The following is a 72,089-nucleotide window of genomic DNA, read 5'->3' on the forward strand; positions in this document are numbered from 1 at the left end:
ATTGGCCAGAGTCAGAGAGGCAGTCTATTAAAAAAAGAACTGGTGTTGCCTCGGAAGTGGGGGGTAGTCTTATAAAGTGAATATAGGCCTAAACCTATGCTTTAACTGTAAAATTAGGGGGTCGTCTTATACGCCGGAAAATACGGTAACTGAAAGTCACTGTATGAGCTATAATCAATCACTGTGTGCTAACAATGTATACAAAAATAAAGCAGCAGTGACACTACCCAATAAAAAATATTGCTTCTGTGCAGATAAATTAAATAAGATTCCAAGAATGTGGACATTTAATCTTGAATATTTCCTCTGAGCTTTATTTCAAATTAAATTTAGCACCTTTTATTGCTAGCAACATATACTAGTAATCTTTTAGCTAATCATGTCCCCTTGCTCTTTTAGCTCAGTGTGACAAATGGAATTTCCTCGTGTTTCTACAACGTTAAATGGCAATGAGATCTGTGAAGACATTCACTACTTAAGGAATAGGTAACAATTAACCTTTAAACCTGAAAGAAGAACAAAGCTCATAGTATTTAGTTCTTGCACAGAGAAATGTGTTTTTGCTACATATCCATTTCTAAACCTCAATTTTATTCCTATTACTAATAGAAAAAATAAAGTGAAAACAAGGAGATGCAAACCGATCATCAGAATTTTTTCATGTATAGCTTCTCAATTTTCAAGTACATGGAAAACAAAGCTCATTCATACCTGTATATAAACTAATATATATGAAATTATATATTAATTCTTATGTATATGGTATTTCTGAATTATCAATATATTGATACATTTGGTATATATCTAGTATATATCAAATATATATAAATATATATATATATAGTAGAATATAAATTGTACTATTCTGTCACATTGAAAAGATTTCAGAAGCATACTGACAATGAGGCATGCAAAACAACCTACAAATTTCTAACATTATAGTCCTCAGTATTAAGATTAATATATATAAATATATTAATTTTTAGATGGTAGATTATTAATAGTACTTTATGTTTTTTGATATTTTAGTAAAATTTTATACAGTGTACTGGGTTTCAATTAAGATCATTCATGTATGCCCTCTGACTCCATCCCTCTGTATATAAAGATGATCATACTCTATATTTCTGTAATATATGATTGCTATAATATACTAGTAGTTGCCCCTTATGTAATAACTCATAGAGCCCCCATTTAAACATATGTAGAATAAACCCTGTTTTGAAGCCCTTTACTCTGATGATCCTCAATTGCACTGAACTGTGCATGCACCTACTCTCAAAAGACATAAATGTTATGTTTTCGTTTGGTATCTCCCAATACTCCCAAACCTTCCCCCTCACACACACACACACACACACACACACACACACACACACTCACGGTGTTTCTCTTCACCATATAAGCCATTATGTTGCTCCCTTTCAGCCAATGTTTCTCTAAGAAGCTCTCGAACTCCTGTTAAGGTTCTGTTAAAAAAAAAAAAACCTATGTAAATTATTAATCTCAAAACCTAAGTTTCTAGGTTTCTATCTTCTACCACAGTAGAGTTTTTGCACTTCGAATCTTCACATTTCATTCAGCATTGCATATTACATAGTGAAATGAGACCAAATGTTTTAATATATGAACATGTCATTTTCTTTTCTGATTTTTCTGACTTGATTTTCAACGGTGTTGGGTGAAGCATAACATACCTGGAAATATTATAGTACCTTACAAATATTATCATGTCAGCTATGGATTTTGAAATCTAACTAGATAATTTTAGTAGAAAATGCAGAGAAACTTGTTTATGGTAGGTTACATAGAATTAGAAAAAAATTCTATAAATTGAAATTTATTATGAGGAGCTAATATTTGTTTATACTACTTAGTTTCCCACAATCTCTATGCAATGAGTTTTATTTGTCTCTTAAGTGCATATGTATTTGAAAATAGCAGATAGATACAAATAAGGAGCACTATCATTCATACTTATATTTATTAATTTGTTAGATTAATGAGTTTAATTTTAAAATTTCTAATTTAGTGCTTTCATTATTCTCTGCAACACTTATATTTTGGGGTCAACATATATAATTTGGTTTAGAAGAAGATAAAGAAAGCAAGGGTAATTAGCAGATAGTTAATAACATGATAATTTCTTTTCTAAATGGTGTGAGGCTCAATTAATATGTCTTTTCTATAATCTCTAAGACAAATAACATTACTAGCACTTCCATTTTTTTCTATTGCATTTTGTTTATGTACAGACTCCTGAAACATTTTCTGAATCTTTGAGGCAGAAAATATAAATGTAATGTTTCATGAATTAGTTCTGGCCACCTGAATGCCCCAAATGAAATGGCCCATTGAGACAATGCAGTATTGGGTGCTGAAGCAGTCAGAAAACACACAAAAATTAGCAGCCCCACCATCCTCAGTTGTCTTGGGTCATTTGTTATTAAAGGCCTATTACTTGGAGAAAAGGTAATCTTTTGCAAGTTCTTTCAGGGTTGTGAGAAAAGGTACAGTGACAGTTTGGTCAGTTTATAATCTCTGGTGTTTGTCTTTGAAAGGTTGTTGTTCTTTAGATTTGCTTCATAAATCCTATCTCATGCTCATTTACCCCAACACTGAGTTCCTTATCCTTTGTGAAATGTCTCTGCTATAGTATTTGGAGCCATTAACCTCACTTTAGTTAATATAATTTTTAATTATATGATGTTTGCCTTGTTATTGGTTGACAATGATGTGTTTGTTCTCACATTTCTCTAAATTCCAGTTAAGTTGACCATGGAACACACACTAATGAAAAAATTGAGGCATATTTGGATGATGAATGCTTTCACAGGTCACTTTTATAGTACACCTGAGTTATTAAAAGCAGTATACATACTATAATACATTAAGATTAAATACAATAAATGTTTGGGGGAATGGTAAGTAGATTTTATATTACTTAAGAGCAGTGTATAAGAGAGACAATGGGTAATGATCTAGGTCAGGTAAACAGATGCTGTATTTAAATTTTAAAAAGACCAAAATTTGTTTCCAAATATGTGAGATGTTCAAGTTCAGAACCACTATAACTAAATCACTAGAGCATGCCTAAAGGTAAATTAAGAGCATTCATGTACTGATTTAGTTTATAACACAGCTTTACATATGGAATTCAAACTTATATTAACAACCTTTAAATATAGATGGAGTATGCATGAATCTTTATATGTTACAGTCAGCAACTCTATAATACTTTCTCATATTTTTTTAGAATACAGAATTCAAGCTTAGATCTTTTGGCCTCCAGTATTATTTTCATACCTAATACTGCTTTTTAAATACTAGCTAACTATTCCAAGAAAGTGCTATTTATTACAAAATATAATCTTGCCCAGCCAGCATCCCTCTTGGCTGAGTGTCAACCTATGAATGAGCGGGTCACGGTTTGATTCCTGGTCAGGACACATGCCAGGGTTGTGGGCTTGATTCCCATTGTGGGGCATGCAGCATAGCCAATCAGTGATTATCTGTACATCCATGGTTCAATCTCTTTCTCCCTCTACTTTCCTCTTGAAAATAAATTCAAAAATATTTTTAAAAGAGTGATACATAATTGAATGTTTCTCAATTTTCCAAGTCATTCTTATATTTCAATATTAATAGTCTATCTGTTCATCAAAATATGTCCAAATCATTTGAAGATGACATAACTGACTGATAAGAGAGCCAAGCATTTGACATTTTTAAATAAAAGAGTGATTTTATTCTTAATACAAATATTAACATAAATAGTAACTCATACACATTTCAAATTTTTTTGTAAATATAAAATGGAGACCATGTCTCTGATTACTTGGCATATCTAACCACTCTAATGACTGAACCTATGGAAACAATACCCTTTAAAGAGTTAATAAAGAAACTTAGTACTGGTCATTAAGTTGTAAAAACAACAGTAACATGCTTTATGAGAAGCAGGAAAGCAGAGCATTTTCCAGGGGAAGGCATCAACCATTGATGAGAAAACAAGTAGGTAATAAATCACCTATTGCATTGGACATGTTTACTTAGAAAAAGTCATTACAGCTACTATGCATTGCTGGAAAAATTTTGATGCTGCACAACAAATTAAATGTAATATAGCCTATAATCTTACATAATAAAAGGCTAATATGCAAATTGACCAAACGGAGGAATGACCAGTTGCTATGACACACACTGACCACCAGAGGGCAGATACTTAATGCAGGAGCTACCCCCTGGTAGTCAGTGAGCTGCCCCAGGGGCAGCACCATTTAGTCAGAAGCCAGGCTCACGTTGGCAAGCACAGCAGTGGTGGAGAGAGCCTCTCCCATCTCCTTAGCAGTCGAACATCTCATAAGGGGTCCTTGACTGGAAGAGGGTGCAGGCTAGGCTGAGGAACTCCTCTCCGCCAGTGCATGAATTTCATGCACCGGGCCCTTAGGCATTTTATGATGTAAAATTATAGGATAAAAATTAAGATAATGGCTCAGTGGATAGAGCATCGGTCTGTGGATTGAAAGGTCCCAGGTTCCATTCCGGTCAAGGGCATGTACATCGGTTGCGGGCACATCCCCGGTAGAGGGTGTGCAGGAGGCAGCTGAATGATGTTTCTCTCTCAATGATGTTTCTGGATTTCTATCCCTCTTCCTTCCTTTCTGTAAAAAATCAATAATATATATAAAAATATAATATATATTTATATATATATATATATAATATATATATAAATATATATATATATTATATATAAATATATATGTATATTTTAATTATGATAATGAAGTGAGCTTAATATTTAGCTCTGAAATAGGCCTATGTTTAATTTCTTTGTATACTATTAATTTAAATATATTTTGGGAATTCATTCAAAACCTCAAACCTCAGTTTGTTTATATGTTTAAAAGGTAAAATACTAATAATGCAGAGTTGAATTATTACATAAAATATCCATTCCAAAATGATGTTTGGAAAGTAAGAACTTGATGTTTCTCTATTCATTTAACACAGAATACCCAAATCATCTTATCTGCCTATCTGATTTTTTAAAATAGTTAGGAAAAATACACAGGTTCTTGATTTCTTATCTAATATTCTTTTCACAACATAGGTCATCACTTTTGTGGAATTTTTAGTAAATGACTTAATTTAAGTTTTATTTACTCTTCCAACAGATAGGAAAAATAATTGTACTGATCCCAAAATCTCGTTGCAATGATTATAATTAATAGTTAATATAGTTTGAGTACTTAGAAGAGATTGAAACAGTTAATACCATGTAATTAAGCATTGTTGTTGATAGTGATGATGATAAAATTATAATAGTTATTATAATGCTGGCATGAAGATGAAGTATATTTTTGGTTGAAAAGTGGGTATGTTTTTTCTCTATTAAATAAGCTTCCTCATTAATTAAGTAAATAGTCTTAATTAAATGCTACAAAAGGAAATAAAAAATTCTGAAAATATCACAAGCTTTTTGTTATACTAAAATATTAATAGTTAGCTTACTAAATATTTTTGCTTTAATTTTCCCATTGACCTTTAGTTGGAGCTTTCAGTAAACATATATGTTTTTGTAATCTTAGTTTAATCAATTGTGACCTTAATTGTGAGGTAAAGTAATTACAATACATTATTTTGGAAATTAGATTTATAATATAAACCTAATGTCACCACTGAAGAGAAAGGAATTTAGCCCGGCCAGCATGGCTCAATGGTTGAGTGTTGACCTATGAATCAGGAGGTGACCGTTTGATTCCCAGTTAGGGCACATGCCTAGGTTTCAGGCTCAATCCCCAGTGAAGGCTGTGCAGGAAGCAGCTGATCAATAATTCTCTCATCATTGATGTTGCTTTTCTATCTCTCTCCCTCTTCCTTCCACTCTGAAATCAATAAAAATATTTTGTTTTAAAGAGGAAGGAATGTAGCAGATAGATGATTCTATTTTTAATATGAGTAGTAAATAATAATTTATATTTTACCTATCTTCTAACATGGAGTTTATATTGAGTGACTGTGTTAATTATATATAATATAAAACATAAGCCATACTTTGGATTTAGAATTTTCAGAGTCTGATTTTAGTAATGTAGACTATAGAAAGAGATGCTTGAATTAAATTTTATACTTAACATTTTAATGTTTAATTGACCTTTTCATAGCTACACATATATGTAATTAACTATTTTTTTACCTCTCTCTTTATATACTGGTAACTATTCTTTAATAATGTCAAAGGTGTCTAATTCTATAATACTAGGACTCTCATGAACAAGATGTAAATGGTGTCCCTGCAGTCATATAATAGAAATGGGTTTCGGTTTCCAATGGAGAAATTCACTGCCTTTAAAGTAATTTATTTCCTCTTTAGATTTTCACTTCTAAAGCTTTAGAAGAATCCAAGTGAAGTACAAGAACAATATTTCAAATCATTATAGCTTCCTTTCAAATTGAAATGTTGCCTTGCATTCCTTCTGATCAGATCACTACTGGTTTATGTATCCACTTAAAAGCTGAACACCAAGTATGGGAAATATATGGCATACTCCTTCCATGTCTTCACCCTTGCAAGAGAGCTATAATTTCCACAAGTTATACTATAAATCCTAACATCTAATCTCATTGAGTAGCTGAATGTATCAAATGAAAATTGGTTGCAACTATTTCCAAGGGAATTCAATCTCAATATTTAGGAGCATTTCTGGTAAGCCAGATGACTGCAGTAGTTTTAGTCTTTCAAGTTCATGGAAAATAAAAAAAAAGTTTTGATGTATGAGTTTTATGCTTTGAAATATTTTTTTTTCCTACTAAAGTATCAAGCAGTAACTTTTAAAACCTATACTAATGATTAAAAATGTAGATCATTGAATTGAACACATAAGCACTTATTGATATTCACTATAAAATAATTGATATTTAATGTTGGTAAATGTTGCCTTAATATCTTCACAAAATTAAGTGATTCTTTTTAAATTTTATTATCAGGATTTACCACTTATTAAATAAAATGGTTTCAGTTTACTTTTGGCTTTTTAATGTTAATATTATGATATTTTTAAAAGTAAACATTCCCTTACCAAATAAATGTAGAATGAATAATACTATATAATAAAAGGCTAATATGTAAATTGACCAAATGGTAAAATGACTGGTTGTTATGACATGCAATGACCAACATGGGAAGATGCTCAACAAAGGAGCTGCCCCCTGGTGGTCAGTGAGCTCCCACAGCCAGAAGGTGTGCACACAGAAATGATGGTAGGAGCCTCTCCTGCCTCTGCTGTAGCACTAAGGATGATTCTCACGGGGAAAGGGGGGTCTGTGTGGGGGGAATGGGAAGAGACTGGACAAAAATCATATACCTATGGATGAGGACAACCAGGGGTCAGGGGAAGGTAAGGGCAGAGGGTAGAGTGGGGACCAGGTGGAGGGGAGCTATAGGGCAGAGGGGAGAGGGACAAACAATTGTAATAATCTGAACAATAAAGATTTATTAAACAAACAAACAAACAAACAAACAAAAAACACGATGTCCCACAGCCGATTTAGACCCACTCCGTGGAGCAGGCCTAAGTCATCAGTTGGACATCCCTGAGGGCTTCCAAGCTGTGAGAGAGTGAAGGCCAGGCTGAGGGACCCCCCCTCCCCATCCAGTGCACAAATTTTGTGCACTGGGCCTCTAGTATCACAATAATAGAGAATACATAATAAATATAAGGATCCTGAAAATATTCTGAATCCTCTGCAAAATATTAAAAAAAAATCAAAATCCTAAAGTCAGAAAAAGACTAGTATACTACCTATGTATATAAAAGCCTAAGTAACCAAACCACCAAATGACTGGCCACAATGATGTGCACTGACCACCAGGGCAAAGACGCTCAACACAGGAACTGTCCCCTAATGGTCAGTGCACTCCCACAGCCAGCCTCCCATGGCTGGCCAACCTCCCACAGTCCCTCCGCACCCCAAGCAGGCCGAGGGACCCCACCCGTGCCCCAGGCCTCTAGTAAATTATAATTCTTAATGATATTGTTATGCAGAAATTAGAAAGATTTTTAAATGATTCTTTCTGTATTTAAGATAATTACAAATATGATTCTCTGCTTACTATGTATCTAATTTATCTATCTATCACTTATTTATCTTTTTAATAAATCCTAGAACACTATGAGTTCTATCTTGTTAGGACTAACTTTTGCATTCTTTACTAAAATTGTATGCACAAAAAAATAAAACTAATGTACTCAAGTTGTGGCAAATTTTTTCTAAGAGAGTTAAATAAAACATATTTAAAAGAAAACATATAGAATATATTTATGCTTTAGAATATGACTAAAAGACATATAATACCAAATGTAGTACCGATGTGTGAGACATAGAATTTGCAGCATCTGCTGGTAATACTTAAAATTGGTAAATAGCACTATGAATACCTTTCTTGCTGTATCTAGTGAGATTAAATCTATTAATAGTCATTAGAATAGTAATTCCACTTCTAAGTATATTTCTTCCAAAAAGGCAAACATGTATTTCCTAAAAGAAATGCACAAGTATGTGTCTATCAATATTATTCCAATAGCCAAAAAACTAAAATTAATCAATTTTTACCAACATTTGGGTAAATAATTTATAGTGTAGTCACATAAAGCAAATAATCTATAATGTGATCACAATCAGCACTGAGAAAGAACAAGCTATCACTACAAGCAAAAATATGAAAGAATCTAAAAAAATATGTTAATTAAAGGAAGCCAGGTATAAAAAAATAATATACAATGTATTACTTTTCCAAAGTTTAAATACAAACAAGATGAATATGTGATATTAGAAAACAGAATGGTAGTTATCTTGGTAGAAGTGACTGGAAATAGACACATGGACAAATTATGGAATGCTGTTAATTCTCTTTCCTTTAATCTTCTTCCAGTTTTTAAATAGGGATGGATAGGGATTTGACTTGGGGTGGTTAACACACAATACAGTGTACAGAAGATGTTTTGTAGAATTATATCCCTGAAACCTGTATAATTGTGTTAAACAGTGTTACCCCAATAAATTCAAGGAAAAGGAAAAAAAAAGAAACAGTAGATAAAGTAAAATTAGATAAATTTTTATTATTTATGCCTTACCTTAGAGTTAATAAAAGCTGTATAGGCAATTTTGCAAATATATCATTTAAAAAGATTTTAGTAAATAATATAAATCATAGATATGACAATTCATAGCATATGAAACATTAATTAGACTTAATATCTAGAATATTTTCATAATTATGCTATCACATTTACCCCAATTTTAAATATTTTGAGAAAAATAAATGTTATCAGTTAGAAAAATCTAAGATTCTCTAATTTTATCTCATAATTTCTTATTCTAGCTCCATAAATAAAGTAAAATATAGGTTATATGTGTCAGCTGCAAGATCACCATTTTTCTCTGAATTGTCAGATTTAATTCATTCCCATATATAAATGAATATCTGGGGACAACATTTGCTTTGTTTTTTCCCCCTCAAACTCATAAAGAACTGTCTGTAACATATTGGCAAATTCTCATTGGGATGATAGATATATGACCATTAAGTTCTTAGTTGACAGACACCATTTTGAATAACAGAGACTAGAGCCATCCAAGATCTTATGAACTTTCCTTAGTGAATCTTTTTTCATTTTCTTTCATTTTTTATATTTTCTTGATTTTTTTACAGAGAGGAAGAGGGAGGGATAGAGAGCCAGAAACATCAATAAGAGAGAATCATTGATCAGCTGCCTCCTATACACCCTCTACTAGTGATGTGCCCACAACCAAGGTACATGCCCCTGACTGGAATCAAACCTGGGACCCTTCAATCCACAGACTGATACTCTATCCACGGAGCCAAACTTGTTTCAGCTAGTGAAATTTTTTAATATTTGAGATAATTAAATCTCTTAAAAATTAGTTTGACAGTGAAATTGGTTCTATATATAGGATTAATTACTGAAATAATTATTGTAATACTTTTTTTAAATTCAAGTTATTAATGCATTTTCAGAATTGCTGTATTCTGCATCTGGTAGGTTCTTTTCTTGAAAATCTATTTTAACAAATGAGATTATATCCAAAATACTCATTTTTGTTATTTTATAACAAGTTGAAACTATCACTTAGAAGTTTACTTAAAGGCTGTTAACAATAAATAAAAATTACTGTTGAAATTATGTACAAAAGGAAACTATTCACAGTTTGATGACAAAACTTTAACAAGTCTCCTAAGAGCAATGATCATATGACATTTTTAAGGATGGAAAATACAGTGTCTTGAGTATCAGTGAGTTTTTCCCAGGTACACAAAATAGGCTTTTTTTTTAAAAAAAAGAATCCTACAAAAGAGAAGTATTATTCTACCAGGGAAAATATGGCATCACTGTTGTGAGAACTCTCGATATACTCCACAAATTGAGCAATGGAAAATTAAACTCAACCAGCACAACAATAATGAGATTCATTAGTCATAAGAAAATGCAATCAAAATAGTTTAAAATATGAACCAATGTTGGGAGACAGAAATATACATATATTAAGCAAGAACTCCACATTTGCATTCACACTCACCATCACACATCTCCACTACCATCAACAATGATGCATTGAATACTACTCAAGCAAGTAGGTGGTTAGAAACACTGCATAACTTCTAGAACAGGTTAATGATTTCATTTAAGCTTTGATAGTCATTATTGTGTCAGTCCACTATTTTAAGGGGAAATCCATTGTCTACCAGCCAAGAATTATGCCTGGTTCTGCTGATAGAATAGTTTTGCATATGCCACATAGTTAATCTTTCCCGCAGCTTGCTAGCTATAGTGCCTATGGGCAGAGTAAGCCTTACCCTGAGCTGTAGAAAGAATTTGTATATCTTTTTCTTAGTGCTGGTTGTTAATAAGTATTTGTGCCCTTAGCATAATTCTGTCTAAGGTTTGCCTTCATTGTAGCAGGCTATCTAAAAGACAATTTATAGCTTCCAGGGGTTTGTCCAATACCCACCCTCCCCCCCACACACACACACATGCACACACACACTTCCATTCCTTGAAAAAAGCAAATTGCCTTAAAACATTTGGAATATTTTATAGCAACCGTTATTGTAATGTTTACCTAAATTATAATATATCCAAAGCTGAGAACTGAGAACAAATCTTTATTCTGAAATTTGATAAGTTACTGAAGCATCACCATGCTCCTGTCTAAATTGTTTTGTTCTGTACAAGGTAGGGAGAACCTAATGACTGCATTAAAAAAAAATCCAAAATATTCTTTAGCAGCAACGTTAAAGCAATATTAGGGAACTAAAGCTGGCACAGTAAGGAGGAGAAACTGATTTACTGACATTTTTCTTAGTTTGAATATAAAGTAAAAGAAATTATAATTGAAAGAGAAGACCGTCACAGTTAATCTTATATTCGTTTCTAATACAATAGTCCAGGACTTATGATTGTTCAGGTTTACAGTGCATAAGGGATAGGCATTCAGTAGGAAACGTATTTTAAATTTTGATCTTTTCCCTCGGTAGCGATATGCAGCTCAATATTCTCAGGTGATGCTGGGCAGTGGCATGAGACACAACTCCCAGTCAGCCCCACGATCACACACACTGGTAAATGACCCACACTCTACAGGGTACTATGTTGCCAGCGATTTTTGGATATTGTGTTTTGTATTTTCACATTCATTATGTCTACAAAACACCCATCTGTGTCTCCTGCTCCTGGTAAGAAAAAGAGGAAGAGATGAGACTCATGATAATTGCCCAACTGTAAGTTGTTCTGATAACATTTAAGCTATGTAGTTTGGTAGGCTAGGTGTATTAAGTGAATTTTGGCTTATTTTCAATTTACAATGGGCATACCGGGACAAAATCCCACAGGTAAGTTGAGAAGCATCGGTATGCACTGCAATAAAAAGAAAACTGTAATTGTTTAATATAACTGTTTTAGGTCTAAGTGATAAGATGCTCAAGGCATGATAATTTAATAGTCCTCAGGCAAGGCTGATCCTCTGTCCAGGGATCTGCTAATGCCAATTCCACAAGATAGAGCTGGCCTTTGAGAAAACACAAAAATCTGAAAAACAAAAATTCAAAACAGCAAGTAAAACTGAACAGTGAAGTACAAGCTTCCCAAGCTGGGATTGAAAACTAACAGAAATACCCTATGTCAAAAAAAGAAAATGAGATTTGATGTCCATTCTTAAATATTTACTAAAGGAGCAAAGTGTTCATGTTAAAACATTAGTAAAATATTAAGTAGTTTTTTGTTTTTTTTCATTTTGTTTTTTTTTTCCCTAGTCTGAGATATACTATGAGCCACTCACTTTCCTATTGGATCCATTTGTCTTTTCTCTGTCCCTCCCGAAGTGGGGCCTGTAGACCAGACAAAATATTTGCCCAACCTATTCCCTAAAAAACAAGAATGGAAAAGTTACAATCAGCAAAGATATTTTTAAGAAATAAGCTAAATCTAAATGAAAGTTTAATTCCCGTAGAATATTAGTAGCATGGAAAATACAACACATAGCTGTGAACAGCATTTCTCATAAAGGGCATTTGTAGCTCAATGTTGAAAATTATAGTATATAGAACATAAAGACAATAGTATCTACAGTATAGAGATCATAGATACAGTGGTGAAGAACACCTTGAATTATTACAAATATGATTATAAAATTTAAAAAACTCTAAATTTTATAATCATATTTGGGGGAGGAAAGTAATCTCAAAAGAATAAAATTGAAAGGCAATTAGAAAAGTTACTAAAAAACACTAACAAGAAGCCATTCTTACACTCTAAATAAATCCAAAGGACAGAAAGAATCCAAAATAGGTTATTCACATCTAAAAATTAGGAAACGTAAGAATAGCTCTACGTAGCCAGTTTTATTGTGTGTCAGCACCTAAAATTGCTTTATGATTTAAAAGAGGGAAGTCAGCGTTCTGCCAGGTCCTGCTAGAAAGGTGGCTGACCATAGCACATACACAACCCCGGGATTCCAATAATCTGCACAAAGTATTAAATGACACTAATAGAAATTAGTACAATGAAATATAGAGATGAGATGTCATAGAATTGCACATCTGAAACCTACCTATTCGTATTAAACAATGTCACCCCAATAGATTTAACTTTTAAAAAGAGTAGCTTTTCCTGAAAATTCTAAATTATTTAAAAGGGCAGAAAGATAGAAATGAGATTTTCCGTTAATGCAATCATTCTGGCAATAAGAACTAAGAGTAACTTGAGAATAAATCTGTGGCTAGTTAGGTGATAACAGAAGTGTACCGTGCTGAATATGCCAATGGAATATGATAGTTGCTTGGGGAGTGGGGGTTGAGGGGAGGAGCTTTCTGCAACTGGAAAAGCTACAGGTTAGAGAACTATAACTTTCAGCAGATTACCTTGTGTCAGACCAAGCATACTGGCAAAGACAACTTTGTGAATAAAGAATAAAAAAAAAATTAAAAATAAGAAAAAAAGAATTAAACATTAATTTAAGAAAAATGAAGCAAAGACAAGATCTTATGAAAAGTGGGGCGCTACATGGTTGCAAGACAGGCCAAATATTAGCAAATGAACCATTAAAATTCCTCAAATAAATGAATTAAAAATTAAATTATATAATAATCATAGAAAAAGCATTTGATAAACTACACCATTCAGGCATAATGAAAACACTATCTCAAAAATCTAGGAATAAAAGAAAAATTTTGCATCCTGATCAAGGGTGTCTGTGCCCTAGCCACTGGTCAGCAAACTCATTAGCCAACAGAGCGGCAAACTGGTTTGCGAGCCTCGTGTGGCTCGTGAGCTGCAGTTTGCCAACCACTGCCCTAGCTATTTTTGATCTGTGGTTAGAAGGTCAAGGTTCAATTCTGGTCAAGGTCACTTACCTGATTGTGGCACTTGCAGAAGGCAAGCCATCCATGTGTCTCTCATTGATGTTGATGTATTTCTCTCTGTCTGTCCTTCTCCCTTCTATTCTTTCTAAAAAGTCAGTGGAAAAAAATATCTTCAGGTGAGGATTAAGAACGACAAAAAAGTATATCCATGAAGATCTTAAGAGTTGCATCATACTTAATAGTCAAAGACTGACTGCTTTTTCTTTAAAAAAAACAAACAAAACAAAAACAAAAACAAAAAACAGCAGTGGTGGGTGTGGCTCAGTTGGTTGGATCATCATCTTATACATCAAAGGTGGTGGGTTTGAATCCCAGTCAGGGCACATACCCAAGAGTGCATATGGGAGGTAAACAATCAATGTTTCTCTCTACATTCATAGTTCTATCTCTCTCTTCTTTTCAAAATCAATAAAAACATCACCTTGGGTGAGGATTAAAAACAAAAACAAACAAAAAAAGAAGTACATAAACCTTGAAAGTGGGCTAAATGAAATAACTGAAAATTAATAAAATTTTATTCTGAATTTTTTTTTCATGCAAGTAACAATAGGTAAGTGACATGGAAGACTACCTTCATATAAGTAAACAAGATTCTAATCCTAGCCTTAAAACTATATTTTTGCTTTTAATTTTTGTTGTTAAAATCCAGTATTATCTTTAAATCATACTTAAATATTATATTTAATATTAAACTAATATTATATTTATATAATTATACTTACTATTGACTATTTATCTCAGTAAGTATATCTCAATATACTTACTATTGACTATTTGTCATAATTAGTGAGTTCAGTTAGGACCAATTATTAAGGACTCTAGTAATTCATATGATAATTACATGACTTAAGCACAGTGAAATGCCTTTTCCATTTTTAAAATCTGTGTATGCAGGTATGTGTGTAATCATTACAACTTTGTAAATCAAATAAACCTAATGATCAACTGTAGAAACTTCTACCCAATAACAATAGAACACATTATTCTTATATGTACATGAAGCATGTTCCACATATTAGGATATAAAATAAGTCCTAATATATATAACAGTATTAACATTAGAAAAGTATCTTTCAATCAAAATAGAATAAAATTAACAGCATTTTAAATGACAGCCAGAAAGTGAAAACAACCCAAACATCCATCAATTGATGAATGGATAAACACGATATATAGTATCCAAACAATGCACTATTATCTACACTAATAAAAGAGAAACATGCAATTTGGCTGTTCCTCCACTATGCCCACAGGAATGCCCACCAGCCAATCAGGAGCTAGTATGTAAATTAACCCAACCAAGATGGCTGTGGCCATTGAATAAGCAGAAGGCTTGGGTTTACTCCACAATGGAGGAAGCCAAACTTCCTGCCCACTCTGGTGCACCATAGCCTCTGCTCAAGGCTACAAAGTTTCAATTAAGAAGATAAATAAATCCCAACAAAAATGGTGGCAGCCACAGAGCTGGATAGAGCAGGAGGTTTGAGTTTCCCCTGGTGATGGAGGAAGCCAAGCTTCCTGCTGTCCTAGTCTGCTCTGGCCTCCACTCAAGGCTACAAAGTTTCAATTATAGAAGATAAATAAATCCCAGCCCTGGCCTATGCTTGGGTAACCGGGAGCCATGGATGATCTTCAAACCACCATAGGCCCCTTGCTCAGGCTGCCCCACACCCCTAAGGGAACCCCATCCTGATCTGGGACACCCTCAGAAAAAATCAGCTGGCCCCTATCCATGCACTAGGCTTCTATCCTATTTAATAAAAGAGTATTATGCAAATTGACCATCACTCCAACACACGATATGCCTGCCCCCCTCTGTGGTTAAAGATGGCTTCCCCCATGTGGACACAAGATGGATATCACAAGATGGCAAGCATGGGAGGGCAGTTGGGAGGGACCAGGCCAACAGAGGAGGGAAGTTGGGGGCAATTGGACCTGCAGGGGAGAGCAGTTGGTAGGAAACAGGCCTCCAGAGGAGGGCAGTTAGAGTGACCAGTCTTTCAGGGAGGGGAGTTAGGGGCAATCAGCCTGGCAGGGGAGAAGTTAGGAATCAATTAGGCTGGCAGGGGAGTGGTTAGGGGGTGATCAGGTTGGCAGCCAGAAGCGGTTAGGGGCAATCAGGAAGGCAGACAGGCAAGCAGTTTGGATCCAGCAGTCCTAGATTATTAGAGAGATGTTCAACTCTCCATTTAGGCCCGATCCTATCAGGACATAGGACATCTAGTAGGACATTACTTGAGGGGTCCCAGATTAGAGAGGGTGCAGGCTGGGCTGAGGGACACCTCCCCTCCCCCATTCACAAATTTCATGCACTGGCCTCTAGTTTATGTATAAAGGAAACAAGTACTGATACATCCTACAATATAAATAAATTTAAAAACATCAAGCTAATGGAAAGAGTACAGATACAAAAAAAAATCATATTATGTGATTTTACTTATATGCAATGTCAGAATAGGCAAAGCCACAGAAAGAGAGAAAATGGATTAGAGGATTGCAGATTCAGAGGTGGAAGAGGAAGAAATGGGGAGTGTCTGCTAACTGACAGGGTGTTTCTTTTTGGAGTAATAAAGATGCTCTAGAAGTAGGTAATGGTGATGTTGAAAAACTTTGTAAACACTAACACCACTGAATTGCACAGTGTAAAAGATGAATTTTGGGGAATGGGAATTATATATGATGAAAGGAAAGAGAGAGGAGGAGAGAAAAGACAAAAACAAACAACAAGGATAAAAAAGGAGCAAGAAGGAGAATAAGAACAAGATATTGAAAAGGGGAGAAGGAGGAAGAGAAAGATAACAAATCATCATCATCATGATCATCACCACTTAGAGAGTTTGCTAAAAATATGGTATCCTAGTCTATATCTTAGATATTCAAACATTAAATGAAACAGTTTATAGACAATATAGAGAAATGAGAATTCATTTAAATTAAAAATATTTGTGAGAAAAGTGTTTTTCCTTTGCTATTGTTCATTCTCCACTTTCTGAAGATTAACACTAATATTTATTTAAAAATCAGCAGAAATAATTATAAAAGAATGCTCTGACTTTTGCAGAGTTCCTTCTATTTCCAGATAAGTCTTTTGTATAGTTCTTTCTATTCCCAATTGTGAAATTATGATTAGAATTCAAGTGCTTTGCTCCTCTACCTTATTTCAATAGATCGGAACATAAATGGGAAACTGTATGTGTGATTGGATTCTTTCCAGCAAGCGTCTATTTGAATTGTGGGACTCCACCTACAGAATGATGGTTATACATCTGAAGGAGAGCTGAAAGTTTTTCTGTTATCTTAGGACAAGAACAAGCCAACTCCTCACCATTAAGCTTTACCTTTCTTTTGAAACCATGTACTTATATTATTCATTAGAGAGGAGGAAATATCCATAGCCAAACCTTGATGAGTCACAAAATTATTATCTAATGTCTGCTTTATGCCCTTTGCTTCATTATTCCAGCAGTTCAAATTTGTGTAAGAAAGCTGCTGATGAGCATCACCTTAAAATGCACACTGCCTTAGGCTTTTTGGCTCAGTGGATAGAGCACCGATCTTCAGACTGAAGGGTTCGGGGTTCAGTTCCTTTCAAGTGCATATACCTCGGTTGCAGTCTTCAGCCCTAGGCAGGAGGCATTTGGGAAGCAACCAATTGATGTATCTCTCTCACATCACATCAGTGTTTCTCTCTGCCTCTCCCTCCCCCTTCTATTTTATTTTATTTTTTTTAATATATTTTATTGATTTTACACAGAGAGGAATTAAGAGGGACAGAGAGTTAGAAACATTGATGAGAGAGAAACACCAACCAGCTGCCTCTTGCACACCTCCCACTGGGGATGTGCCCGCAACCAAGATACATGCCCTTGACCGGAATTGAACCTGGGACCTTTCAGTCCGCAGGCCAATGCTCTATCCACGGAGCCAAACCAGTCCCGGCTCCCTCCCCCTTCTAAATCAATGAAAAAAGTATCCTCGAATGAGAATAAAAAAACAAAATGTACACCGTGTGAAATTTTTATCTAGATATATCTACATATTTGTATAGTATATACAAATATAGTATTACACATGCATTTGTGATAAAAACAATATATAGTACATCTAATGTATTAATAGTATACAACTATATTTTAAATATATCTATATTATAAATAACACTAGAGGCCCAATGCAGGAAATTTGTGAACGGGGGGCGAGGGGGTAAGGGGGCATGAGGGGAGCACTGTCTCTCAGCTTGGCCTGTGCCCTCTCACAATTTGGGACCCCTTGGGTAGGGTTCCTAGGCATGGCTAGCTATCAGGGTCTATTGGGACTTTCCTTTCCCTGACTGCCAGCAGCTGGCCCTGCCTCAGCCACTGCCACTCTTTGCCATCTGTGCGGGCATTTCCACTCCTACCAGTCGCCTCCCTCTATAGGCAACAGGCATGGGTGCAATCACTTGGCTGTCCTGGGCCTCCCTCTATGGCTGTCCTGGCCAGCCTTACACACCCACTACAGCATTGCTGGCCAATGGCTTGGGTCTTCCTTTGTGGAGCAATCAATTGCAGAGCCCCCTGATCAATCACTCCACAGAGAGAGGCCCCACCCACTAGCACAGTGAGACTGACTGGGTAGCCTGGGCCTCCCTCCTGAGCAATCATGGGGTGATGGTAGGGCCCCCTGACCAATTACATTGCACCTGCCTTGGATAGACTGACACCAGTTCATGTCATAGTATGGTCATCCAGAAGGTCTTCTGGACAGTTCTAATGCTATTCGGTTCTTTGGTCGATTTGCATATTATGCTTTTACTATTTTTTTTTGGCATACGGTATTTGCCTTTATTCACTGGCATTTTTTTTTAAATAAATCTTTATTGTTCAGATTATTACAAATGTGATCCTCTTCCCCCCCTCAATTGCTCCCCTTCACCAGGTTCCCACCCCACCCTCTGTCCTTTCCCCATCCCCCATTGTCCTCATCCATAGGTGCACAGTTTTTGTTCAGTCTCTTCCCGCACCCCCACTCCCCTTTTCCCTGAGAATAGTCAGTCCACTCCCCTTCCACACCTCTGATTCTATTATATTCACCAGTTAATATTGTTCATCAGATTTATAAATTCCCTTGGTTTTTAGATTCACTTGTTGATAGCTACGTATTTGTTGATCATAATTTTTATCTTTATCTTCTTCCTCTTCCTAAATAACCTCCTTCAGCAATTCATATAATTCTGGTTTGGTGGTGATGAACTCTTTTAGCTTTTTTTTTTATTTGTGAAGCTCTTTATCTGTCCTTTGATTCTGAGTGATAGCTTTGCTGGGTAGATTATTTCTGGCTGTAGGTTCTTGTTATTCATCACCTTGAATATTTCTTGCCATTCCAGTCTGGCCTGCATGGTTTCTGTTGAGAAATCAGCTGACAATCTTATGGGTGCTCCTTTATAGGTCACTACCTGCTTTTCTCTTGCTTCTTTTAATATTCTCTCTTTGTCTTTTGCTCTTGGAATTTTAATTATGATATGTCTTGGTGTGGTCCTCCTTGGATTACTTTTGTTTGGGGTTCTGCGGGCTTCCTGGACTTGTAAGTCTATTTCTTTCCCCAGGTGGGGGAAGTTTTCTGTCACTATTTCTTCTAGTACTCTTTCGGTTTCTTGCTCTCTCTCTTCTGGAATCCCCATAATTCTGATGTTGGTTCGCTTGAAATTGTCCCAGAGGTTTCTTACACTATCTTCAACTTTCTGGATTCTCTTATCTTCTCCCTTCTGCAGAGGAGTGTCCTCTGGCTCTTTGTGTTCTAAATCTTTGTCTTGATTCTTGCGATCTTCCAGTCTTGTTTTTAGGACTTTGTATAATATTTTTTATTTCAGACAATGTTTTCTTCATTTCTTGTTGATCCCTTATTATTTCTAGTTGCTCCCTTTTCATATCCTCATAGGTCTCATTTATTTTATCGGCCTTTTTTAGGATATTGTTGAATAACCTTATAACTGTAGTTTTGAACTCAATGTCCAATCTTTTCTTTTCCTCCATCTCCTTCCTTTGTGTCCTTCTTCTTGTCTGCATTTTATTTTATTTTATTTTTTTTTTCTATGTGATTTTTCTTTTATTGGGACTTGGTGGATAACTTGGTGGTTATACCCCACCAGGGTACTGTTCATTCTAATCCTCCTGGGCCAGCTTTAGCTTTTTCTTTTTCTTTGAGCTCTTGTTGCTAACAGCCTCTTCAGGTCCACTGCTGAGAGGCTCCTCCTTCAAAGAGAGTTTCCTCTTTTTCTTGAGAACACTCCTGTTTGCTGCCTCTTCGGGTTCACTAACGGGTTCTGGTTTGGTTAGAGATTTCTTCCTCTTGGGAAGATTTCCATTGGTAGCTGCCTCACGATCATTATTAACTAACTCCTCCGTGGGCAAAGGTTTCCTTTTCCTGGGTTTGGGTGAAGAAACAGGTGGGTCTTCTGTTCCATTCTCCTGGAGCTTTTGCTTTATCTTCTTTTTAGGTTTTTCATTTAGTTTCCTCACACTCCTCTTGTGTACTGCTGCTGTTTTCTGGAGATGCAAGGGCGATTGCAGCCAGCCGTTTCTTTTCCTTCTTCAAGCGTTTCTTCTCCTGTTTCTCCAGCTTCCTAGTAATCTCAGCAGCCGCTTCCTCTGTACCATTGCCTCCATTTTAGTTGTTTCCCTGATTTGATGGAATAGCTTTGCATGTTAGGTGTTCTGGTAGAGCCCAGTAGCACAGCCTTCCCAGTTACCTGCGGTGGACAGTCTTGGTGTAGCCCTTTGTGGGCTGTGTGTGCAGTCTTGTTGTTAAGCCTTCCTTATTGTTGGTATCACTGGGAAGCTTTGATCTTCAAGCTACAATAATTGGCTGTGAGGATCAGCAGTGTCTCAGCTAGAAGGGTTTCCGTACTCTGCTTGAATAGGGCGGGGTCTCGGGGTGGCGCAGACAATCTTTGGTTCCCTGTCAGTCTCGCCTTAGAAAAGTCCTGTTCGTGGAGAGTTTTGGAAGATTGGTTGCAGGCGCGCACGCACCTCTTTGGTAAAGGCGCAGACAAGCTTTGGATTCCGGACAGTTCCTCCTTAGAGAAAGCCAGCCTCTGGGAGAGCTTCTGTGCTCAGCCACAGGTAGGACGGAGTCTTGGGTTGGTGCAGACAAACTTTGTTTTCCCTTCAGCTCCTCCCCAAGTCCCGCAGTAATGGCCTCTGGCTTCACACACCTCCAAGAGATCTCTGCCCACTGCCTGACAGTCTGGCCTCTCCCTGTCTGGGGCCGTTTATCAGAGCAATAGGCTGATTCTGTTTTCCTCTCGGACAAGAAAGCCAGCCGCGTTAGCTGTTCGCCCTGTCCGGGCCAAGAGTAAGCCAGTAGCAAACTCAGCCCGGCCCGCCCTCTCTGCATGCAGGGAGTAAGCCAGCAGCAATCTCGGTCCGGCCCTTCCTCTCCGCACCGGGATTAAGCCAGCGCCTTTTCGCGCACACAGTTCTCCGTACCTTCACAGTTCCTGAGGTTCAGCGGGCCTTCTCTCTCCTTCCCAGATGGCAGAGCCTACTCTCAGCCAGCCATCTGGCAATTCAGGGCAATGCCTCCCCTGTTTTTCAGTTCTAAATTCAAATTTGTTGTGGTAGGCTGCATTCGGGTGTCTACCCTATGCCGCCATCTTGGTTTCTCCTTCTGCTTTTACTATTATAGATTATATAACACTATTTGTAATATATTACATATATTAAATATTTATATAAATAAGTATCCATGCAAATCTATCTATATCTATCTATCTATATCTATATCTATCTATCTATCTATCTATCTATCTATCTATCTAAAGAAGTAATATGCAAATTGTCCAGGACACCTAATGGTCATGACTGCTCAGGAGGAGGCTGCATGCCGGTGGGCAGAAGTAGACTGTGTGCATGGTAAGGCAAGCCACAGATGGCATAGGCTATCTCACCTCAGCAGCGAGCAAGCAGGCCCGCAGAGAGCAGGGCCTGTCAGTTCGCCATGGCGGTGATGACCACTCATTGGCTAAGCTCCCGTTATGCCACTCGCAATGTTCTTGATAACTTGGGTAATAAGAATCCAAGAAGGTGATCTAGTGCAATATTGAATAGATAGATTTTAAAATTAAGTAACTGTAATTTAACTTTATTGTAATGAAATGGAATTATTTTGTTTATAAATTAAATAAAATTATAGATACTACTCAAGTACTCATATTATTACCATACACAAATTAATACAAATGCTTCTGAACAACTGGAAAGATAGACAGTAGAAATTTTTGACATTATTGCTTGATTCATAGAGTAATGTTTAATAGTAAGTGCTCTGGAATCGAACAGCCTGTGTCTAACACCACCTTAGACATAAGTTTGTGCCCTAGGCTGTTGCTCAACTATTCTTAGCTTCAGTTTAATCTTAAAAAGATACAAACAGTCTCTTTAGATTACTCAGGAGACTGAATAAAAATAATACATACACAGTACTTGGAAGAGTATATGGTCAGTGATCAATGCATGTCATTTCTTATTACTAGAGGCCTGGTGAATGAAATTTGTGCACATGGGCAGGATGGTGTCCCTCAGCCCAGCCTGCACCTTCTCCAATCTGGGACCCCTTGAAGAATGTCTGACTGCCTGGGATCAGGCCTAAATGGGCAGTCAGACATCCCTCTCACAATCCAGGACTGCTGGATCCCAACTTCTCACCTACCTGCCTGCCTTCCCAATTGTCCCTAACCGCTTCTTCCTGCCAGCCTGATCACTCCCTAACCACTCCCTTAAACAGCCTGTTTGGCCCTACCTTCCCACCTCTGCATGCCTGGGTCCCTTCCAACTGCTGTACCCTGCAGGCCTGGTCACCCCCAATTTCCCTCCTCTGCTGGCCTGGTCACCCCTACCTGCCCTCCCCTGCAGGCTTGATCACCTCCAACTACAATCCCTTGCTGGCCTGCCCACCCCACAACTGCTTTCCCCTGCTGGCTTGATTGACCACAACTGCCCTCCCTTGCAGGCCTGGTCCTTCCCAACTGCCCCCTTCCCCCCCACTGGCCATCTTGTGGTGGCCATCTTGTGTCCACATGGGGGCAGGATCTTTGACCATATGGGGGCAGCCATCTTGTGTGTTGGAGTGATGGTCAATTTGCATATTACTCTTTTATTTGAAGCCACACCCATATGTAGCATGGTGCACCACAGGCATGGTGCACCACAGGTTCTCATGTTGCTAGCAATCCCAGAGATAGCTGTGATGTGATACAAATAGCACTGCACTTGGAGACTGGAGAATGTGTTGAGCATTTTAGATTTCCACATACTTTGTGATCTTGATTGCCTTTTGCTCCAGTTCACTAATCTCTGATATGTATGAATTTTTACATATGCAGAATGCTATTGTATTGATTGCACAGATTAGTGCATGGGAGAACCCCTAATATCTGGCACAGAGGTACTCAGTAACTAGTAGGATAGAAGACTGGAGAGATGAAGCATGGTCTGGATATTTGCCTCATAGGATATTGGTGAATTGTTCAGATAGTGACGGTCAGTGCATGCCTCAGTTCTCCTCTTAGTCTTTCACATGAATGAGTCCTTTCTGTATTATCTTCAGACCCCTTTTCATCATTCCCTCCAGCTCTTGTCAACCTCAGCACTGCTTGTGTCTATACTGGTACAACAGTCATGAAGAACTTTTTCTCTCTGTCAGAAATTAATCTAAGCATGGTGATTAAAGCGCACAGTTTTCCTAAAACTATGCTCCAAGCCCTCGGGATACCCCTTTTCTATGATCTGCTTCCAAAATCTGTGGACAGATGAGGATATCATCTCCTCCAAGGTGAACACCCTGCAGGTGACTTGCAACATATCCCCAGCTGCAGAATGCCTGTAAGTAACAGCTAATGCCTTGTGTGGCCGAGTGGAAATTTATAATCCTGAGTGACTTTAGACTAGCAACAATAGCAACAAAAACTTCCTACTTATATGTGCAGGAAAATGTTTCTTGAAATATTATCATGTCTGCCTTTTCATTCTCATCTTGTAGTCATTCAGCATCACCAATTGTGTTTGTAGAAGAATCAGTATTATTTGCACAGGCATGGAAAAAAATCCCCCCAAAAAACAACTAATAAGAGTCTTTTATATTTCACAAATATGCTTTTTAGAATCAAAAGAGAAATGCTCTGAGAAAGATGAGGATAGAGGTTAACCACAGATTAAAAAAAAACACAAAAAACTGGCAAGTAAAACCACCTGTATCTGCTCCTTGGGGAGATGAGGAGAAGGTTGCCTAAAGGGGAAGAGAAATTTGAAAGGTCCTGTCAAGACTGTTGCTTCTATGACGTTGCGCATTATTATTTTTTTTTTTTTACTATAAGCCTAGTGCCATTGGAATGCTTTGGCTGGTTGATATTTCACAACTTGATAACTGGCATGCCGATTTTCAATTGCAGTATGTGCAGTGGCAACCCTGGCAGATCGAGTGAATTAAAAAATTCTGTTGGATAATTAACCACTTCATCTGCTTCCACAACATTGTCAATGGACTTGTATGTGACTTCCTCACTTTGAATATTAGACTGAATAATATTGATAAGTTCATGGGTGTTTTTGTTCTTGGCCACAAGAATAGCTCGTTCACTCAGCCAATCATGATTCTTATAATTGGTTTGAATATTGGGAAATACTTTTTCAATCAATTCTTCTTTTGACATCACTAAATTGCAGAAGTTATGAGGCAATGAAATTCATCCTGAAGTCAGATCAACAGGCACCTTTCAGTTCCCAATTTCCAGCAATTGATGTAAGAATATCTCAGCTGATTGATTGTTTTGCAGCTGGACAAGCATATTTGTAGTTAATTTTAATTTCTTAAGTGTCGCCACTAAGTAGAGTATTTCAGGCAAGCATTTATTTCGTTCACTGGTGTCAATTGAGGAATTACAAGTAATGTTTGCCTGAAATCTCCTGCAAGCAATATTAATGCATTCACAAATGGTCTGATGTTTCCACACAAATCTTGCAGTGATAGATCAAGAGCCTTGAGCGATCTTTTGTGCACCATTGTGCATTCATCCTAAACAATAAGTTTGCACTTCTGGAGTGTAAGAGGGCACTTTGCAAAGTTGCTGGCACTCAGCAGTTCCTGTGTTGAGCATCTGCCTCCTGGTGGTTAGGGCATATAAAAGCTACCGGCCAGTTGGCTGTCAGCTGGTTGGCTGGTCACTTAGGCTTTTTTATATATAGATTTGGTTAGAGTGTTTACTCCTCCATTCATTAAAATGGAAGTGCATGAGGAAATGAGTTTTATCCATTTTCTTCATTGCTGTGACCTCTAGTACTGAAAGAGATACTCTACTAGGACTACTAAAGGATGCTCAGCAAATACATAATAAATGCATGGTACAACCTGCATTGTGTGTGTGCATGTGTTAGCATGTACATAAATGAATAAATCTATTTAATGTTAAAACATATAGGACATGATAATTGTATTTTCCTTAGCTATCATGTATCTTAGATATTATTACTCATAAAAATGATAAATTTTATTCCCTTCTTTTGGGAGAAAAATGTATTTCCAAAAGATTACATTAAAATTCCATTTATAAGATGCATTTTACTATGTTATTACAAAAACTTTCAGTCATAATATTTTCTGAATTTCAATGAAAGTGTATTAGATAAAACTTCCCATAATTTCTTGTATGCACAGTTTAGGAAATATTATTGCATATTCTATTGTGAGTGGTGACAGTGGTGGGTTAACAGGAATTGTTAGGGTACATTAGTTTTTAACATCTTAGGCTCTGAAGCACTGCTTATCTACTTCCCCATGTGCTGTTTATAACACACCCCCTTTAACAGCTTAAAATTATTTTTCAATCGTTTGCAATTGATTTTTTCCCTGAAAATAGCTGTCACAACTTTCTATTATTCTTTTTTGTAATAAACTGGTTAAATATAAAAAACATAAATTTTTAGGGAAATAACTTATATAAATATTTTTATTTAAAATGTAAAATTCCAGCAGAATCCATTAAATTAATTAAAATAATTATTATTTTAGTTAGAATACCACAGACTAATGTAAGCTAATAAATACTTAACAATTTTTTATTTACTATTTTGGCTACTATATTTGTTTTTATACTTATTTTTCTTAAAGAAGCTATCTTTTGAATTTTCAAACTACTTGAAATTCTATAAAAATAAAAATAATCATTTTAATTAGATCATTTAAATGATTAAATTTATCATTCATATAAGTGTTACTGAAAATCAAACTAGGACAAGGATGGATGATGTTACAAGATTTCTACACTGATGAAAACAAAAATTTCCAAATACAAGAAAGACACAAAGGGGTACTAAAATACATTCTATATCAATATAGTAATTATTTTATTGTTTTGATATAATGATCTTTCTTAAGAAACTTTATTTTCCGCATATTGACAACTAAAATGTTTGTGGATATATTTTAAGTTAGAAACCTTTTTAAATTTTTTTTTTTAATTTGGAAACTCTTTTAGGCTTTACCCCATCTAATAACAGGGTCATGTCTATGATCAGTTGATAAAGATGCACATATTTAGGAATATGCCTTTAACTTTTTTTTTTTTTTAATCTTCCTCTCTGACTTAGCATATTTTAAAGAGCTTTTGTTGTTGTTGTTAATTGGATTTTAGAGAGAGAGGAAGGGAGAGGGAGAGAGAAACATAGATGTGAGAACAAAATAATATCAACTGTCTGCTTCCTGCATGCCCTCGGGATTGAGCCCACAACCCGGGCATGTGCCCTGACCAGGAATTAAACCCACAGTCTGTCAGTGCATGGGACAATGCCCAAACAAGTGAACCACATGAGCCAGGACCAGACTCAGGATATTTTAAATGACAACAAATTCTTCTTCTTCTTCTTCTTCTTCTTCTTCTCCTCCTCCTCCTCCTCCTCCTCCTCCTCCTCCTCCCCTCCTCCTTCTTCCTCCTCCTCCTCCTTCCTCCTCCTCCTTCTCCTCCTCTCTCCTCCTCCTCCGCCCTCCTCCTCTCCTCTTCTTCTCCTTCTCCTCCTCCTCCTCCTCCTCCTCCTCCTCCTCCTCCTCCTCTTCCTTCTTCTTCTTCTTCTTCTTCTTCTTCTTCTTCTTCTTCTTCTTCTTCTTCTTCTTCTTCTTCTTCTTCTTCTTCCCCCTCCTCCTCCTCTTCCTCCTTTGATCTCTATCTCATATTTAAAGGTTATAAATAACAAAAAGTCCTATTTCACATAAAAAACATGCTATTTCACATAAAAACCAAAAAGATGTGAACAAACACAAAACAACACCTATTATAAGATTCCACTTGTATAAATTGTCTGGAATAGGGAAAGGGATAGAGAGAAAGCAGATCAGGGGTTTCCAGGGGCAGAAGGAGTGGGGAGTGATTACTATGGGAGCAGGGTTTCCTTTTGCGGTCATGGAACATCCTGCAACCAGACAGTGCTGATGCATACACAGTGTTGTGAATGTACTTCATGATCAGGAATGGCACTATTGAAAACAGAACAATAGCTTTATTAGTTAGAAGGGATTATACAATGGAATGATTACTGTCAAAAACAGGAAAGAGAAAATGATAAAAGCCAAACTTAACCAAACCCCCAAACTAATGAAAAGATCAAAAAAGAGCTGGGGCCGGTTTGGCTCAGTGGATAGAGCATCGGCCTGCAGGCTGAAAGGTCCCGAGTTCGATTTCAGGCAAGGGCATGTACCTTGGTTGTGAGCACATCCCTGGTGGAGGGTCTGCAGGAGGCAGCTGATCGATGATTCTCTCTCATCGATGTTTCTGACTCTCTATCCCTCTCTCTTCCTCTCTGTGAAAAATCAATAAAATATATACCAAAAAAAAGATCAAAAAAGAAAAAAACGCCATGGAGAACATAAAAACAAAATAAGAACAGTAAAGAAAATGGAAATATGAAAGAGTGGGGGGAACCAAGCTTTCCCCTTGGGACAGGGTGAGGGCCTTCAACCAGCAGCCCATGAGTTGGCTCCTCCAGAGGCAGCTCCTCCTCTGAGGCAGGAACCAGCAAGGGTCCCGGGGAGGGTTCTTCTTCCAGCGCTGGTGGGGCCTCCATTGTGTCTGGGGCTGGCCCTGGCTCCACAGCTGCAGCTGGAGAGGCTGCTGGAGGTGGCACAGGCTCTGGAGGTGCACACTCTTCCTACTCTGCCTCCAATTCTGCTTCCTGCTCCTCAAGATGGACTTTAGGTATAATTGGAGGAGCTGTGTCTAACCCCCTGGGCTGGTGCTGGAGTGGTGAGAGGAAAGAAGGTCACCCACGTGCCAGAATTCCCTTGTGCCCCCCAAACACAGCCAGAGCCCAGGACCCACCACAGGATGCCCTCCCCACCCAACGTCCAGCAGGCGGGTGGTCTAAGGCCAGTCTGCTCCTGGCCAGGCTCTGGGGGTGCTCCCTGTGTGTCTGGCAAAACCCCTCCCCATAAGCTCACAGAGACCTCCCCACCCATTCCATCCCCACTGCCCCACCTTCTCACCCTTGCGCACTGCCTCCTGGGGCTCATGGTCTTCTGGCCTGGTGCGATTTCCACATGCACAGCACTGCAACACCAAGTTGAAAAGTGCCATCTGCCTGTTGGGACTGAGTGGCTTGGAGGTTGGAGGCTCCTGGGGCCTGTGTGGCTGTGGCTCAGGTGGAGGAGTCCATGTCCCTGGCCCCAGACACAATGGAGGCCCCACCAGCGCTGGAAGAAGAACCCTCCCCGAGACCCTTGCTGGTTCCTGCCTCAGAGGAGGAGCTGCCTGTGGAAAAGCCAACACAAGGGCTGCTTGTTGAAGGCCCTCAGCCTGTCCTAAGAGGAAAGCTTGTTTTCCCCCCACTCTTTCATATTTCCGTTTTCTTTACTGTTCTTATTTTGTTTTTATGTTCTCCATGGCGTTTTTTCTTTTTTGATCTTTTCATTAGTTTGGGGATTTGGGTGAGTTTGGCTTTCATTATTTAATTTTTCTGTCTTTGGCATTTTTAATTCGATTGAATAATCCCTTTTAAAGAACAAAGTAATTGTTCTGTTTTAAATGGTGCCATTCCTGATCATGAAGTACATTCAGTAGGCTGAGCAAGCATCATCACTATCCTCCTAGGGGCAGTGCACACACTAGTCCATCTCAGAGGTGCCCCACCTCCCCAAAGGGGAGATACACACTGTGAACCTGGGGAGAGAGCACTACCACCATGAGACTGACAGGCTTCCTGTCTAGTGGGAACCAGTTCTGGGGACAAAGTGAGGCAGCAGGGAGGGCAGCAGATTTTCTAGGAGCAGCGGGGAGTCCCCTCCTCTGGGAGAACAATTGTCAAAGTCTTACAGGTGCACAGCCTCCCCTAGCAGTGCTCACCTTAAGAGCTCACCTCAATGACATTATTGCACAAATTTTCAAAGATGATTTTTTGAACTACCCATCATGCAATAATGAAATTGCAGCGAATTTGAGAGGGTTTGGGCTCCTCCAACCCTGGTACACATGGGGGAGGGAAGCTCAGCTACTGCTAAAGCCGGTGCAGGGGTCTCTACATGCTGACAAATTAATACCTTAGGGTTCCTCTCACATGAATTGAAAGGAAGATATTGAAATAGAATTTGATATTCTAAAAGAAAATATTGACTTACCAGAAGAAGTGCCTCTAATTTCTGACTATTTTTCTGATAACCAAGAAGTTCATGTAAAAAATTATTTTTTTGAGTAATGTTTTACGTGTGTCTAAAAACATTAATATTTTAACTCTTTCTTTATCTTTCTGTTTTGATTTCATTGGATTTTAAGCCACAGTTCAAACCTAATTTTTTCATTTATTGGATTGCTAAGTCAAAACCTCTTTGTAAAAATATATTTCAATATATTTTTTGGAATATAAAAGAACATATCCTTTCTTATTGATTAAGGTATTACATATGTGTCCTTATCTTCCCCATCCTCTGAACCCCTACTCGTGCCCTCCCTCCCCTGGTGTCTGTGTCCATTGGTTAGGCTTATAGGCATGTATACAAGTCCTTTGGTTGATCTTGCTCCCTTATCCCCAACCTCCCCTACATTCCCTCTGAGGTTTGAAGATCTGATTGATGATTCTCTATCTCTGGATCTATTTTTGTTCATAATTTATGTTGTTCACTATATTCCACAAATCAGTTAGATCATGTGATATTTATCTTTCTCTGACTGGCTTATTTTGTTTAGCATAATGCTCTCCTGTTCCATCCACGCTGTTGCAAATGGTAAGAATTCCTTTTTTTTAGTATGGAGCTTCTTCCCATTTGACCCAGTGATTTCATTTCTAGGAATATATCCCAAGAAACTGAAAACACTACTCAGAAAGAATATATGCACCCTTATATTCATAGCAGCACAATTATAGCTAAGAATTGGAAACAGCTTAAGTGCCCATCAGCAGATGAGTAGATTAAAAAACTGTGGTATATCTACACAATGGGATATTAAACTATAGTAATAAAAAAGAACACATCCTAAAAGTAAAAAATTATTTTTCTTACTTAAGCAAAATAAAAAATATGTTAAAAAAAGTCACATTTTTAACAGTTTAAATTTTGCCTAGTTTCTGGTTTAAATGAAAGTTCTTTTATCCATAAGAAAGCAAATCCTGGATATTCCAAAGACAAGTGTGACATTTAAGCTATTCAGAGCATATATTTGAAAATAATTGAATATGGTCAATATAATTTTTCCCCCATGTGTACTTGTGGGAGAATGATATTCACCTACCTGGGGTTCAACTTCTGTTCTATGCACTTTTAGGATTTTTTTCCCTTCATTCTTCATATGACCTTTGGTTTCTAAAAATCCCACCAATTTTCTCCTTTTACCAACAGGCAACTTATATATGAATATTTGCTGGAAAACAAGTCAGTTTCACTAAAACAGAGATGTTGACAGGAAGCCAGGAAGGCCAGTCAACAACCTTAATTGCTCTAACCTTTAGTTGAGATATTGTTAGCTGAAGCAGCCTCCACCTTGTTTGTCCCGTGTGAGTTTCTGTTATTTTCCTGCCTAAGAGCTACATATAAATTTCTGTTTATGTTGCCTAAGATATTTTCCCCAAAGCCTCAGTAAAAGGGGATGGCAGGGGCCAAAGAGAGGTAGTTCTCCCACTAAAGTTGGACTACTGCCTGGCCCCCAGATCACCAAGTTGAATTTCTTCAAGTCTCAAGTCTCTTCATTTGTGTGCGGCCCTTCTCCAGAACCCGAACCCTGAATTGGAACTCTTTCCACACGGGTAGTGAAAGAGATTCCTACACCTATTGTCTGTGTCCTTGGGTTATGCATATGTGCATGCAAGTTCTTTAGTTGGTCTCTTCCCACCCATCCGCCCTCGTCTTCCCTCTGAGGTTCTCCAGTCTGTCCACATTTCTATGTCTCTGGATCTATTTTGTTCATCAGTTTGTTTTGTTCATTAGATTCTGCATATGAGTGGCACTTGTGTTCTTCTAATTGGCTTATTTTGCTTTCCATAATACTCTCCAGGTCCCTCCATGCTGTCTCAAAGGGTAGGAGATCCTTATTTTTTTACTGCTGCATAGTACTCCATGGTATAAATATACCATAACTTTTTTATTTTTAATATACATTTTTATTTATTTCAGAGATGAAGGGAGAGGGAAAGCAATATAGAAAGATCAACGATGAGAGAGAATCATTGATTGGCTGCCTCCTGCATGCCCACTACTAGAGATTGAGCCCACAACCTGGGCAAGTGCACATGACCAGAATCAAATCTGGGACCCTTTAGTCTTCAGGCCAATGATCTATCCACTGAGTGAGTCAAACTGACTAGGGCTACCACAGTTTTTATTTATTTATTTATTATTATTATTATTATTATTATTATTATTATTATTTTTACCATTACTGATGGGCTCTTGGAATGTTTTCAGATCTTAGGTATTGTAAGTTATGCTGCTATGAACATAGGGGTGTTATGGGTTTTTTAGGATATATTCCTAGAACTGGGATGACTGAGTCAAATGGCAGTTCCATATTCAATTTTTTTAGGAAACTATACTGTTTTCCAAAATGGCTGCACCAGTCTGCATTCCCACTAGCAGTGTACTCGAGTTCCTTTTCGTCCACATCCTCTCCAGCACTTGTCATTTGTTGATTTGTTGATGGTAGCCATTCTGGCAGGTGTAAGATGATACTTTATTGTTGTTTGAATATGCATTTCTCTGATAATCAGTGACTAAACAGTTTTTCATATGTCTCCTGGCCATCTGTATGTCTCCTTTAGAGAAGTGTCTATGTAGATCTTTGCCTATTTTTATTTGGATTGTTTGTCTTCCTTTTGTTAAGTAGTATGACTTTACCATATATTTTGGAAATTAACCCTTTACCAGATGAATCATTGGCAAATATGTTCTCCCATGTAGTGAGCTATCTTTTTATTTTGTTGATGGTTTCTTTTGATGTGCTGAAGTTTTTATTTTGATGTTGACCATTTGTTTATTTTATCCTTAGTTTCGTTTGCCCTAAGACCAAGGTCGGCGAACTGCGGCTCTGGAGCCACATGTGGCTCTTTGGCTCCTTGATTGTGGCTCTAATTCAAAATACCATGGATTGGACAAGTCTATTTTGAAGAAGTGGCACTAGAAGAAGTTTAAGTCTAAAAAACTTGACTCTCAAAAGAAATTTCAATCATTGTACTGTTGGTATTTGGCTCTGTTGACTAATGAGTTTGCCAACCACTGCCTTAGGAGATGTATCTATAAAATATATTGTTATGAGAGATGTCTGAGATTTTGCTGCATATAGTTTCTTCTGGTATTTTTATGGTTTCATGTCTTATATTTAAGTCTTTTATCCATTTTGAATTAATTATTGGGTATGGTATAGGTTGGTGGTCTAGTTTCTTTTCTTCGTTCTTTGTTAGGGAGTTGCGGCAGTCAGGCAAGGACTTCCTTCCTGCCTTAAGTCCGGCATTCCGTCCTTCCTTCCTTTCTTGCGTTCTTCTTGCGTTATTGATTTCTTTCGTTTTCCTTTCTTCTTTTTTTCTTTATTCTTTATTTCTTTCTTTCTTTTTTCTTTCTTCCTTACTTCCTTCCTTCTTCCTTCCTTCCTTCCTTCCTTCCTTCCTTCCTTCCTTCCTTCCTTCCTTCCTTCCTTCCTTCCTTCCTTTCTTTCTTTCTTTCTTTCTTTCTTTCTTTCTTTCTTTCTTTCTTTCTTTCTTTCTTTCTTTCTTTCCTTCTTTGCATGGACCTCTCCAGTTTTCCTAACACCATTTATTAAAGAGACTGTCTTTACTCCATTGTATGTTCTTGCCTCCTTTATCAAATATTAATTGAGTATAATGGCGTAGGTCAATGTCTGGGGTCTCTGTTCTGTTCCATTGATTTATATAGCTGTTCTTGTCCCAGAACCAGGCTGTTTTGATTATGGTCCTTTTGTAGTATAACTTGATATCTGGTATGGTGATCCCTGCAACTTTGTTCTTCTTTCTCAAGATTGTTGCACCTATTCAGGGTCTTTTCTAGTTCCATATGTTTTTTTAGGGAGTTTTTCTAGGTCTGTGAAATATACTATTGATATTTTAATAGGGATTGCATTGAATCTATAGATTGCTTTGGGTAGTATAGACATCTAAATGATGATAATTCTACCAAAACATAAACATGGTATATTCTTCCACTTGTTTATTTCTTATTTCATCTCTTTTTCAATGTCCTGCTGTCTTCTGAGGACAAGTCTTTTACCTTCTTGGCTAATTTTATTCCTAAGAATCTTAAGGGGTTTTTTTTTTGTTTGTTTGTTTTATTTTTGTTACGGTGGTAAAATGGCATTGTTTGTTTAGTGTATCTTTCTGAGAATTCATTATGGTGTATAAAAATTCTATTGTTTTCTGGGTGCTAATTTTGTATCCTGCTATATTGCCAAATTCATTTATTAAATCTATAGTTTTTGGTGGGTACTATTTTATAAAATAAGTCTTCTTGGCTAATTATCTTAATAAATAATAGTACAGGAAATACATCAGAAAGCAATATATATTTTGCCCTAAAATCTGCAATGGGAAAAGAGGTGTCATATATTTAAGAGTACTACAATTTTAGTTATGTTTAGATAGCCAGAATTTGTAAATTAAAAAAAAATCATGTTCTCCACTGTGTATATAAATAATTTATCTTTTGTAAACTCTTTGTATTCTAAGAAAATGTTGATGATTCTTGAAAATTATAAAATGTGTCCACTTACCACAGATAAGAAAATGCTTATAGATATATATATATAGATATATATTCTAAGTCCTTTAATTCATTATAGAATGAGATTGAGAAAAAATGATAATTTTATCTTAATGGCTAAATTCATCAACTTATTAAAATTCTTCCTTTTTATTGCTTATAAAAATAATTTAAATGCATTTTCTATCATATTGAACCATTTAATGTATTATTTATTGAACACCAATTTTATTAGGGTGATAACTTCATAAGTTATATAAAAGTCTAATCACTAGGTTGTATTCCTGAAACTAATATTATATTGTACATCTACCTTAATTGAAAAACAAAAGGTTATTTTTTAAATTGATTTTTTTTAATCATATTAAAAGCTACTTTGCCGAAACTGGTTTGGCTCAGTGGATAAAGAGTCGGCCTGTGGACTGAAAGGTCCCGGGTTCGATTCCAGTCAAGGGCATGTATGTTGGTTGGGGCATATCCCCAGTAGGGGGTGTGCAAGAGGCAGCTGATCAATAATTCTCTCTCATTGATGTTTCTAACTCTCGATCCCTCTTTCTTCCTCTCTGTAAAAAATCAATAAAAATATATTTTAAAAAAATAAAAGCTACTTAATGTATTATTAAGTACTATTTAATTCAGTGTATTATTTAATCATTAGTATTATATTAATGCATTAAATTTTAAAAATATAAAGCTTTCAGAAAGAATAATGGTAACAACTAAAATACATAATCCTTTTCTTTCATAGGTAGCTATTGGTAATAAAAGAAAATAAATCTTCATTGTAGTTGTTAGTATCTAATAAGACATATTTCTAGTCTTCCTTGCTACCTCACATTTCTCTGAATGGTATTTTTCTTAGCTAAAGTCATTGCTTATTTAAACCTAGGAAGGACTTACACATGACTGCCATTGGTGGAATATTGAGGTGTTTCACTGCTAAGGCAATACAATTTGTAAACCCTTCAATGAACTCAGCTTTGGTCTTCAAAGTGTCTAGCAAGGTCTTGACATTGCCATCCTTTCATTCACTCATTTTCAACCATGGGAATACTTTCCTTTGACTTGGAAATTCACTGATTTTTCAAATACTTGACAGTCTTCTAAGATATAGAAGTCACCTCACCTCCATTCTTTATTTATTTGCTTTTGCAGCTCTTTCTATTTTGCCTTGAAAATTCTGGATAAGTCTAGGTTCATTTTAAATAAACATTGGTCTTTATGGTTACATAAGCTCATTTCAGAATATGTGGTTTCTATTTCCTCATTCAATTAATATCTATATATTCATATTTGATAGTTATTCAATATTTCCCTTCATGATTTGGGTTGAGCAGCTAATAGGGATCTTTCCTATTTAAATCAATTGCTTTTTATAAAAGAAAAGTCTCTGTTCCAAATATCACTACACAACTACTGCTTCCTGCCAACCAAATCAGGGGATTAGAAATAGCCCAGAGAGTAATTAACTGCATGATCAGACAATTATCTCCAGTGTGTCCTGATGATTTATATTAGTCACTTTAATTATCTACTCTCCTAAATCCCAAACTTGACTGACTAATATATCTATTATTTCCTCAGATTCCCTGTGCAATATAAGAAGCTTTAAAAATTATGTATATCTAAGTTCTTATATATATATTTGCAGAAGATCTAAATATAACAAACAATTTATCCAAGAGACACATCTTATTCTTGGACTGCCAGTTCCCAAATATTGTTATTGATTTTGCAGCCCAGTCACCTAAATGAATAGATCAGAAATTTATGAGAAAGAAGTTTTCATAAAAGGCAGGTTTCACACTTTAATATGGGACAGGCAACTAGGAAACCCTGGGTGTGATGACCATGATATTTAATCAAAATAAGTGGTGTACTCAAGATCCCCACTTAAGCTAAATGAACCTGGAGTTGAAGCATTTGATATATTTCTTTACTAATCTTCTAATAGGGATTAATATTTTCATATTTATAATTATATATCTATTAAGTATTATAGTGATAATCTGAAACCTCTTTTAACATAAATCATTTTGTCTTTGCTTCCCTTTGGCTTAGTGTTTTTCAAAATTGGCTATGCAACAGAATCACCTAAAGAACTTTTTAAAAGATTTGTTTCTTGATTTGCTTGATTCACGTTATCAATTGACATAATTGAAATTTATTGGACACTTTACCAAATATTAGCAAAATAAACACTATTTTCAAGTTTTAGAATATTCACTTAGACTATATTCTTGTTGTTAAGCAAGTTTATTATATATATGTGTATATATATGTGTATATATGTGTATATATGTATATATATATAGATACATATATATATATATATATATATATATATATATATATATATATATATATATATATATAAAATGAATGTATTTATTGTTTTCAGAGAGGAAGGGAGAGAGAAACATCAATGTTGAGAAAGAGGCATTGACCGGCTGTCTTCTGCATGCCCCCTACTGGTAATCAAGCCCACAACCCAGGCATGTGCCCTTGACTGGAATTGAACCTGGGTTCCTTTAGTCCTCAGGCCCATGCTCTATCTACTGAGCCAAACCAGCTAGGGTGTAAAGCAAGTTTTAATAATTTTTAATTAAAAAGTATGCTCTTCGATACCACATAACCTAAAATTACATAAGAGATATAGCTGGTAATCACTATATATTTGGAAATTAAACATTATACCTCTAAACAATAAAAGAAAAAATTAAGTTATTATAAATTATGTGGTAATGAAAAATCAATATCACAAACATTTGATACATAAAGTAGTGGTGAAAGAAGGTAAAATTATAGCTTTGAATATTTATATTAAAATGAAAAGCAAAAACTTTATTACATATCCTACAATTATGGATGCTTAACTTTCAAATACTTCGTGGTAGTAAATTGGACAACTTAGATGACATGGACAAATTGAAAGTCAGACTAGCAAAATAAATTGATAAAATATGTAATCTTATATCCATGAGATAAATTTAATTTATAGCTGAGTCTTTTGCAAAGACATTGCTGGATTTTCTGTGCCTCTCAGAACACTTTGATACCAACACTGCAAATAGTAGATACAAATTTGGTCTATAAGAATTGTGTTAAAAGCAACAATAAATTTCTAGATTCTTCTATAGGGATGCAAATCATTGGAAGAACCATCATTATATGTATATATCATAATGTATAGTGTGGCTATCAAACTAAGGTAAAAAATAAATCATTGGTATCAATGAGGAAATGTTTAAAAACATTGTGTATTTAACATCTCAGGTAAGCCTATTACTTACAATAATACAGAAAGGTCTGTTGTCTATAAATCCTTCTTGTCAAATAAAAAAATGGTGGATAATCTCCACTTTCACCAGCATTTGCAGTGGAAAAGACTGATCATTTAGAGGAATTATAAAGATAATAAGATGAAAAACACACAAATAAGATTTAGGAATGCTAACAGAATAGATGGATCAATTAAATAAGCAAATTTAAAATGAAATATATTAAATTTTTAAATTATTTCCACTATATTAGTAGATCACAATGATTATGAAGGATATATATTTCTTAATATCATTTAAAATGTATTTTTCACTGATTCAGATTTCTAGAAATAAGTTGCTATTGATAACTAGAAACTCTCAATTGTTGTATATAGAAAGATTCTATAGGAAAGATATAGATAACATATATTGGAATAAAATCTGCTTAGCAGACAGCTGAAGCAGAAAAGTTTCAATACAAATTTGTGTCATTTCCCTTTGCTTTGGTTACAGCTCAAAATATTAGCATTAAAATGAAAACATCAAATATGAATGAGCTGCCTTTATTTAGGAAGACAACAGGGTAGAATTTGGAAAAGTTTGTCCAGTGTCAGAAGGTGAAGTGTTGGGCAGTAGGGGACATTTTTTGTTGTAAAGAATATTGTTCCAGGGTTTCTCAAGAACAGCTGAACTGCTATATCTCAGAGTGATGGGAACACAGTCTATGGAAGTTGTGTGTCTAGATTGCCACACCTATTCTACCTTCTGGATTTTGTTCCATGGGGGGTACTCAAGTGTTGGGATATGGCAGCCATCACTCTAGTTATGCCAGAAGGGTTGGTCTGACTTGAATGCTAGAAGTTGTGCTGCCTTGTTGGGGATTGCTGACCTTTTGACTCACAGAATATAGAGCCTTACAATGTTAGGAGATTCATAGGAGAACTTGATTTCCAGATTTTTAATTGATTCATATCCTGACTGTAGAGAAGCAAAATGCCTTTGATGAGGTTTACCATAACTTTACTGTGTGCTCCAAACTTCTCTACTGCATACAGACTGTCTCCAATTGTTCTTTGAAATCTTGTCAAGAGAATTGGCCTTTTAAAAATGATTTTAAAAAAAGTTTATATTTTAAAAGTTATTTTATTAATATATTCCAAGGCATGTTTCACTATTAATAAGCAACTTATTAATTGATATTCTAAAACTGTTCTATACTTTCATATTTTAAAACTGGTATTTTTCAATCCATTAATTTTATTTGATAAGTAAAAATACATATTTAAAAATAAGATTTAGTGGCATTTTCAGAATATGACCTTAGTATGTTAAGAAAAATAAAGTTCCAAAATCACTTTGGGAACTTGAGTAATTATTCATAAAGCTTTTGTAAGGATTAAAGGAATTAAAATACATAGAGTGAAAGTGGTGTCTAGCGTATATAAGAAGTGGTTAGTCTGCAGAATGTTATAAGAAATACTCCTCCCCATTTGACGGTTTCCCATATTTTGACCCTTGAAAGATAATGGCGTAGTTCAAAGTGATATTATGAATGAAAAACTAATGAGGGTCCTTATCTGTCTCATGAAGCAAATTAAATCTGAAGTGAATATTCCATTTCAACTAAATCTTAATGATGTATTTCAGAGAAGAAAAGATTCTTCTCTGTTAATATCACCGAGAAATTTGACCATTGACTAAATAGCTATTTTCTGACTTAGTCTTTGTAGAAATGTTCACTTTAATTTTTAGAACTGTAGAAAATGATGAGACTGTTAAAGTTTTATAAAATATTCATTATAAGACTTTCACTTTGGCTGTCAAGGATTTCTTAAGTTTTTATAGAAGTATTTCCAGCTAAGCAATATAAATACCTATGTAAGCCTTAGATACATAGATGTGTGAGTGATAAAAATGTAGCATGAATGTCAATTAATAATATTTTGGCAGTTTTAACCTATTTAAAATATTTACTTATACTTACTAAACATGTTTAATCATCTTTTGTTATTTTATGTTGGATAACAGTGACTACTTGATCTTCTCATGAAAGTTTCCAGCAACAATACAACAAACATGGTTTGCCAGTCACTCAGGGAATCTATGTTTATTAGTGATCACCAGTACTCAGCCTGCACTAACCCTAGAGATTCATTATTTATGACAATATATTAAATCCAAGTATAATTTAAAAGTAATCTTTAAAGGGCCATGTTTTGCCCTAACCAGTGGTGCTCAGTGGCTAGAGAGGTCTTGAGTTTGATTCCAGGTCAAGGGCAGATACCTGGGTTGCAGGTTTGATCCCCAGCCCAGGTCTGAGCACATATGGGAGGCAACCAATCTATGTATATATCTCTCTCATCATTTTTTTTTCTCTCTCTCCCTCTCCCTCCTTACCTTTCTCTATCTCTAAAAAAATATCAATGGAAAAAATGTCCTCAAGCGAGGATTAACAACAGCAACAAAAAAGGGTCATGGTTTAAAATTACATGACTATACTTCTTTTGAATAAGAAACATATGATCAAATTAAATAAAGAAACATATTCTATTTATGTTTAAGTCAACAGTATTGATATTTGGAAGCTTTAGTGTCCAGCCCTAGCATTTTAGTAAACCTTCAATTGTATAAAATCTAGACTTTGTTAAGAAATCAAGCTTAAGTTATGATCTCCAGTTTAGTGGTTGAGGATTTATTCCTTTACTATGAGCCTTGCCTTTGATATTGGTTATTCTTTTAACAGTAGAGGAAATAAGCCTAAATTTCCTGGAATAGATTATAAATTATTGTCACATATTTCCACTCTAGAACTGGGGAAATAGTCACAGAATATGTTTGGGGACCCACTGGACCAACTATGAGAAGAAACTGAACTAAAAGTCCCTGGGTCACCTGATAAGGCATTACTGTCACTGGCAGACCCAGAGGGCACGTTGGGTCTCCTAGACTTAGTGTAAGTTCAAAGCCTCCAAATTCTGATTATTTCCCTTTTCTCGAACCACAGTCACCTGGCAAATGCTTGTTGGATTTTAAAGGATACTACCCCTTGATATAGAATTCTAGATTAGTGTTCTCCCCCACCCAACTTTATAACCACTTCATCCCGGTCTGTTTATTTGCATGTTTCTGGTCAACAGTGTGCCAGTTACTTTCCTTGTTCCCCTACAGAGAAGGCATTTTTTCTTGTTGCCCTACATATCTTCCTTCAAGATTGTGTCTTTTTCTATAGTTCAACTATGATATGACTAAAATGTATCTGTTCTTTCTGCTCTCTGAATTCCCTGTTTATGTAGTTTGGTATCTGGTATTAATTTTACAAAGATCTCTGATATTAATTATCTAAATATTTCTTATTAATTCTCCTACCCATTTGGTATTCCAATTATGCATGTTATACCATTTGATACTGACCTACAGTTCTTTATCATTTCCACACCACAGCCTGATATAATGATTATAAAATACTAGAGGCCTGATGCATGAAATTTATGCAAGGGTAGGCCTTCACAGCCTGGCTGTCTCATGGCCCTGCCCCCTTGCCTGCACCTGCCTTGGCACTACCTGCATCTGCTGCCACACACCCTTGGTTCCCTGGTTCTGCAGAGTTCCCCCACCCCCTAATCTATCACCCCGCAGAGGATGGCCTGAGCCTCTCCCTGCAGGGCAATTGCAGAGCCCTCTCTGCTGGGCAATCTATAGCCCCACTGGCCAGTGGCCTGGGCCTCCTTCTGCGGGGCGATTGTGGGGCCCCCCGACCCACCATTGGCTGGCCTGGGGCCAGTGCGTGTCATAGGGCCATCATCTAGAATAGGGGTGTCGAACTCAATCAGAGAAGGGGCCAAAAATCTAAAATCCAGCCTAAATTGAGGGCTGAATGGTTTACTGAACAGTCATAAACTGTCATTGTGATGGAAACGCAGCGGAGTGCAGTGATGACAGCGCGGTGCGGGCCACATTGCAAGGCCTGGCGGGACGGATTTGGCCCTCGGGCCTTGTGTTTGACACATGTGATCTAGAAGGTCACCTGTACAGTAGTTCTGTTATTTGGTCGTTTGGTTGATTTGCATATTACACTTTTATTATTTTATATATAAATCTATGTCATTCTTGTGTGTCCATCCTTACACCTGGAAAAAATATCTCAATGTTCTTACTCTTATAAAACTTCTTCTTTCTTTATCAATATACTCTTCATTATACTTAAGATCTTTTTCACACTGTTCAAATAGGGGGATTCTTTCCTACCTCAGCACATTTGCTCTTAAGCTTTAGATTCTTGAAATAGTTTTTTCTTCTTTTTAACATTGCTACCTGCGTTGCCTCCTTCAATTTTCACTTGAGGCATTACCTTCTCCGAAATGCCATCCAAAATTATATCTAATGTAATTCAATCTCTCCAATTCCCTCCTCACTAGTGAATGCCTCACAACCCCATTTATTCTCCTCATAAAACTTACCACGATTGCATCCATGTTTTTGTTTCTTTTCTGTATTTATTTGTCTGTTTAATGCTTTGTTTTGCTCTGTTATAATTTAAGATATAAGTACAAATTACTGAATTAATGAATATATGAAAGAATAAATTTATTTAAGATCAGGATGAGTAGTACCATTGATTCATAAGTTAAGAAACTGAGGCTTTGCCGAAACTGGTTTGGCTCAGCGGTAGAGCGTCGGTCTGCAGACTGAAGGGTCCCAGGTTCGATTCTGGCCAAGGGCATGTACATTGGTTGTGAGCACATCCCCGGTGGGGTGTGTGCAAGAGGCAGCTGGTCAATGCTTCTCTCTCATCGATGTTTCTAACTCTCTGTCCCTCTCTCTTCCACTCCGTAAAAAATCAATAATATATATTTTAAAAAAAAGAAAGAAAGAAAGAAACAGGCTTATCATATTTAATGAATTTTATCAGAATCTAAGAAAAAAATTGTTTTAGAGCTACAATTACAAACATGGTCTACTATCATTAAATTTCTTTTATCTCTGGATTTCTCCAATATTGCCTTACTTTCATATCATTGTAGCTTTGACACACTGTACTCAAGTATCACTTTATTAGCTCCAGACTAAATATGCCCTTTCTTATCACTATATAAGAAAGGTCACCCTTCCAACCTTTTAACCCTTTTTTTAAAAAAAATAATTTTAGTCTTCCTAAACATATACTTTAGCAATATGTTAGATTTTCCAGTATAAGAGCATAGCACTTCACTCATATCTTTAAAAATATTTTATTAAACTAAAATCTCTGTACTGTCTTTCCTTTTTTTTAAATTTTTAATTGATTTTTTACTGAGAGAAAGGGAGAGGGAGAGAGAATTAGAAACGTTGATACATTGACCAACTGCCTCCTGCACACCCCCCACCGGGGATGTGCCTGCAACCAATGTACATGCCCTTCACTGGAATTGAACCTGGGACCCTTCAGTCTGAAGAATGATGTTCTGCCACTGAGCCAAATCAGTTTTGACTAAAATCTCTGTACTTTCTATATAGTGTGTTGTTAACTGCCCTAAACCATTGACATAAGGTTTATCTTTTGTGTTTTTCTTGTCCTTTGTTTTTCCCAAAATTGACTTTTCCATATGTATAAGAACAATTTATATGGGGGGCACTCAGCTAATAACTAAGGTGGAATCTAGTTAGCCTTCTGCATTACAGAGAAGATTAGTTGTAAAACAATCCAGGAGGTGATTTCACTGTACACCGCCATATTAGATAATTTTTTACTCCTTACACACAAAGGGGAATTGTGACTATAAAATCATCAAGTATCTATTGAAAGAGGCATGGCTATATTCAACTGAAGTTTATTGCATTATCTAGAAGCAATTTTCCAGTTGAAGGATGAGAGTGGCTTTTATTGGCTGCCGGCATCTTGCAGAAAGAATCAGTCAAGCATATTTTGAGCTCACTAATTACTTTTGTGCCCCCCTTAATAACAAACTTACTAGTTCTTTGCTACTTAAGTTTTCTTGCTTCTTCAGCTAGTCATGATTCATTGGATGTCTAATAAGCAAGGGATTGTGCTAAATTATTTTCTCTTCAATGTCTTTAAGTATAAATAATAGCAGAGTTGGTTTTATTATTGTAACCTATAAATCGCAAAACCGAGCCTCAGAGTTGAATAACTTGCCAAAGTCACAAATCTAGTAAATGGCATAACCAGGTTTGGAGTACAGAACAAGTTTTATTTGCATACATATTATGATAATCTGAAATTGTGACAAAGAAATAGAAAAATATCTTTCATATAAACATGTTTGTACTAATTAAAATGCATGGTAGAAATAAGTCACTATCCTTCTACCATATTTTTGAGTGGCTGTAAAAGGCTGCATTTGCCATGAGGTATTATTGTCTTTTCATTGACTACATAAACTCAAGTAATCTCTCCAGAAAAATTCTAATTGTCCAGTATTCTAATTGTCTAATATGTTAGTTCATGTATATTACATAGAATAAAAGGCCATAGATTACTTTCTTTTTTAAATTATGTTTTTATTGATTTTTTAGAGAGAGAGAAAGGGAGAGGGAAAGAGAGATGGAAACATCAATGAGAGAGAAACATCTATAGGCTGCCTCCTGCAGGCCACCTAATGGGGATTGAACCCTAAACCCCAGCACCTGCCCTGACCAAGAATCCAGCCAGGGACCTGTTGGTCAATGGGTTGACATTCAACTACTGAGCCAATTTGGATATAGGTTACTTTCATAAGGGTGCAGTTTTACTTTTTCACTATCAGTATGTGTTCTTTATTTGAATATCTTTTATGTATTCACAGTGTTGCCTATCTTATAAATCTTACCACACAAAAAGAAGCTATATGTTTGCTTTACCATAATACCATGTACTTGTGACATAGGCATGAAACCTGTGTTCAGTCAATCAGACCTACACTGGAGATTCCAGTATGAAAAGGAGCGGCATAAAGAAGGAGGTATCATATGCCCTAACTGGTTTGGCTCAGTGAACAGCCTGCAGACTGAAAGGTCCCAGATTTGATACCAGCCTTGGTTGAGGGCACATTCCCAATAGAAAGCGTGCAGGAGGCAGCTGATCAGTGTTTCTCTCTCATGGATGTTTATAACTCTCTATCCCTCCCCCTTCTTTTCTGTAAAAAATCAATAGAATGTATTAAAAAAAATAGAAGGAGGTATCATTGATGGCATCATTTGAGGGAGGAAGATCAGAGAGACATTAGCTAGCTGAGACAGTGGAGGGAGAGATACCACATGTCCAGCAATGGTAAAACCAGCTAGATATGATCTAACAGAAGGCTACACAGTATGATTTGCACATCATTTCTGGGTATGCATTCTACAAACCTGATTCCCTGTACTTCTAAAGGTTTTCGTCTTTGCCTAATATCCTTACACATGGATTTTCTTCCTAAGCAGGGTAGAATAGTTTCAGTCAACATTAAACAGTTGCTGAAGATATTTATAGTAATTTTTTACACATTAAGTAAAAATATGGCTACACTTGAAGGAAGTTATTAGAGAAAAATAACACTTTCTTTAGTAGGTATACATTATATGTATAGGTTTTCTATAATATATTTCTGTTAATAAAATATTTCAAGGACAACAATTTAATTAGCCAAATACTAATCTAGCCTTAATTCAATAACTTGAAATTTAGAAATTAATATTACACAATGGTAAAGAGTAACATAATTTTTTGTACCTGAAAATGTAAAAATAGTAACCAACTGACAAAATAATATCGTCAAGTGAAAATTTTATTAGAAATATATGAAATTTATATATTTCTCATAGGGTTGACAAAAAAAAATCCTATTTTTATATAAGTTCCTAATTTTTTTATTCAAAGGAAAAAACAGGTTACTTTAGTTGTGTGTCCAGGATCTGTGTTCCCACTTAGTATTTAAATTATTAATATTTTTTAAAAAGACTAGTCAACCTTCCCAATTAACATAAATACTTCATTCTTCCACTGTTTCTTATAAAAACAAAAGGTAGTGTTTTAATTATTTTGTAAATGTTTTCAGTGTGCACAAGTTTAGTGTAATTCTAAAAGCTGAACTCTAGTTTAAACTCTTTGGAATCATTTAATACAGTGCTTAAAATCTTTTAAAAATAGAACTAATTTGCAGAACTTTCTTCTTCATTTTCAATTTCAGCAACATTTCATCAAAATACCTTGTTCTTTTTTTTACTTTAAACGATACAGAGTATACTGTTAATTAGAGGATGATTTTTCACCAGTAAGTTTTCTACAAACATTAGTTAAAATTCCAAGTTAATATTAATCTTTTTGGAAGACAGGTTAAATAAATTCCATTGGAAAAGTAATGTCATCAATTCAATTCTATATGGAATATCTAAATGGTTGTCTTTGACATTAATAAATCCAAATCACATTTAAAATATACCATTCTTTTAAAATAATAGTTACATAGTTATTTTTGAAAAACATTCTATGTAGATTTTTTCTTCTAGTGCCAGTATGAAATTTAATATGGTTTTCCTGCTCAAACTTATAATGATGTGCATCAGAAAAATATATAATCATATTTGAATTTATAATTAAATAACATTTCTAAACAAATATAGAAAGTTTCTACTTTTAATGCATTATTATAACTAATACTCTTTAAATCTTAATAATTTGTTTAATATTTAAGAATATTATGTTCAAATTGTGTCTAAAGGCAAATATATTTCAAATCATCTTAAATTTAGGATCATTAGTGATATTCATTTTAAAACTGAAAAAAAAGTAGCTTTACTCTTAAATATTCTGTTCATGTAAGAGATGGAGGTAAGAGAAATTGATTTGGCATAATGCTGCAACAGATAGTAATGGATACTATAATAGTAATTCTCTCAGGAAATCGCCATCTAAAGGTAACTTTTTTGTAATCATCAACTACAGTTGAGTTTTCATTATCTTCTAAACCTACACTGCACTTTTATTCCTCTGCCTGTTTTAATATGTATAATTTAATGTCATTTTAAAATATTTTTTTATTGATTTTAAAGAGAGAGAAAAAAAGGGAGAGGGAGGAAGAGAGAGAGAGAGAGGCATAGATTGTCTGTTTCCTTCATGTCCCCCACCAGGGATCAAGCCTGCAATCCAGCTGGTGACCTCTCAGTGCATGGGATGAACTCAACCAACTGAGCTGCACTGGCCAGGGCTAATGTCATTTTAAATAAAATCTGACATAAAATTTACCCATAATGCCTCAGTCAGAAATGCACCCATTTCTCTACTTTACACAGATTTTTCCTCTCAACATACCCTCTTTGCAATAATTTATGCTGGTGTATGTTTCATCTGTAAAAAGATAAAGATGCAGGTGTATATATAAAATGATACTTAAGATGCATTTTGAATAATGGTGGTAAAAAGTGAATGAAAACAAATGCCCACTAATACAGAATCGAATGCTCTATTATGGTACAACCACATGGTCCACTGTATCTCTTATATTAAACCTCAAGTGGTTAACTTGTAGGATTTTTATGTGGAATGACTGAGGGAGAACAATACGATGAAGAGAAATATTTATAGTTTAGCCCATGTTAGCACTATTTCTGCAAAAGTAGCAACAACAAAATCCCTACATGTGTGTTTGTGTATAGTTTGAAATGTATGAAATGCTATAATAAATTCAGTGGGATGCTTACTAAGTTTATGTACCTAACTCCCTATGTGGCATGCACAAAAGGTTGGCAGGAAGCAGCTGCACCTTTTATTCTGGCTTTCTACAAGTTCTTCTACACCTGCAGCCAAAGAATAATGGCCTCTGCTTTCATCCAATTTCCTAAATATTATGCAAAAAACCTCCCTGGCAGTCTCTCATCCAGAACCTATATGATAAATGTAGAGCTCAGCTTCTTCCCTTGAATCAGCAGTTATATGTGCATAGAAATAGCATAGAAGGATAATTACCATCCCCATGGGGATAGGGAGGTTGGTGGGAATAGTAAGGGGGGAGTTAAAGAAAGAAGAAGAAATGAGACAGGTTAACATAAGGAAACAATATTTGCTCTAAAAAAATCCATTATATAGTTACCTAGTGTAATTCAATTTATTGAAATCATTTATAGACATGTGTTTATATACACAGCAGAATGTATGTGTATTTAGACATACATGTATTTAATAAATGTCATAATATATTTAGTTTTAAATTTTTTTATTATTGACACTATTGCAGATGTTCCCCATTTTCCTCCATTTGCCCACCTCTACTCCCTCCCCAACCTCTCTTTGCCCTCCCAACACTATTGTCAGTGTCATGGGCTATACATATATGCTTTTAATCCCTTGGCCTTCCTCTATCCATTATCCCAACCCCCTCCCCTCTGAAATCTCTCAATATGTTCTATGCCTCTGGTTCTATTTTGTTCATCAGTTTATTTTGCTCCTTAGATTCCAAATATTATTTAGATCATATAGTATTTGTCTTTCTCTAACTGGCCTATTTCGCTTAACACCATGGTCGGCAAACTGCGGCTCGAGAGCCACATGCGGCTCTTTGGCCCCTTGAGTGTGGCTCTTCCACAAAATACCATGGCCTGGATGAGTCTATTTTGAAGAAGTGGCATTAGAAGTTTAAGTTAAAAAAAATTTGGCTCTCAAAAGAAATTTCAGCCGTTGTACTGTTGATATTTGGCTTTGTTGACTAATGAGTTTGCTGACCACTGGTTTAGCATAATACATTTCTGGTCTATCTATGCTATTACAAAGGGTAAGAATTCCTTCTTTCCACTTGGCTGGTATGGCTCAGTTAATTGAGCACCTGCCAGGGTTGCGGGCTCAATCCCCAGTGTGTGTGTGTGTGTGTGTGTGTGTGTGTGTGTGTGTGTGTGTGTAAGGGGGGAGGGGAGGTTAAGCAGGAGGCAGTCAGTCTGTGATTAGCTTTTACATCAATATTTTTCTCTTTCTCCATCTCCCTTCCTCTCTCTCTATAAATCAATAAAACAATCTTGAAAAAAGAAGAGTTTCTTCTTTTTTATGCCATGCAGTATTCCATTGTGTACATGTATCACAGCTTTTTTTTTTTTATCTACTTATCTACTGATCTTCGCTATTGCCAATAACAGTGCTATGAACATAGGGTGCAGGTATTCTTTCTGATTGGTGTTTCAGGATTCCTGGGGTATATACCTAGAAGTGGGATCACTGGGTCAAATCATAGTTCCATATTTAATTTTTAGATGAAACTCCAAACTATTTTTTCATAATAGCTGCACCAATCTGCATTCCCACCAAGAATGCAATAGGGTTCCCTTTTCTTCACATCCCTGCCAGCACTTATTTGTTGATTTATTGATGATAGCCATTCTTACAGGTGTGAGGTGATACCACATTGCATATCCCTGATGACTAGTGACCTAGAGCATTTTTTCATATGTCTATTGGTCATCTGTGTGGCCCCTTTGAGGTAGTGTCTATTCAGATCCTTTGCCCTTTTTTTGGGGGGGGGAGGGATGGTGGACTATTGGTTTGCCTTATTGGTGTTGAGTTATTTAAGTTCTCTATGCACAGGCAGTCCTTGGGTTACGTCAGAGATTGGTTCCTATGGCGTGGCACAACGTAATTGTAGGAACTCACCTACATAAGCACCTACATCACTCACACAGAGCACATGCACAGCAGTAATGAAGTGAAACAGTAAGACATATTTAAAAGAAAGATAACAATTCCTGACATTTACTTGTGGTAAATAAATAATAAAAAAACATAAAGCACATATGTACATACATAGAAACAATGGAACTTTTTTTAAAAAAATAAATGGGAGATGGTGACATAACTACGAAAAGATGTAGGTCGAGTCTGAGGTAACCTAAGGACTGTCTGTATTTTGGAGATTAACTCCTTATTAGGTGAATTATTGGTGAATATGTTCTCATATATGGTGAGTGCCCGTTTTGTTTGTGATCAATAGAGTTGAAGGGAGGTTCAAGTATATCAATTATATAATATCTGGTGAAGCAAATAAATTTCAGACTAATATATATATATATATATATATATATATATATATATATATATATATATATATGTAATATAGAGAGAAATGAAGATATATTGAGTTATAATCTTATAAATATACTAGTAGCACTGCACACGAGTACTTGTACCTATAGCTCGCCAGTATCTTGCTGCTGCCCTCCAGAACCTCTCTGCCTGCTGCCCCGTCCTCCTTTATCTCCCTCCACCCCTCCTAATAGCTTCCTGCCCCTTTCTGTAGCTCTCTGCCTCCTGCTTGTAGCACGCTGTCCCACCCTTCTGCTGATCTGTGATCTGGTCGTTATGCAGTCAGTCATTATGCTTCACAACCATTTGCATATTACATCTTTATTATATAGGATTAGTAATAAAATTATGTTTTCAAGGTACTATTTTAATTTCATCATCCCCTACCCACAAAAATAAGAAACATTGGTACATTTATGGTTAGATTTTAGATATACGCTCTGATCATCTACAGTAGGGGTGTCGAACTCAATCAGAGAAGGGGCCAAAATCTAAAATCCAGCCTAAATCGTGGGCCGAATGGTTTACTGAACAGTCATAAACTGTCATTGTGATGGAAACGCAGCGGAGTGCAGTGATGACAGCGCGGTGCGGGCCACATTGCAAGGCCTGGCCCGTCGGCCTTGTGTTTGACACATGTGATCTACAGCATACAGCTGTTAGTATTAGTATAAAATGTCAAAAGCAAGTCTATTAATCTTAGGACTTACAAACATATATAACATAATAAATGCTCTGACCACACCAATTGCTTTTCTTAATTAATTATTTATTAAGTTCCAGTCACCATGTCTTTGGAAATTATAAGCTCATTTAAACTGAGGTAAGCACACAAGTTTTCTGTACATAGAGTCATTTAAAAATTTCATACAAAATGAGTAACTGACAGCTGAGAGTGAAAAGACATGGGATCTTACTAACAGCTGAGCTTGATTATTTTTATTTGAAAACTGATGATGGAGTGCCCATTTAAACACATGAAGGTTAAGCATCCAAGCCAGATTTTCTTTAAGTGATAATACTGCAGCCACAAAAAATGTGGATGAACCCCAGGAATAAAGCACCGTAACAGACATATACCGTTCACCTCAGTTTTTTTTTTTTTTAAGTGGTATCATACAAGTTTTCTGCAATTAAAGTAGCTTTGCTACCACTTTGTAGACATGTTTACCCACCTGAAAGTCTCAAAAGATTTGTTATTGAATAAAGTCATTGACTATAGTTGTGTTTCAAATTATGGTCTATTTTTATATATTATGTGTTTCATACACATTCATGTATATATATTTAAAATTACACTAATACATATACACACATGCACATGTTTACAGATGCTGACAAATACATTACTTTCAAAGACAGTTTTTTTTATTGTACTCATAACACTGATCATGGTTACTTCAGGTCAGCCATTACATTTATATGTGGCTGTGTGTATGTCCGTATGTGTGTATGTGTGTGTGAATCCATTTGCCTTATTATATAGTAATATAACTTTAAAAAGCAGAAATAATTTTTTTTACAATATTAGTATTTTATACATATTGATGCAGTATAAAATAAAAATAAAAAATATTTTCCTAATATCAGTTTCTGTCTAAATGAACCTATAATGGATCAGAAACCTAAACTTGGCAATTTTCATATGCATGTTATATTATAAATCATTGGATTAAATAAAATTTAATCCAATGATTTAGTAAATATTCATTGAATTTTACAAGATATAAATTACACAGATAAATTTAAGAAATATAATATTGAGAGCAAAAATTTAAGAAAATATAACCTTTTTACATATTTATAGGAAAAAGAAAAAAAAAATCATAACATACAAATTGACCAAAGCTTCAAAACCAAGAGAGAAAAGCACTCATATTTTTGTTGTTGATCAAAATCACCTTAAATGCTAAGGAGCAAGTATCCTATGTAATAAAGAACTAATATGAACTCAGACCGAACAGCAGAACAACCGTCCTCACGACCTTCCAGATGAAGCTGGGCTGCGAGGGGCGGCTGAGGCTGGGAGGGGCTGCGGAGGCAGAGGGGCCGTGAGGGCCGAGCCCCTTGCACAAATTTTGTGCATCAGGCTTCTAGTTCTATATATGAAACGAAGATTAAAATATCTAGATAATGCCGGGACTGGTTTGGCTCAATGGATAGAGCGTCGGCTTGGGGACTGACGGGCCCCGGGTTCGATTCCGGTCAAGGGCATGTACCTTGGTTGCTGGCATATCCCCAGTAGGGGGTGTGCAAGAGGCAGCTGATCGATGACTCTCTCTCATTGGTTTTTCTAGCTCTCTATCTCTCTCCCTTCCTCTCTGTACAAAAATCAATAAAATATATATATATTTTAAAAATATCTAGATAAGGTGTTTCACACCTGGGAGTTATAAAATAGTGCTTTTCCTCAATATTTTTATGGTAATTTGAGTTCAGATAAAGTTTAAAAGAAAGTGATTTATGATCATGAAAAGATATTGCTTCGGAAAGATTTTAAATAGGTTTTCCAGCCCAGGGAACTGCTGTTTATTCGATTAGTGGTGACACTGAGTAAGTAAGCAGGTGGACGTTTACTTTTCTTGTTGACATTTTAAAAAATGATAGATCCTTGCAAAAGTACTGGAAAGGGATTATTGAAACCAATATATAAAATCATCCATATTCTTTTATCTAGTTTCTCTTATCATCTTTTGTTCTTTTTACTTGTTTTGCTATACTCAAATTACTATCAGTATTCATGATTAATTAATAATTTCTTATTACTTTCTAAGTTAATATAAAGGTTTAAAATAAATTCATCCATCTGTGTGCATATTAATTTATTATACATTAATATTTCAAACTCGGCCTGTCTTTCTGACATGATTTAAATGATGTGTAGAGACTGGATCTAGCCACATAGAATAGCTTCTGAGGAATAAAAAAAATACATAGGCATTGTTGATCCACCTCAAGTAAATGGAGGCCTGGCCCGTGTTGCTCAATAGTTGAGCATCGACTTATAAATCAGGAGGTCATGGTTTGATTCCTGGTCAGGGCACATCCGTGGGTTGGGGGATCGATCCCTAGTTTGGTGGGTGCAATAGGAAGCCAATCAATGGTTCTCTTTCATCATTAATGTTTTGATCTCTCCCTTTCCCTTCTTCTCTGAAATAAATAAAAATATATTTAAAAAATAAAAGGGGGAATAGTCACATCTAAGGAAATAAATAATTATTATATCAAGCAAAATAAGTCAGTCAGAAATAGCAAAGAACCATATGATTTCCCTCATATTTGGGATATAAAACTGAAACTCATGGACACATACAACAGTGTGATGGTTATCCCAAGGAAGGGGTAGGAGGTGGTGTGGGGTGGGAGAAGCCTAATGTGTGGTGACAAAAGATGGTCTTACTTTGGGTGGTGGGTATACAGTGCAATATACAGATCTTGTATCATAGGATTGCTTACTTGAAACTTATATGACCTTATTCACCAATGTTACCCTAATAAATTTAATAAAACTATTGATATATTTGAGTATATTGCATTTATACAAATTGAAGGAAGTTCATATACAAAGGGAAAAGGAGAAGGACAAAGACAAGGAGGAGAAGAAACAGTACTTATTGAAACCATCAATAGTAGGGGAGGAAGGGACTTTTAAAGGTTAATCAGAGAGTTTGACTTTGATCCCATTAGACTGTTGATGTTGTAAGAGCAGTGAGTGGATAATTATAAGATTTAGTGAGAGGTAGGGGCTAAAGATGTAAATGTGATAGTCACTAGCACCTTGAGAGTATTTAGAGCCTAGAACTTCAAGAGATTATATAGGGAAAAGAGATATCCTGAAAACAGAGGCCTGTGTCACTCAAGTATTCAAAGGCATGAATTAAATAACAATTAGCAAGATGAACTGATGAGAGCCCCTTAAAAGAGGAGGTGGAGCAGAAGTGCAAGGAATCCCAACAGGGATGAGGAGGGAAAAATCACTTTTCTCACTGCTGGTGTGTTTTATGGTATAATTTAAAATACTTCATGGTATATGTTATATCAATCGTATTAATTAGAATAAAAATTTACATGCTTTGTACATCCTTCTGATAACTAATTATGCAGGTATTTTAATTTAGTCCTTGAGAAAGTGTGTGATTTTCCAGAGTTTGCAGCTAGTAAGGCTGAAAATGTTTCTGCAAGTCATGGTTTTAGTATTTTTGTGTATTTGAATGAATTTTTAAAATATGTATCCGGTTTAGATGTTTAAAAAATCAACAAGCTTAGATCTGACAAGGAGGCCTTAATTTTCTCCTAAGCTTGACTAAATTTATGGCAGATTCTTCCTAACTTTAGGTCCCTTACCTGTCTATTCTTAGAGCATTTAATTAAAAACAAAACAAACAAATAAACAAAAACAAAAACAACCCTGTAAATTATAAATTATTTCATTGTCCCTTTGAAATGTAAGTTTTCTTAGAGCTTCTTGCCAGTTTTTCAATGCAGAATTGTCTTTCTCATAGATTTGGGAGCCATCCCTTTAACATGTAATCACTAAGAACTATAAAGCCCCTCTCAGTTTCTATGGAAAGATAGCAGCCTAATTTCAATAAGCTATTCTGTTGGAAAATATAGATGGCATAATCACATCTGCCAACATCCTCACAATGTCATCAAGTACTTTTCCAATAGCCAGCACAGTGTGTGAAAACTCCCTGCCCTTTGTTTCAATGACATTGACTTCAACCTATCTCCTCCTACTGCAACAGCCTGGAATGAAATCTCCCTTGCCTATTTAACTCCGTCCAGTGCAATTTCTCTTCGACAGGACACGAATCATTCCAATCCCCTTGACATTCTCCTTTGCTCCTCCTGGAATCAATTTAGTTTTTCTCATTGATTCTTGGTATACAAAATGTCTTAAAGCTTCTTTCAGAAACATGGAGATCACACACACACACACACACACACACACACACACACACACATACACACACACACCTTTATAAGCAGGGCTTCCATGATTACTACCAGAAAGTTAGGGAATCCAGAGTTCCTACACCAGTGCAAGAGCAGTCTGCACTGACTTAATGTGATGTGTGTGTTCTGGAACAACCAATTGTAGAATGTGGCCATTCCAGAAAGTAAACACACAATAACAAGAAGATATAATTAATGTACTCAAAAAATTAAAATTGTATGCATTTTTTAACTTAAAATATGGGCAGTGTGTGGTCATTTCTTTAATAAAACTGCAGAAGCTATTTTTATTAATGTTGAAATATATAATAACTATGTGATTAGTTGCTCACAATATAATTTCTAAAAAGCTACTTTGGGCAAAATTCATGAGACTTTTTAAGATTATTAATGAAAATGGATTTCCAGGAAAAATATTAAATTATCTCACTAGCTAAAATTTAAAAGGAGTCTATCATTCCATAACTCGGGAGCATTAGGCATTGCCACATACAAAAATAACTGTACTTCTAGTTCTGGGACTATAAATAATAAAGCAGATTTAAAAATGGGGAAAAAAGGCACCCTGATAAAAACAGATAGGAAAACTGACTAAAGTTTTTGCTGAACTTATGAAAATATATTCAGAAAATCACACTGAAAAGAAGCTAAAAACCAGAATCATAAAAGGATAATGACCACTTTAGCTGTCCTGAGAGAATCTCATCTGTCTTCAGAACTAGGAAACTTTTATTGGGGTAGCAAGATGGGAAATAAGACCTTGGGCAGGTCTCCGTGTGGCGAATTGAGGACCAGACACTCCTTCCAACCCCATTACACACATGAAACCAAAACATAAAGTGCCATAGCTGTGGGACTGAGTGGACCAGAAACAAATCTCCCCATTGACTGGAGGTGTCAGATCCTACATGGGCAACTTATAAGTATAGGCCCATTTTCAAAAGAACTAGAGTTTAATATATGTGCTGCCGAAGCGAGCACAGAACTAGAGTTTAAAATTCTTAAGTGACTCAGGAAAACAAGCTATGAAAATTAACATTATTTTCTGAGTAATAATAACCCTGGAGTGGCTCAAACAAGAAAGAAAAGTTACTTGGAGGTAGCTATCCTAAATCCAGGAAAAATTACATTTTCCCAGATAACACAATAGTGATCATCACCTCACCACATTCATACATCATACAAATAAATAAGACAACTTGAGTGAAAGTCAATAGTAAAAATAATCTGTGGTTTTAGATCCCTGAAACCCAGGTAAGTTTCACAAAAGATATAACTACTAGTAGTCAAACAATTGTTTCACATGGTAAATATTGGAAAGTAATGTTTTTAATAAAAAATACTAGAAAGATTTATTTAAAAACATAATTTCAAGAAATAATAAACATATATAAATTTTGAAATAAAAAATAATTTTATGAATTAAATGAGGATTTAAATTCTGCTGAAAGAAATAATAGTTAACTGGAAGATATTTGAATTAACCAAAAAAGTATACATGGAGAAAAATAATGAGAATGTCAAAGGAAGTCTAAGATGTTCAGGGTCAAAATTACTAAACCCAACATATATCTAAGAGAGTTATCAGAAGAGACTAAATGCCAGAGTAGGAGGTCATGTTTAAGGATGTTTTTAAAGATACCTTTTGGAAGTAAAACTAATAGCAAGAAGAATTAGAAAGAAGTGGAAGGAAGGAAGATAGGAAGAAAAGAAGAAATGATATGTAGAACTGGAAAACAGAAAAATGTAGTCAACTAAAAAAAGCTACAGTGTCCTCCTTCTCCCTTATTCACAAAGGATATGTTCCAAATCCCCAACGGATGCCTGAAACAACAGATAATACTAAATCCTAGGCATATTATGTTTTTCCCATGCATACATATCTATTATGAGATTTAACTTATACATTAGACACTGAAAGAGATTAACAATAGCTTCAATAAAATAGAACTATTATAACACAGTATAATGAAAATCATATAAATGTGGCATTTTAAGTAAAATAAGGATGCTTGAACATAAGTACTTTGATGCCATGTCAGTTGATCTGCTAACAGAGGTGACAACTAAGGGAATAATGGTTGGGTGGTGTGTATACCAGTGTGGATATATTGGACAAAGAGAGGAGTCATGTCCAAGACCAAACAGAGCAGATGACACAAGATTTCATCATACTGCAAATAATGTTGCTCTTTTTAAAACTTCTGTGATTTTTTTCTGGAATTTTCAATTTAGTTTTCTTGGATTGTGGTTGAGTGCAAGTAACTGAAATAAGAGAAAGCAAAACCACCATGGATTAAACAGGAACTACTATAATTTAACGTAGGACAGGTTGATAGTTCATGCCACAAATATATTAAAACCAGAATATAGTGGAAAAAATACTCTCAATTGTTTAAAGGAAATAACTTTCCACCTAGTAGACCCTATGACACTCTATCCAGATCCCACTTTAATAATGGCCTGGTCCTAAGTTCCTCTTACCGGATGCCATAAATTTTAATGTTTTTCTTTTTCTTTTCTTTTTTTTTAATATATTTTTATTGATTTTTTACAGAGAGGAAGAGAGAGGGATAGAGAGTTAGAAACATTGAGGAGAGAGAAACATCAATCAGCTGCCTCTTGCACACCCCCTGCTGGGGATGTGCCCACAACCAAGGTACATGCCCTTGACCAGAATCTAACCTGGGACCTTTCAGTCAGCAGGCTGATGCTCTATCCACTGAGCCAAACCGGTTTTGGCATGGTTTTCTTTTTTTATTGTAAATTATGTTTCAAAGTATGTGAAAGGGTTTGGGGTTACTGAGACAGAGTTAACTTTTAAAATCAGGATAAAACAGTTCATTCAGAACCTCAAAAGGGCTTATAGGTACAAAAAAATAGGGTTCAAAATATCTACATATATTAATTCATCTTAAATAAGATCACTTTGATTCACATATTGTTACTATGTAGTTTTTGTTTTTAAAAATAAAAAATACAGGTTTTTAGGTTAATATATTATCACAATATTTATTGTTATAATTACATATCACCTTATATTAGAAGTGCCTATGTAAATCCTTTAAAGAAAGCATCACAAAACTTTCTCAAAGGGGAAGACCACAGGAGGTACACTGCCGCCATTCCTTTGATTAAGATACAACTAAAGTTGTGAGACATTAGAGACCTGGCTGACTTGATAGGGAGTCAGAATACAAGAGTAGAGTGGGCATGTGCATCTTCCTATTTGGGACTCCCACACATTCTCCCGTGTGACTATGCATGGCAAGTGAGGGACAGAGAAGCGATGTTAAGTGAAGTACTTGGATTAACGGGCCAGAGTGTAGCCTGCCAGACCCATGAGTCTTCAACTCAAGGTTAAAAAAAGAAAAAGCTATCCAAAAACTTTGGAGCCTCAACTTTGTTGTGCTCCTAATTCTAGGAGCACTGGAATTTCAAGTTAAGGAAGTCGTAGAGAGGGTATAAAACAACCAAAGGCACTGGGTATCAGAACATGAACATACTGTTTAAAAGGAAAATTCCAGTCATTTTCATGGTTACAGGTTGGAGATTGATCTCAATGGCAAGTAATATAATGAGTGATACAACTTTACTAAAAGATGATAGCAGACCAAACAATGAAATAGTGTTTCAAGACAGGTCAGTATAAAAGTTGAAATCTTTCAGATAGACACACAATAATTTAAGAATAAAGTTAAGATGACCAGAGGCCTGATATACAAAGTTCATGCCTCTGCCTCGGCCCCCGCCACCATGGCTTTATCTGGAAGGTTATCTGGAAGGAAGTCAGGTCTAATTAGCATATCATGCCTTTATTATTATATTATGCTTTTATTATTATTATTATGCTTTATATTATTATAGATTATTATTATATATTATCAAGCCTCTATTTAATAACTTAGTCATTCTTACTTGTATATATTTTAATGTTATATACATAACTTTAAACCACTGTAATTTTTATTTGTATGGAAAACTCTTTAAAATTATCAGTCTAAAAAATAGGGTTAGCCAGTATCAATAAGTAATATTATGCCTTTTATAGATATACTCTCTGAGTAGTGTTATATATGAGAATCTTGTGGACACTGAGTAGCAGTATTGAAATTAAGATCCCTAAAGAGGGAAATTATTAATTTCAGAATTTGACCAAGAATAGTTAACTTGAGTTTTCTAAATATTAAATGTATATTCTTTTTTTGTGTATGTGTGTTAAATTCTCCTTTCATTAAAATGAATAACTTTTGTTCTTATCCTATGCAAGGAGAAAAATTGTAGAAAAAAATGAGATAAGTAATAAGATATAGAAATAATAGCCTAAGCCAGTAGGGAAAAAAGGTGAGAGAGAGTGAGAGAGAGCGAGCGAGAGAGAGAGAGAGAGAGAGAGAAAGAGAGAGAGAGAGAGGTATTATTTATTGGTACATTTTAGACTGTTTTTGAGGGCAGAATGGTAAATTTTCCAAGTATTTCTAGAAAAATCAAGAAAACCAAATTATGAAGTGGTAAACTATAGGTCCTAAGAATCTGTCCTCAGAGGATAAGGCTTTACAAAACCAAAGAAACTTCTAAAGGGGAATTCAGACACATAAAGAAGGCAGTAAGAAAAAAATGAAGCCAGCTGCTTCTTTATATCCTGGTGGTCTTTCACACTGACACAGAGGTACTGAGGAAGATCAAAAGAACACTGAACAAAAATAAGATCAAAACAAATGTCACCACACTTTCTTGACAGCAGGGCCCAGAGCAGAGTCCCTCTAACTTTTTCAAGCTCCTTAGGCTGCTAAGAAATGTAGCCATGAGCACACTTTTCTTATAACTCAGACATCAACAAACTGGATGGGAAATATACCAAACTGTATCTCAATGGATACATAGTTAGAAATTAGACATGTTCACATCACATTCTGTCATTATTTGAAACAATGATGGTAAAGTATAGAAATGTATATCCTCAGGTTTTCAATTAAGTGATAAAAGTAAATTTAGTAATGCAAATTTTCAAATGTTATTTATTCTTTATAAACAAGAGGAAAAAAAGAACATTGTTTATTGACAACAGCCACAAAACATCTTGGTCAACCATATTTCAAATAAACAAACCTCAGAATCACAGAGAAATACAATTCAGTAGCATTAAACACCAGTGTGCCTAGATTTCCTTCAGGCCTGAGGACTACATTTAAGAGATTGAGTTAAACTCATGAGCTGGATACTTTATTTACAAACTTTCTTACATGTTACATTATAATATTACATCTAGTAAGCCTTATAAAATATGATTTGATAAATGGCATATATATATTTTAACCTAAGGAGAGCCAAGCCATTTCATTCATAGCAATTAGAGAAAGATAAGATATATTATAGTTATGATAACATAAATGATAGCTATTTAAAATGCAGCTAAAGCCGAAACCAGTTTGGCTCAGTGGTAGAGTGTCGGTCTGCGGACTGAAAGGTCCCGGGTTCGATTCTGGTCAAGGGCATGTACTTTGGTTGCGGGCATATCCCCGGTGGGGGGTGTGCAAGAGGCAGCTGGGCGATCTTAACATCTACGTTTCTAGCTCTCTATCTCTCTCCCTTCCTCTATGTAAAAAAATCAATAAAATATATTAAAAAATAAAGTGCAGCTAAAAATATTTTATTATCTATAGACTAGTATTTTGTTACTTCTTCCCACTTTGGACAATTTCTTAATTGCTCAATCTTGTGACAAAAAATAATTTCATGTAAAATCATGGATCCTGGTCACAGAACCTGTAGTAGTACAGATGATGGAAAAATCTCATCATATGCCATTCTACTGAATCAATAACAATCTCAGCTATGATCCAATTGTAAAATTTGGAAAAATGATATAATCTTTGAATTTAAAAAGATAAATAAAGAGATACAAACAATGGTCATATTTTTATAAGAAAATCTACTTATCTTCACTTATAGTAAGAAATATATACACTGAAATAAAAATGTTTATTCATTATATGGAAAAATAAAATATAACTGATGACTTGTTTGGGTTTGTGTTCTAAAATATATACAGTGGGTGACAGGACACATGAGGATTTAGCAGTGCATCTCAAAATATAAAGGTACATATCTTGTGCACCTGAAACATGTATAAATTTTGTTAACCAGTGTCATCCCAATAAATTCAATAAAAAGAAAAAATACAAGGGTACATACCCTGATGTAGCAAGACTCCGACTATTAATAGCTAATGCATATTGGACATTTACTAACTGCTAGACACTGATTTCACTGCAAAGAACTAACATCTTCCTGTGTCTCTTGTGCTGATAGTATTTTTGTCTCCAATATGCAGAATTAACTGATTGTTACAAGCAAAAAAAAAAAAAAAAAAAAAAAAAAATTCCCAAAATAGTAACAGTCCACATAATGAATAGAAATAGGTGTGAAAATAAATTATAAATTAATTTATATTCTAAGTATTTTTTAGAATATATAAAGTAAAATGATAATGCAACTTAAGAAAGACTGTATATCTGTGAACATATTTGCATATAAAAGCAGAAATTAACTCATTAACTATAAAAAAATGACTTGGGTAAATGAGGGAAATATAGGAGGTAGATTTTTAAGTATACATTTTATATTTTTATACTTAAGGCCATATAGATATCATCTCTAAGCCATATAAGTAAATGAAAATGGTAACTTCTCAATAAAAAAATATTCTCTTGCTACTTATCATGGTTTTGTTATATACTTATATATCATAAAATTAAATATTCTGTTTTAAATTTTGCATGTTTTTTGAATGATGTGACAGAAACTGCTAACTGTCCCCTTCTTTTTGTTAATATAGCCACAAGCAACACCACACACATGCAGACCCCTAAGTACAAATAGAACATAGAGACTGCATTAATAACACTCCCTTACAGACCATAGAACTAGTTTCTCACTAGTGAAATGTGACCAAATTGTTGTGTGTGACTTACAACACTAAAAGAAAAGTGTTTGCTCTCTTTTGCTTTTTCTGATAAAACTATCCAGAATTAGAACTTCAAGGTACAGCTCCTTTGTCTGCACTATTGATGGGAGATAAATAAATTCCAAGAGTTTAATACATTGTAATTTTGTGACTCTTTGTTATGGAAGCAGAGGCTATGCCTTAAATAATATCAGTGATATTCTAATATATTCTTCAATTACTTTCCTTTTGATTCTAAATTACATAGTGAGATTTATCAAGCATGTATCTATTGTTTATTAATTTATCTTGCTTCACTAAGTGCTGTGTTATACTATATATATATATATATATATTATGACTTTAAAGTATTTCCTGAGTTATGAAAGATTTATGATGGATTTGTAACTAACAGTAACAACATAAATTGCAAGACATCTGAGATGCAAACCAAGTGTTACTCAGGAGTAAAGTTGGAAATAAGAAGTACAGAAAATAAATTACCGGTAAAGCTCCATTTTATGAAGGAAAAGAAAAATACAACTAAATTGAAACAGAAGCAATATTGTAAGTAATGAAGAAAAAAAAAACAGCAAATACTCACAAACCTTTAAAAAGCATATAATCAGGGAACATATTGTGAGATATCTGACTAGAGAAAGAAAAAGAGAGAGGAAATGAGAAAGAAAGAGGAGGAGGAGGTGAAAAGAAGAAGAACAAGAACAGCAACAAGAACAACAACAAAGAAGAAGAATGTAGTGACGAAGGGAGGAATGAGAATTTGGTGATACAAATAAAAACCTTAGAGAACATTAATAAAATTAAAACAAATAATAGTTTTATAAATTAATGCATGCAATTGGGCTAAAATAAAATTACAAAAAGCCCATATTTCAAATTTATGCATTACTGACAATATGTATGTAGTAATATTAGAAATAAAAATATCTACCTGTTTTATTTAGTGTGATTTATGTAGAATTACTGCCTAACATAAAGCAAGTGCTCAGTAAATTCACATAGAATAAATGAGTTCAAGATTCAACAACAATGCTTAAAGTTTGTGGTAAGTATTATCCCAAAGTAACACATTTTTGTTGTAGTTATTAGTATATTTTGATCCAAATAATTTTATGTGAACCCTTCCAGGCATTTTTGCTATTGTTTATCTTTTTATTTTTGTGCCATTTCTCATTCAGTATCCCATTGTTCTATTTCAGCTGCTCTAATGATAAATAAATCACAGTGGAAGATAGCCCTTGGGGATTTGGCAACCTTAGGAAAATTAAATGAGCAATAAAATTTAGGAAGCTGGCACTTTTAGTGTTTACAGCAGCATTTTGATTACAGATGTGAGAGACAAACCAATAGGCAGCTTGACGATTTCTTCATTACTTTCAACCATATGTATTTGAGGGAACACTTTATTTTGATATCTGTCAATCATGTCAATACACTCAACTCATGCATTTTTTTTAAATGCAAAAGGATTGTTTTTTTCACTTTTTTAAAAATAATGAGTATTATGATTGCTTCATGTTTGTATCTTCTTCTTAAAACAAAATAGGACGTGCTATAAAAGGAGATGCTATAGGATGGATGAAGCTAGCTAATGCAAAAGTGAAGAAAAGACAAAGATTAATAAGAAATAATGGGGCACACAGAACTTATTCTATCATAAAGCAACTGCCTTGAGGCTTGATTGGGAGCACATTGCTCAATTGTTTCCAAGTCACCACAAAGTATAATTCCATGTTAAATGTTGTTTCTCTTTGCTTTGCTCTTTAATGTGCCTAAGTAAAACCAATTCCACTGATTGTTTTAAAGGTAAAACTGAATTGCATGTCAATGAGAAACTTGTATTCCCTGATGTGGATATCTAATGGAAACTGAAACATAGCTTTCAAGGAAGTTATATAATCTTTCAAATGTCACATTTTTGGCATGTTAGTAGATAAACTATTGATAGTTGATTACTATTACATTTATAGATAGATAAATATATAGATATACTAGTATATATATATATTAACAGCTGATAGCTATAAATTCTATTATATTTTGAAAAATGAAATGTATTTTAATAAGCATTGCCTTTATAGTGTGTGTACATTTTGAGGGGCACCCTGTATATAAAATTGATCATCAACTAATGCAATTTTCTTGATTTAAAAGAGTAACCATGAGTCTGGCCAGTGTGGCTCAGTTGGTTGGAATGTTGTCTCATGCACTGGAAGGTCACAGGTTCAATTCCCAGTCCGTGTACATACCTGGGCTGAGGGTTTGATACCTGGTTGGGGTGCATAAGGGGGCAACCAATCAATGTATCTCTCTCACATTGATGTTTTTCTCCCTCCCTTTTTCCTTCTCCAAAATCAATTTTTAAAAGAGTAAGCATTATTCAGGCTGAAAAAGAATAGGTAGATATTTCAGAGCTAGATTTGATAGTTTTTAAAGCAGTATTTATGGCTGAAAGCCCAAGTTCTATAGGTGATTTTCAGTGTCTATAAAAAATATTTTAAATTACTTGTGCCTCTTATCAGTATATATGCCCATATGAATTATGCAAGCGGAGCATCTGCAGTAATCATCACATTTTCTGTAATTCAAAGTAGGTGTATGATCACAGAATCACTACATTTCCTAGAAATGCAAGTGCATAAAGACAATTTAGATTAATGAAACTGAAGAATTGTAAAGAATTTTATTTAATCTAGCATCTACCCAAATATCTACTGGCAAATAAAATTATTGCTGGGATATTTTATGCATCCAAAAAGCTTTTGATGTTAATTTATGACATTTCATTGTATTATCAAAAATTTAAAATTGCCGGGCCAATCACTGGGAAGCTATCTGTAATAATAAAAGCATAATATGCTAATTAGACCAGATGTCCTTCCAGAGGAAGCCAGAGATACAAGGGAAGCCTGGATCCCAGTTGCCAGGGAGAAGCTGGTGTCAGCAGCTGGGGAAAGGAAGGCTTACTCTTGCACAAATTTTGTGCATTGGGCCTCTAGTTTATCAAATAAAAGGAGTTCATTTCAAAGGATCCAATATCATATATTCTTTTGGATTATCCTGTTAGAGAGAACTCAACAAAATACATGTCTGCAATCAACACAGAAACTTTAATCTTAGTGTGTGTGTGTGTGATTTTTTTCTACTTTGAATCAGCAAAATACCCAGCAAATGGAGATTCCATGTGACCTTTAAAATATCTTCCCCTTCCCCAGCAGTAGGCAGGAAAAAGATAATGGAACAGATTAAGAACACACACATATACAAACACAGACTTTTGTATAAACATTGGACATACGCACAATTTTTTTTTCTACATTAAGAACATTTTTTTTTTCTTACTACAAAAGTACAACACTATCATTTTTCTTTCTCCTGCCTAGGATTGATTACAAGAACAAACATTTGCATTTACCAGTGGCACAAGTTAGAAAAGAAAATAAATGGGTACTCTCGTCCTTCTTCTTTTGCTCTTCTGCAAGGCTGACTTTCTTCCTACTTGCTTCATATCCATAGCTTTTTATCCATTCCTTCAAGCTACAGAGATGGGCTATTTATCTTAAAACTGACCAATGATAAAGTTTGGAATGGCTGTCAAACCAGCTGGGCAAAGAAACATTTTTAGTGGCTGGATATTTTCATCATTCTGTCACTCTCCTTGCATTTGGTAAAGAAAGAGGAAACTAAGATTTATTAAAGAATCATTGATAGAGAGGAATAATCAGAATAATTTATTCTCAACCTTCAAAGGAATTTTTCTGCCTTGATCTGAACTTTAAGAAGGAAAAGAACTCTTCATAGTAAGAAATTTTGTATTAATCAAATTTAATTCTAATATTAAATAGATCATTTAAAATAATTTATACTTTCTGCTTCTATAACACTCTTTAGCCTTACTGAATGAGTTAAACTCCATTTTTGAAGTTTGAAAGATATATGCATTATTTTAAACCTAAGGATAATTTGTCCTGGAAACTGAAAATTGACTATGTGAAAATGGGTTCTGTGAATGTGTCATATGGTTTATTGAACTCTAATGAATTAAAATCTTAGCTTTCCCCAATACATTGCTGGTATAAAAAATGTAGCAATCAATTCACCATCAGTTATATTGACTGCGTTCAATAGTAGGTGCTTTTTCCCCCCTTTGTAATAATTATGTGACATTAAAGTAAGCCAACTGGTTCAATGATGTTATTAGGCAGAAAATATATTCATAACATTTGAAGCAGAGACACAAATACAATGATAATATCCAGAGGCACTGACTAGTGGTGCAAATACATGTTTTAGGTTTAGACAAATGTTTAACACAAAGCTGATTAATATTGCCAAACCAAGCAAAATTACCTTATTTTTCATTTGGAAAAGCACTAAACCATTTGTTCTAAAATTTTATAGTTGGTTTTAAGTAACTTCTTTCTCCATTTAAATTTTCTATACAATAGTAAATACAGCTCCTATAAAATTTAGAAAAGCATAAAGCAAATGTTTGGGGTGTTTTGTTTGTTTTTTACTTTAAAAGGATTGACAACCATTTTTGACTTATGAAATCATTAAACTCAACTATGAATGAAACATCAAATTCAAAAGGGTCTTTTACTTAGGAATAGATGTACCAAAACTGAAAAATCAATCTGTTCCATGTGTTAGAATAGAACCCTAAGCACTTATGGTAGATTATCCATTGCTAGATGAAATTTAAGAACTCCATCTGTTGAGTTTTATGTGCAAATTTTGTAACTCAAATTTTGGATATAATAATGTAAAATGAAATACATGTAGCAGTAAATCACATTTTTGCAAATGCAGGATGATTATACTATGTGTTCAAAATGAAAGATGTTTCTATTTTATAATAACGATGGTTTTATTTCATAATAACTAGGATGTTAAAGCATTTTTCCTGAAAGCTACCATGCCTCATTCATCTTTGTAGACCAAACAGAGTGCAGAGTACAATGAAAGGCACAAATGGTTTTGATGATGTATAAAAAAGGGACACATTTTTAACCTAATAAAACATTATTTTGTTTGCTCAACACCAATCACTTTTCCAGAAAATTTGATGAACTAAAAGAGATAACTGATTATCATGGTGCTTTGGCAACTATGTCTATCTCTATCTCTCTGAGAGAAAGAGAGAGAAGAGACTGGTTTTGTATTTAATGTGAATAATCTAGTTTTGTGGGCCAATCATTCTTAGATGAGAGATTCTGTCAAGCAGTAATCCAGAAGTTGTCAAAATACATTACAATATCCATTCAAATAATGACAAAATTACACCCCTTCTTAAAGGAGACCTTTTAAATCTGATTGTCTCTCAAGCCCTCTCAAAGAACCTTACAGTTCCTTTTTCATATCCTTCTTAGTCTTTGAGGTGCTAATAAGTCCTCCCTTTATGTCACTGGTAGGTTCTTGGAAACTGAGTAAAAAGTAAAGCAGCTGTAACAAAACCAATTTTATCCTAGGCTAATTCATAGAACCAGGAGTTAACTTCCAGTGTTATACTTCTAGTCACAAAAACATCACAAAACTTCTAAATAATAACCCCAAACCCTTCTAATATTAAACATTAAATAAATGTGAGCTATACATACATTCAAGAGGGACTAGTAAAAACAAGAAAGTAATTATTTTTCCAACTCATTCACTCAAGTTCAGGGTGAGGGTGGCTGGATCCTCTCCTGACAGCTCAGGCTCAAGGTGGAACCCAACCATCGACAGGGTGCACTCTCACTGCAGCTGCCCTCACTCTCACACCCACAGTGGCTCCTAGTGGGACACCTTAAACATTGCGCCTCACATGCACACCTTTCGGATGTGGGAAGAGCACCTGGGGAAAAGGCATTTAGACACAGGGTGAACATGCGAATTCCACATACCTAGGCTGCTGCTGGAAATCTATTTTTTCTCATCCCATATAATAAAAGATTAAAATGCAAATAGACTGAACAGCAGAACAATGGGTCACTATGATGCACACTGACCACCAGGAGACAGACACTCAATGTAGAAGCTGCCTTATGTAGTCAGTGCACTCCCATAGTGGGGGTGCTGCTCAGCCAGAAGCCCTGAGCTTGGCTCAGGCTCGTGAGCGCAGAGGTCCTGCCTCCAAAGCAGACATTCCCGAAGGGCTTCCGGACTATGAGAGGGTTTTGGATAGGCTGAGAGACTCCCTCCTCGAGTGCATGTATTTCGTGCACCAGGCCTCTAGTCAACATTATAACAAAACAAACCTTGAGTGAAATTAAATTCAAGGATCTGCTGTATTTCATCAACATGTCCATAGTCTTTAAGTCCCATAACAATGGGGATGGTATCTTTACTGCTTATTGGCTTATCCTCTGATAATCATAATTGTTTCCTGATAATTATACCACAGTGTCATGTAAATAGACATAAAAAGTTAGTGATATCACAGAATAACAAATACCAAAAATCCAGGTTAGAATCAAGGAACTTTAAATACATTTTTAAGAGTAAAGACTCTTACTATTTTTTGTGGAGTTTTTTCCTTTTTTAAAAATTTTTTTACTGTGTTTTTTCTTGCCTTGTGAGTATTACATGGCTTTAATTTGTTGCTGACTTGATAGACAAGTTGTGTTATGCATTAAAGAAATTGAGATATACAGATATACAGATATACCCGGGACCCCTCAGGCTGTTTCAATGTTTCCTTAGGTATAAGTGCAGGAGCTTCCAATTCTTCTACTGTAATTATTTTTGTCTTTCCTCTTTGCGGTTCCCTATACACCATTTCTTAGAGCAATTCTCTCTTGTCTTTCACCTATAATGCATTAATATACTGCAGCTTGGTTGGTGTGGTAATTAACATAGAGGACGAATGTCCTGTATTGACTTGTAATCCCCAATCTATTTCTTTGCATCTCAGGCCCTGCTAATGAGACAAAAAGGCTGGAGGGAATCTCTTTCGTTTGCTGAGATATATTTTCTGAGGAAGTCCTTTAGCCTTCAAAGTGTGCATTCCTTATATACGGCTTGCTGTGTTTTGCAGTGCTTCTGCTTCCTTCCACCTACCAAGGCCAGGAGGTCATTTTTCTGGAATTCTAACTCTGGCAATCCTAGAAGGCAATGCCATGGAAGTGGTCCGTTAGAGTGGAGATGCTGTAGCTGTGCCACCCCAGGATTTTCTTCCTCTCACCCTGCCTGTACTCAGCTCCCAGCAACTTACTTGTTCCTACAAGTTTATCCCTCTAGAAATGTATCCTCTAGGCAAGCACATCACAGCTGTGACACTCTGCATTTTCCAGGCATTTAGGATTTGCCCTGCAACCTCAGTTCTCAGTGGGTGGCAGAGAAGCCACTGATTTTTTTCAGTTTTTCAGTCATTTCTTATTTTAAAGATAGAAGTAGCAATTTAAATGAACATCATATGCAAGAACTGAAACCGGAGGACTCTACAGTACATTTTCATTTTTTTTCTTTAGTAAAAAACATCATTTTGGTAATGTAATTGCATATGCACTGGGGTGCATGGTTAGTTGAGAGGGAGGATGGAACCCTACCTTCTACTTGTATCATCTGTGGTTCAGCTGGTACATACTAACTTTGGAGCACAGGAACACCTTGTGGACGGCTATTCTGATTGCTATAATGGGATTCCGATATTGTCACTTCTCCCCCATTTCTGGAGCAAATATAATCACAAGACTGTAAACAGCAGAGAAAGTGATAAATATGCATCTCCCCGCATATCCCAATTACCTGTAATCCTGCTGAGCATAATTGCATTTTGTATATCATCTGACTATTTGTTGACCCAGGGGAGCTAATTTTGTGCTGTGAATATTGTCATGGCTATAAAGTATTTAGAAAAAGAGGGTAAGTGAGGAATTATAAGAGATGCCTTCACACTGATACTGCGGGGTTATGACCAGGGAGAACAGAGTTCAATGCTTCTGAAAAGTGATTTAAATTTAGGCTTAATAATATATTATATATTGCTTTCAATTACTTAAATGTTATTATCACTCTTAGGAATAAAACCCAGATATTTCTATACAAAAGAAAAAGCTGATGAAGCTAAAAAGATTTCTTAAACATATTTAAGATCTTGAATTAAACTATAGAGATAAATAAATGTCAGACAGGATCAATCTGTGTTCTATAACCAATATAAATTGTGAATGTGTTTGTGCATTTTGAAGTAATCCTATATAATAAAGAGGTAATATGCAAATTAACCCTCAAGCTCTCATAAGATGGCTGCCTACAACCAGGCTGGCAGGAGGGTTAGTGAGGGAAGACCAAACAACTGAACAAGCAGGCTGTGTGGGGTGACCAGGCCAGCAGTGGGCGATGAGGTGCAACCAGGCTGGCAGGGGGGGTATAGTTAGGGGTGACCAGGCCAGCAGGGAAGGGCAGTTGGGTCGACCAGGCCAGTAGAAGAGGGCAGTTAGAGGTGATCAGGTAGGCAGGCAGGTGAGTGATTAGAAGCCTAAGGTCCAGGATCATGAGACGATGTTCCATTGCCAGGGGATCCTGCCTAAACCAGCAGTCGGACATCCCCTGAGGGGTCCCAGATTGGAGATGGTACAGGCTGGGCTGAGGGACACCACCCCCCAGGCAAGAATTTCATGCACCAGGCCTTTAGTATAAAAAATCAGAGAAGAGGAGAGAAAAGCGGTGGAGAGGAGAGGAGGAGGAAGGCAACTTGGAGGGCCTTGTGGGCTCAGGTGGGTGAAGACTTCTCAGAGGAGGAAGAAGCTAAGCTGAACCTTAAAGAAAAAGTAATATTTTGGATAAAGTTGGGGAAGGAAAATAGTACTTCAAAATTTTGACAGTATCCATTCATTCATTAAACACTATGGAATACCTACTCTGTGCCAGACACAGCAAACTTGAGATGAATAGATACATCAACAAACACTGAGAGCTTAACATGTAGCAGTACTGTTTTAAACACTTTTCTTGAATTAACTCATTTAATTTTCCCCCAAAATCCTATATAGTAAGTTATTGTTATCATCCTCATTTCATAGATGAGGAAAATGAGGCACAGAGAAGTTGAGTAACTTAACTGAGTTCTAGAGCCAGAATTCATTTAGACCTAGGTTATCTCACTCTGAACAGTTTGTCCTCCTCCCTTTCCTTCCTTTTTCCTTTCACAGTTTTATTGAAGTATAACTGGCATGTCAATATTTAAAGTGTACAATTTGATAGGTTCTGACATATGTATAAATCCAGCAAAACCCTCAATACAATAAAGATAATGAATATATCGATCTCTCAAGTTTCCTCATATAGCCTGGCCAGTTTCAACAATGACTCCCTGGCAGAAACAGGAAAGTCAGATGGAGAGGTAGATGAACACTCGTTTGGGATTTAAATAAAGACAAGTTTCATTTTAGAGATAATGAGTTAGAGTTTATACTCAGCAAATATCCAGAAATAGAGATCTGGAGAGGAGCTTGGCCACTGGAAGTAGAAACACTGATTTCAGAATCCTCAAGTAAAGATTAAACTAAGATTCCACCAGAGGAGAACACCCTGAGGGAAAGAGCAGGGGCAAAGAACTGAATCTGGAGGATACACATATAGAGGATATGAAGGCAGTGAAAAAGACGGAGAAATGTGAGAAATAGAGATGTACCCTGCTATGAAAACCAACCAAGAGAGTTTCCAGAAAGTCTAATGCCACAGAAAAGTTAGAACAATAAAAAAACCTGTGTATAGCATGTCAGAGCTAAACAAATGAACAAAACAAAACAAAACAAAACAAAAAAAACACTCAGAAATAATCTACTCTAATTTTTATGGGAAAAGATAAAAGGAACCTGAATAAGATTATGTCTAGCAAACAACAGTTACTGTACCCATGTCAAATATCCTAGTTTTGATACTGCCATACAGATACTTCTTGACTTACAATGAAGTTACAGCCCAATAAACCCATCATAAATTGAAAATATCCCAAGCTGATGATGCATTTAACACACCTAACTTACTGATCATCATAGTTTAGCTTGGCCTGCCTTAAATGTGTTCACACACTTACATTAGCCTACAGTCAGACAAAATCACTTAGCTGCTGCTGCCCAGCATCACAAGTATATCATAGTGCATGTCAGTAGCCCAAGAAAAGATCAAAATTCAAAATACAATTTCTATTAAATTCTAATTGCTTTCATACCATTGTCATGTGAAAAAATCAAAGTCAAGCCTTCAAAAGTTGGGGACTGTCCATAGAACTACATAAGATTGTACCATTGGGAACCTAGGAGAAGGGCACAAAGGATTCTTTGTACTGTTTTTGCAACTTCTTGTGAGTCTATCATTATTTCAAGAAAAAAAAAGTTTTTATTAAAAAAGAAACATATATATGCCAGGCATTGTACTGGCTGTTCTATATAAGAAAAGGCTAATATGCAAATAGTCCCCACAGGAGGGAGTTTGACCTACAGGGAGTTAGACAGGCGCTGACCACCAGGGGGCAGTGCGGACCATGGTGGGCAACAGCAATGTGGTGCTAGAAAGGCAAGCGGAGGCGGTGCTGACACCAATGGGCCCCAATGAGAGAGGGACCAGGCAGGATGGTGGAGTAGGTAAGCAAGCAGCACAGGGCCAACGCATAAGTGAAGGGAGACCCTGGCCAGCAATGGCAGCTGGCAGCTGGGGGAAGGGAGGCCCCAGCCAGCATCCAGCAGCCACTAGGGAAACTACCCATGCATGAATTTAGTGCACTGAGCCTCTAGTATATAAAGAAGC

Source organism: Pipistrellus kuhlii, unplaced genomic scaffold, assembly GCF_014108245.1.
Source record: "Pipistrellus kuhlii isolate mPipKuh1 unplaced genomic scaffold, mPipKuh1.p scaffold_m20_p_3, whole genome shotgun sequence".
Lineage (NCBI taxonomy): Eukaryota > Metazoa > Chordata > Mammalia > Chiroptera > Vespertilionidae > Pipistrellus > Pipistrellus kuhlii.